The 71,318-nt window shown below is 41.2% G+C and overlaps 5 protein-coding genes across 9 annotated transcripts in view; all 5 read right to left on the bottom strand.

Annotated features, from left to right (window-relative positions):
• Positions 1 to 842: 842 nt before the first annotated feature.
• Positions 843 to 2,249, bottom strand: LOC143524932 (phospholipase A2-like). Its single transcript, XM_077018339.1, has 4 exons — positions 2,063 to 2,249; positions 1,698 to 1,845; positions 1,252 to 1,385; positions 843 to 1,010 (listed from the first exon to the last, which is right to left on the bottom strand). Exons 1-4 carry the CDS (start codon positions 2,109 to 2,111, stop codon positions 892 to 894), a joined length of 450 nt encoding a protein of 149 aa, XP_076874454.1. The 5' UTR covers positions 2,112 to 2,249; the 3' UTR covers positions 843 to 891.
• Positions 2,250 to 3,998: 1,749 nt separating this feature from the next.
• Positions 3,999 to 5,854, bottom strand: LOC143524934 (phospholipase A2-like). Its single transcript, XM_077018340.1, has 4 exons — positions 5,734 to 5,854; positions 4,919 to 5,066; positions 4,424 to 4,542; positions 3,999 to 4,313 (listed from the first exon to the last, which is right to left on the bottom strand). Exons 1-4 carry the CDS (start codon positions 5,780 to 5,782, stop codon positions 4,195 to 4,197), a joined length of 435 nt encoding a protein of 144 aa, XP_076874455.1. The 5' UTR covers positions 5,783 to 5,854; the 3' UTR covers positions 3,999 to 4,194.
• Positions 5,855 to 7,670: 1,816 nt separating this feature from the next.
• prkab1a (protein kinase, AMP-activated, beta 1 non-catalytic subunit, a) lies at positions 7,671 to 13,487 on the bottom strand. Of its 3 annotated transcripts, none has more exons than XM_077020389.1 (8): positions 13,328 to 13,487; positions 12,019 to 12,173; positions 11,709 to 11,875; positions 11,248 to 11,341; positions 10,822 to 10,936; positions 10,442 to 10,575; positions 9,887 to 9,955; positions 7,671 to 8,739 (listed from the first exon to the last, which is right to left on the bottom strand). In XM_077020389.1, exons 2-8 carry the CDS (start codon positions 12,166 to 12,168, stop codon positions 8,662 to 8,664), a joined length of 807 nt encoding a protein of 268 aa, XP_076876504.1. In that variant the 5' UTR covers positions 12,169 to 12,173; positions 13,328 to 13,487; the 3' UTR covers positions 7,671 to 8,661. The 3 variants fall into 3 exon arrangements, with proteins under 3 accessions (XP_076876504.1, XP_076876505.1, XP_076876502.1); XM_077020390.1 differs by having other exon boundaries at positions 13,333 to 13,487; XM_077020387.1 differs by lacking the exon at positions 13,328 to 13,487 and adding an exon at positions 12,813 to 13,280.
• A 5,740-nt stretch (positions 13,488 to 19,227) lies between these two features.
• phf24 (PHD finger protein 24) lies at positions 19,228 to 38,058 on the bottom strand. 3 transcript variants are annotated; one of them, XM_077020384.1, is made up of 10 exons: positions 37,225 to 37,239; positions 37,035 to 37,098; positions 30,577 to 30,974; positions 26,795 to 26,980; positions 23,428 to 23,506; positions 23,109 to 23,311; positions 22,745 to 22,911; positions 21,618 to 21,653; positions 20,131 to 20,223; positions 19,228 to 19,904 (listed from the first exon to the last, which is right to left on the bottom strand). In XM_077020384.1, the coding sequence occupies exons 2-10, from the start codon at positions 37,090 to 37,092 to the stop codon at positions 19,808 to 19,810; spliced, it is 1,317 nt and encodes a 438-aa protein (XP_076876499.1). In that variant the 5' UTR covers positions 37,093 to 37,098; positions 37,225 to 37,239; the 3' UTR covers positions 19,228 to 19,807. The 3 variants fall into 3 exon arrangements, with proteins under 3 accessions (XP_076876499.1, XP_076876501.1, XP_076876500.1); XM_077020386.1 differs by lacking the exons at positions 37,035 to 37,098; positions 37,225 to 37,239 and adding an exon at positions 37,615 to 38,058; XM_077020385.1 differs by lacking the exon at positions 21,618 to 21,653 and having other exon boundaries at positions 37,035 to 37,302.
• Positions 38,059 to 69,956: 31,898 nt separating this feature from the next.
• ccl19b (chemokine (C-C motif) ligand 19b) overlaps positions 69,957 to 71,318 on the bottom strand; it is a 1,876-nt gene continuing 514 nt past the window's right edge. The window contains exons 2-4 of the mRNA XM_077018337.1: positions 70,886 to 71,003; positions 70,496 to 70,602; positions 69,957 to 70,389 (exon numbers count right to left, since the gene is read on the bottom strand). Coding sequence (XP_076874452.1) covers positions 70,370 to 70,389; positions 70,496 to 70,602; positions 70,886 to 71,003 — 245 coding nt within the window. The 3' untranslated portion in view covers positions 69,957 to 70,369. The remainder of the gene's footprint in view (positions 70,390 to 70,495; positions 70,603 to 70,885; positions 71,004 to 71,318) is intronic.

The raw sequence follows: 71,318 nt of genomic DNA, 5'->3' as shown, positions 1-71,318 counted from the left end.
TGTATTCATTTTTACATTGATAAATAATCAGATTACAATTATTCCTATAGCAACCATTGTGTTTACATACTCATAAACAGAAACTGCACGTATTACAAAGATAAAATCTGTGTATGATAAGAGATAAGAGATAACACTTTATTGATTCCAAAGTAAATTATGCATTAAAATTGTTTACTAAGATGTCAACCAAATGTGCATTCCATGCTGAACAATTTATAAAGAATAAATCATTGAATGCAAGCTTCAATATATTTTTTTAATAAATGTAAACTTTATACAGTTTATAATACATAAGAATTTTTTCATAATTCTAGAGAAAGTTTTAAATGTTTCCATAGATATAAGTATTAATGCAATATTTAAATATTGAAGCTGTATTTCATCATTCAAAAATAATAGTAATATAAAAAGTAAAGCAGTGATAGATCTAAATTAATACATGAAATGAAATCAATAAAATACAAGTGATCATCACATGGGGCCAATGGGTTTCAGATAAAGATTCCCCAAAAGTCATTCTGTAAGAGGTGGGGATGCACTTTATGGGTAAAGTGAATTTTTATATTCTATATTTTCAAAAAAAAAAAAAACACTTTGTATATAAATAATTCTTATATACAAGTAACATACAGAAGTAGGACTTAAGAATTTTAAGCACAAAAGCTTCTGTCAACAGTTGCCTTCAAAAATTTATTCATTTAAAAATATATTTCAAAGAAGTGATAAATATATCTGGCATTAAATAAAGAGCAAGTCTGCAATTGAAATCACTTTTGAATTAGCAGGATTTTATCTGACAAAATTAATTGGATTAAAATGTCCATTTATCCAATGGAAATGTGAAGTGTCGGAGTACATTACTGTGGTGTGAAGAGGGTGCACTGGTGATCATTTGCAGCGATCGCTAGGTAGGTGCTTATTCTCATCATTGTACTCAGACACAGCAAAACACTGAGCAGCGTTCCGGTCACATTCACAGATAAACATCTCACATTCATTATTGTTGCCTGAGAGACAAGGAGGGAAAATAAAATAAAATAATTAACAACAGCAATAATGTAGATAAATAGTAAACAGTAAAGATAATAATCATAATCAAAGTAAAATAAATGAATAAATAATAAGTAAAATTTAAATGATGTTACCCACTGAAATTTTTTGCCTTATTGACGGATTTCAAATACTTTTTGGTATGGTTCCAAATCCAAAGGCTGCACATAGAAAATAATTCACATGATCACCACTCACTCTTGCATGTGATCGTCTTGGTGTCCTTGTCACATTGATAGGAGTAGATCTCTGTGTAAGGGTTGTCCAGAATTGGCCAACACGCATCGTGCTGCATTGCATCACTGTAGCACCTGTCATGAACTTCACAGCATCTGTAGGCATTGGAGACATTTCTGGTATTTAGCAACAATATTAGCACAAAATTATACTTAATAATTTAAAAAAAGGAAACTAGAAAAGGCTCCATCGTACGACTTTTAAGAGGATTTATGTCTTTCATATAAAGACCTCATGCAGATTTCATTAAATGTCTAATACTGAATAATTTCACAATTCCATGTTGAAACAATACCTAGTTAAAACTGCTTGTTTGACTATCCTACTATGGAGAAAATAAATTGCACAAACAACCATTCATTTAAGGAGAGCCTGTCAAAACCAGTGTGCACACCATTATCTCCCACCTGTCCAGGTCGTCTACAGGTGTGCCCGAGCCTCCCTTGCCACAGTAGCAGCCATAATCAGCGTAGTCCAGGGCTGGCCAACTGTCAGGCTTTGTACAAATGATCATACCCCTAAACTGCCACAGAGCCCTGTAGTCAAGTGCCTGGGCTACACCACACACACAAACACACAGACAGTTAGCTGTTAAATTACATTAACCTCCTACAAAAATGAATATAATACTGACACAATGCAGGCATTTAAGGCATTCACTTAAACTTAGAAGCCATAGGAAACAAAAATCTGCCTATTCAGTTCACAATATCTCTGATAGGTCATGCATGACATGTAGAAGCACAATGCAAATTTCCAAGAATGTGCTTACCAACACTTAGACCAATGAGGAAGAGGAGCACAAAGTGGAGGTTCTTCATTGTCTCTGGTGGAATGGTCAAATCAGACTCATCTCTCAGCTAGAACTCCTTATGTAGTCATGAAACAACCTTGAACTGTTTAACTTGCATATCGATAATACAACATATGACTGCAATTCACATGTGGATCCATGCTGAAAACTCTCACGCTCACTTATCGCATGACAGTTAATCCTCACAGTGCTGAGAGAACAGTTTTCTGTACAGATGACACCTAAATATAATTTAATCTAATCTAAAACAAAATTAAGACAAAATCATTAAGACTTGTTTTATGGCTTTGTTTAAAAAATACCATTTGACCTCATCTTTTGTTTATTTTAAAAAATTGTTCAAATACAAAAACGTATGTGACATTATATAATTTCATTTTATTCTAAAATATTAATTTTCCTTTATTGGACCTACTCTGTTGTTGAGCTTAAGTTCACAGATAAACATTCTGATGTCCACCTGAGTTTTCTGATATATATTCAAACACTAAATAAATATTAACCAAAAAACAAATTTCACTTATGTATGCAATCAACACTGTTCCAAGGCTGTGTAACCTCAACCTCAACCTACTTTTTTTAGAAGTATATTTTTTTATATAATGACAGCAAATACATACACAACACTTTTAGTCTAAAGAGTGGGTCACATGCCTACACATGCTAGCATTTTCTGTGCTTTAATTCACGAGTCACCTCATAAAGGGGGTCAGTAAGAGGAGTGAAAAAACTACAAGAGATGTACTGTAACAGTGAGGATGGTGAGAACTTCATCCAACTTATGTTAAAACTTCCATGTCCTCCAGCATGCCATGTCCACCGATATTTCAGAATGTAAATAAATATGTGGGCACATAGGAAGTGAGGCAGATAGATTCCACTATCACTATCTTTCCAATGCCGCTATGACCTTTTCCACTTACAAAATCAACAAGTGGTAACAGCATAAAGACACGTAAAACTCTGATGTTTGCCAACAAAGCCAAAAATGGAACTTCTGCTCCTCCCTGTAAGTGCTATTCTGTTGCACACGCTAACATAGACTGGTAATCCATGTACTCGCTTTTTTGTATTTTCATAGTTTGTATTTTTATAGGTAGGATCTAGTTTAATGGTACATTAGACTCCAGTCTAATGTATTAACATAAGGGTTACTTCCATGGTGACAACAAACCGAGAGGCTTACAAGAGGTTTCTCTTACACTCAGGAGTGTAAATTAAACTTCACGTGTAAAATTAATAATATTGCATAAAATATCAGACCTCCAGCCACAACTGAGGACACTGGAAAGGAAATATAGAAAATAAATCAACAAATAAAAGTCTTTGACTTTAATGTGCTTCCAGCCTGAGAAGTTACACGTGCCTTACAATAGCGTACAATTATTTTAGTGATGATTATTATGACATCCCATCATGCAATAGAATTAGTCAAGGTCACATGTACCTAGGACTAGGATGATAATGCATATTTTAGACAGCACACATCAGTTCCATGCAGGTGTGCTGGACATATATTACATAGCACATGTCAGTTCCTGACAGGTGAGCTATTGCATATGTTCGTGTAGGTGTGCTTGTTTTGCTTCTCAGAGACAAGAGTCTGCATAATGTCCTAATCCCTAGGCAGCAGGTTTTGCTGATGGATCTATGCTGGAGTTCATGAAATTTTGATTTCCAAAACTGCTTTTAGAGCTTCATATCAGGCTTGCAGAACAAGCAGTAATGAAACACATGAGGAGTATCACAAGGCGATTTAACTGTGCTTCCCAAATATGTCTACAAGTAATGACTGTTGTCTTATAGACAACAAAAAGTATAACTTGAGCGACTCAAACACAAATCACTTTTTAGAGTTTATTGCTTATTGGATAGAATTTTCATCAAGGACTAAAGTTTTCATAACAGACAGTGACGGTGGATAAATGAGTCAGATATAAAGACCCTTATTGCCACAGAAGTTCAAACACATGATGGAACAGAAGGTGATTTCATAGGCCAAAATAGATAGTTAAAATGTCAGTTGTCACCATTTAGTAGGGACTTAGGCTTGGGATACAGTCTGTGGAATTTACTCTATTTGCAGTGTTTTATTTGCAGTGTTCACTTGGCAGATGATCGAAGTCCTTATTGTACTTATTCACAGCAAAACACTCAGAAACCGTCCTGTCACACTCACAGACGAACATCTCACACCTATTGTTGGTGCCTGACAAAGAAAACACATTTTAAATCAGTTTTAAAGAAAAAAATCAGTTTCAATCATAAAATTTCATTCTCAAATTGGAGACTAAACAAATATTGCCATTTATCACTCACTCTCACAAGTGATTGTCTTGTTGGCCTTGTTACACTTATAGGAGTAGGGCATCATGTAAGGGTTACAGTCCGGAAGCTTCTGGGCTGCGCTGTAGCAATGGTCATGAGTCTGACAGCATCTATATGTATTGCCAACGGCAACACCCATTAACAGCAAGCTAACATTCAGATGCTTTATTACTAGAATAAAATAGTTCATATGAATAAATAAATGGTAAGGGGCAATGAATTAGGTTTTAGCTGTATTTAGGATACTTTATTTTTCCTCATATGAATGACTTGTGCAAAATGTTTAATATATACAATATCTCATCTTAAATATTCTTGGGAAAAATATTTTTTGCTTGCAAGTTTATTACACAGACAAGCATCATTAAGTTAACAAAGGTATTTGTAAAAGTAAAGAATGAGACCCTTTCCTATATTGTCTATGTCTCACCTGTCCTTTGTCTCACTTATCCTGTGTCTTACCTGTCCTACTGCCCTATGCCTCACCTGTCCAGGCCATCTACAGGTGTGCCGGAGCCTCCATAGCCACAGTAGCAGCCGTAGTCAGCGTAGTCCACGAGTGGCCAGGTTTCAGGCTTTGTACAGAGGATCAGTTCCCTGAGGTTCCACAGAGCCCTGTTGTGATGGACCTGAGCTGATTCACACACACAAATACACACACATGTGTATTTGAAGCCCACACACACTTCCATTGCCCTGGTCAGATGTTTGTGTGCCAGATGGATTTTGGACATACCTACACCCTACAAGCCACAACCAGAACGTATAGAAAACTATGATGACATTCTTCTTTTTCATTTACTTATTTCACTAGTTGCTTCTTAAATGTTTACATCGTTCTTGTGCTGTCCATTGCTGACCAGAAGAGGATGGATCCCCCCTTTGAGTCTTGGTTCCTCTCAAGGTTTCTTCCTCATGCTCTAGGGAGTTTTTCCTTGCCACTGTAGTGTTTGTCTTGCTCACTTGGACTCAGGCATACTGTATATAAAGCTGCTTTGTGACAACAGTTGTTGTAAAAAGCGCTATACAGATATATGCTAACACAAACAGGAAGTTGTTGATGAATTAAGAACAACGCTTAACCAATTGCAGTGGGCAGTAGACCAGTGCACAGGGTAAACAGCAGACAGCTAATCAGAATGATGATAATGAATGTATTCCCTTGGTTATAGAAATAGGGGGGGGGGGGGGGGGGGGGAAGCAGTTTAAGATCATTAGCTCCCCAACAATCGCTAAAGTCACTTTTGTGAGCAACAGAAAATAAAACCATATGTGAAAAATAGATCTGTGCAGCCACTTACCAACAGCAAGACCAAAGGCTAGGAGAAGCACAACATGGAGAGATGTCATGGTGTCCAGAGGAATAGTTCAGATGTGATTTAATATTTAATATTATAAGTAACAGTGTGCGCTTGAAAAATCTGCTGAGGCAGTAGAAGTGGTATTCTCATCACTTAGATGGCTCTCTTTATATTAGTCTCAGAACAGCCTTGAAATGTTTAATTTGGATATATATTAAAGAGAACTACAGAGCACACATGGGTTCATGGTTGAAACTCTCAGCCCCACTCCCACCAGGCCTTGCCTTATCTCATGACTGCCCATCCTCCTGGGGGAAAATAAGGCCGTGAACCCTTTGTAAATAGCTACATTTCTGCAGGTGAGCCTGTCTTGCGAAATCGGTCTGCTCATGTCATGTTACATCATTTCAGTGCCCATCTATATGAGGCTTGAGTTTTACTATATGAGAAATTATTGTAGGGATTTCAAGCTTTAAAATTTTGTTCACAATACTCTATTGAGGAAGACTCTGCAAAAAAATGTGCAGAATGGGACATAATGGGACATTCTTTTAGAGAGAAAGGAAAGTGCAGGACACCTTAAAGCTTGGCTTGCAACACAGAAGTTGAAGGGTGCAGTGACTATGCTACGGTCAACGAGCTACAGTCTTTTCTCAAGTCATGTAGTCTCGTATGAGGACATGATGATGCCTGATCTGTACGATCCACCAGAGGGCAGTATGTTTTCTGCATCTTGAAGATTAACCCAGTAAATCTTAGATTTTAACCCAGTGAAGACTGCAGACTTAAAATAATTGTAAACATGAAGACAACACTGTTGTTTGGTGACTTTCCTACTGTAACAAAACATAGAAACCTGGCGAGGCACTGAGTTGCATCAGAGGTCTTTTAAAGCAGAAACGACACAGAAGTGTACTGGACACCAGCCACCCCGGACCGGAGCTCCCCACCACTGTGCTAACGTCTGTCCCCATGTTACACAGAGAGCTATGGCACAAGCCATCACACAAATGCACCAATAACAATCAAGCTCATGCTCATTTTATACTCTTATTTGTAAAGTGTTAGATTATTATAACAAAGTAAATTGGCCAGCCAAGGCAGGTTGCAGGCAGGCTACATTATATTTTTGGTTTCACCAAAAAAATGTATCACACAGAGACATGTACAGTGTTGGCACTTTGCAAAAGACTGCACCAGTAGCACACAATTATGCATCAGTTTGATTTGTTAACAAGTTTGACTTCAGTAAAGAACCCTTATAATGGGTTTTATTTGCCAGGGCATTCTACAGCACCCTCCAGAAGTGAGTAAGTCAAACTCAGAAATAAATTAGTGAAGTTGAAAGTTAACATTATCAACTGTTCAAGCTAAAAATTACAAGAAAGAATATATATGTTGTGACTATTTTAACTTTACCTGAGGAGAAAAGATGCTGTTTATTTATCTGTTTATCATAAAATATTTTAGCCTATAAATTTCAAGTCACAGACAACATTCTCTAGATTCCTGTGGTCTGTATCTCAGCTGTAGCTGCACATTGGTCTTTTTGCCTTCCAGAGCTCTTGCTGGTATGTGAAACTTTTATTCAGGTGACGATTTTTTAAAACATTAATTGAATAGCTACCTGCAAATTCTATTATGAGATTTCACAGAGATTTTTAGCAGGAGAATTCAGTGCTGGAGTCAATGGCGCTACTAAGAAGTGGATAGTTACGATGTCCTCAGAGAGGGAATTCAGATTGTCCTGGTCTACCCTTTCCAAGTCCCCATTTCACCCATGAGGAGTGAAAACAAAAACACAAGATATGTGCCAGCCAACACAAACTAAAATCTGTATGGAAAAATGAGTTAGGCAAAAGCACTTAACTATCACTAGCTTTCCAAGGTCACTCTCACCATCTTAACTCAAAATAAACAAAGAGAACAAATAAAACAAAAATAAATGCATGCTTTATTGACAAGTGGTTTATTTTACATTCAGAAGTCTAGCTTAAACTTCATAAATAAAGTCCTAATACTGCACAAATAATTCTATTAGAAATTCTACCACAGATAATTAATTACAAATTACAAGAATAAAATAATAAAATACAAATAATTTGTGATTTTTTACAGCATTATGTGAAAATCTGGCACCAGATTGAAAAAGTATGCTGGCATGATGTATGTAATGTACAAAATTAAAGTAAAAATTTAATTAAAAGTTTTAAAATTAAAACATTTAGTCCCATATTTATACATTCACCATCCACACAGTGAAATTTAAGTTAACAATTTTCAGTTTACATATTTCATACTTCTAAAGTTGGTCCATTCTACCTAATGGAACAATGCACACTATATTAAGTATTTTTTAAAAACATATGCAGATGACTGTACATAAGATTACAAACAACCTTCACTGAAGCTTGGATTCGACTATCATACAAGTTCAACTGTTCATATATGCTCTCGATATGAAACACCTTTTGAAATATTTGGAACAAATTCTATTTGTATGATTGGGGATTTGGCCTGTTCACAGCTGGTGACACTTAAGTGACTTTAATCTCATTTAAACACCTTGGGTAAGGAAAAGCTATCATAGGGCTGACACAGCTCTCCACCCATTATGTGACTGACCAGTGCTGATGTCTTATGAGCTGATATTGTTCAGAGAATCCAAAGCTGCTTAATAGTGTTTCAACATTCACGTTAGGTTTACAATAACAGACCCTTAGGTTTTGCTATATTACTGTTATACATGTCTCCATTCACTTGGTTACATCCAAGTACTTAGCATTGGGTATCCACTGTGCACACACATGAACTAAAAACAAAAATACAGAAGAAGATACCTACATTAGATACTAGTGTCGAAACTCCACCAGATGGGTGGATTGCAACAGTGCACACTGGAGAGTTTCTGAGCAGAGCTGGTGTCAGTCAGATTGGTTTGTACAGCAGGGTGGTGACGTACTTTTTCTTGTAACGATGCGTGGCACTAAGAACCATCACTCCATCCTGGGAAAATGAAGGAAACCTCACAGTTAGTGAGTGTTATGAGTGAAAGCAAATGGTACTGTGGTGCTGTAAAGATTTCTACGTAGTCTCACAGATGGTGCCTAAAATGCTGATGTAAAAAATACACACCACATGTTTTCAGAAAACTGTCAGAGCTGTCCAAACAAGTTGTAGAGAAAGCAGATCCATACTTTAATGGGAAGACATGCAGACCCAGCTCCTTTAGAGCACTGTATTATTAAGATGAATGAATGAATGAATGTTCAACTTATATAGCGCCTTTCTAGATACCCAAAGTCGCTTTTACAATTTTAACACAGGTACAACTCTTACACTACCAATCACACACCGGCGAGAAGCGGCAGCCAATTGCACACAGCGTACTCTCTACTACAGGGATATTCAACCGGCGGCCCGCGGGCCTGATCCGGCCCTTTAATGAACTTGTACTGGCCCATGGCCCAACAAATAACCCCCCCCCAGCTGTCAACAATTTTTGCTCGCTTCAATTTTACATCCACTATGACAGTATTGGTATAGGTCTGAAAATTGTCTGGCCCACAGGTCAGAGCTCTCTGCCAAATCTGGCCCGCAGAAAAATATAGTTGAATAGCCCTGCTCTACTGGGATCCACAGCCCCCTGGGGGACTGAATGGGGTGCAGGAAGGGGAGAGAGGACAGACCCTAGTGACAGAGCACCATTCACCACTGGGCACACAAGCACATACACATTCATGCACAGACACTGACAACTGCTTTTATTGAACATGAAGACACACAGACATACTCAGGGAGAATTTATCAGGGAATGCCAATTTACCTAACCTCCATGTCTTTGGACTGTGGGAGGAAACCGGAGACCCCGGAGGAAACCCACGCAGACACGGGGAGAACATGGAAACTCCACTCAGATAGGGACTTGAACCCAAGACCCCAGTGCTGAGAGGCAAATGTGCTAACCACCAAGCTACCGTGTTGCCCTTAGCTAACAGAAGCTGCTGATTGAGGTTATACTCATTGTACTGTCTTGTAAAGAACCCCCCCCCCCCCCCCCCCCCCCCAAATAATTACAATAATAAATAATGCTCCTGTTTCATGTCTCTACTGTTACCGGAGTTGCAGTAGTGTTTTGAGTCCTTCCTCTTACCTTGATGGACAAAGCGTAGAGATGATTCAACATGACGTGATTAGGCTCAGGCAGTAAAGCGGGGTCACACTGGCAGAAAAAGAGAGCATTAAACATTTATATTTTTTTAAATATTCACGTTATCTTACATAGAGCAGACTGTTTTTACTATTTAGTTACAACAAAATGTCTGAAGAAGGAAAAATCCTTGTGAGTCAAGGCACATTATTATTATCACCAACATTAGTCTAATTCATTACACAAACATTAGTCAAACATTGGTCTATTTCCATCATTGTTTCAACATTCATCACACAAGTGGCAACAGCTGATATGCTAGAACCAGTGCATGCAGTCTGCACCAAAACCTGCTTCCACCTGGGACAGTAACTCAGTCAGTGCTGTGCTTACATCAGGACATCATGTAGATGCAAACATGCCAATCACAAAACACTGCCAGCGATCACAACACTGATCCCATCATTAATAGACCAATGTTATATTTTGAAACATTAAGAGACAGAGAGCATTATGGGTGAGCACTAGAGGAGATGAGGGTGCGAGGGAGAGTCTTACTGAGATGCCAGTGTCTTTGTTCAGGATGACCTGCAGGAGGTGGGGAGGAAGGATTGGGGGAGACTTGAACTTCTCATCCTGTTTGAGTACATAAGCATCCTGATGGTATGGACCAGGAGGAGAGCTCGAAAGATCTAAAAGGAAACTCTGCATGAATAATAAATACTTATTTTATTTGTATGTTTATCTGCAATCTACACTGCTTGAGTGGACATGTAAATACTGATAAAACAATAATTGCAACAATAAGCCTCCAAGCTTCATGGGACCTGTCTGTCGCACATCAGGGTTCATATGGAGACAACTGGTGCTCTAAAACATATTCATGAATGTGTGAAAGGAAATGGATCAATTTTACATTTAGGAGAATTTGATCACACCTGACATGTCGGAGCATTTCTGAGAGTCCACCATGAGTGCATCAAACACCTCAAAGTCGGTCTTCTTCACCTGGATAATGTTGTTGACTGTGCCCAGCTGACTGGTCACTACAGGCTGAGAGAAAATACAGTCAGCTGTGGCCATCAGCATGTGTGCACGTAAGTGTCATACACGAGTGGCTGTAGCTTCAGTTACAGTTTGGAAAGAAGGAAACATTCATGCTATGTTATGTATTATGCAATACTGTGACTAATATTGTACATCATCAAAAATATAATATTTACATATAGCATTTGTGTTTAAATAAAGAACTCTCTTCCTGCGTGGAGCACTGGATCCTAGTGACTTTCTCTTAGAATAAAAAACCCAACTAAGATCAGTAGTACCAGTGAATGGGGTGACATTGCGGGTTTTGTGTTGGTCACCTCTGATGGGTCATGGGTCCACTGCCCGTCAACATAAAATTTATACTGGTGTTCACCCTCAGGCAATTCCACAATCGCCACAAAGTTGTTTTGACTGGAGAAAGGAGGCAAAGAGAGAGAGCGAGAGTCTAAGGCCTTGAATCAAGTGTCACATGTAGCACGGAAATAGAAGACAAAGAGAGGTTTACTACACAGAGCCAAGCCAGGGGGCGAAGTCCCCCATATGCATTCATTTCACTCACTTTCATTGCTGTAGGATTTAGATCTGACCATACCGTATTCTGTCCACCCTACAAATCAAGCAATCCTTTGTTCTTCTGAGCTTAGCTGTTGGGGGGGTTGGGGGGTGTTGTTATGTGTGTGTGGTGTTACAGTAGTGCTCACTCTGGTCTAAGGACCTGCAACATCCTCTCCATATGCATTATGGATAATGATGTCCTACTGGTCATATAACTGCATACCTCCTTGCCAAAGGAATCTTAGATGTCCAGTTGTTGAAGGATCCAGAGAGGTAGACTTCCTTCCCAGCACCTGTCCAGCGAAACACAGTGGGTTGTGCAAGATGACCCTTCTCGTCGGTCTGCAAGTCATGTCTCCAGGCGAGGAACTCCTCTTTCTCTAATGGAGCCTGAATGTCGAGCAAGAAGGAGCTCAGTCAAACCACACTCAAAAAAGTGGGTTCTGGGGCTTAGGCGCTGGAGTTTCCGTCTGATAATATAAAGGGTTCTGGACTACACTGCACAGCTGGCATACTATGAGCCCCAGCAATACCTTCATGTCCTCCCCGTGGAATATATCAGCATCTTCAGGGCTGTCCATGAGTATCTTGGGACGGTCTCCCTCCTTAAGGCCACGGCTGTCCCTGCGATGGGACTTCTCACCCTGCCCAACACCAGTCCTTTCACTGCTTGTGTTACCCATTGTGCCTTTTAGAAAACAAAACCAGATCAAAGAGGGCACGTGTCGGCAAACATACAAAACACATGTCAAGGTAAACATAGCGCCATCCTGTCACTCACGAGCATATAAACAGACATTACACTCAAACATGTATTCAAACAGTACACACATAAACATGTATTTATTAGAAACACCTCATACGTGTACAGTTGCCATGCAAAATACATCAGCCATTCCCAAGTTAGCCGTCTCTTATTCAAAGCTCAGTGAGTGTAGGTGCAAGGTAGGTGTTTTTCTAATACAGTAACTACTCAGTCGTCATCTTTTTATCTTTGCGAGGAACAGCTTTCATAGAATAACAAATACATGTGTTAATATTTACATTCCAAGCAAGTAGTTATATAACGCAAATCACACCATTGCGTGCCCTTGAGGGATATCCTAAAGCCTGCTGATATGAGCACGGTTTAATGTTTGCTGCAACACCTGGGGGAAACTAAATTCGAGGAAAACTAAACTATGCAGACCCAGTACTGGCAGAGATGAAAACATACATTATTCATTTATACAAACAAAAAAAATTCCACAAACAACAAAAAGATTTTCCGCAAACAAGGCAGGGGCACAATGACAGCGCTTCCCCAGCCCTGCAAGGTCAGACTTACTGAAGCAGTCAGCACGGCTAATCGCGCTAGCCAGCCAATACCGACACATCCAACGGACGAACGACACATATAGATGCCGCAATCTGGTTGACTTTCTGATGACTTGTGCTAGATTTGGCCACCTTGCATGCTAGAAACGTTAACCGGCCCGCACTGTGTGGCCGGGGACGTGTAAACCGTAATGTTGGCTGAACAGCCTCGGAGCTCCGCTTGACATTTTCAGTAGTTTCACAGCTAGCTTAACCAGCTAGCTCCGTTAAATGGTTAGAAAGCACAAGTAAAGTGCGTGTATCTTGAAAAAAAAAACAGGAATTCATAAGAAGAATATCTGGCTACCCTAGTTATTGTGCTTAAACCCAAGGTACTATATCTGTCTAGCAAAATGTGAAAGTGATGCACCTTAAAGCCTTAAAGTGAACAGACGTTTACATCAGAGCTGCCTACATATCTGCAGCTCAGCCCGGTAACGTAAGCACGTAAATGCCATTATATTTGAATACATTATTTTCACTTACCTCACCTTTTTATTTTACAGATAACGTCCAAACCTATTTTATTTACATTTGTTTTGCTGCTCTAGCTGCGTTTGTTATCGCAACCTAAATCATTGGTTACGCCTCCCCAAAGTGGCGGTGCCTTGTTCCGCTAGACCTGCGTGGATGTGTCCAGTATTCACCGCTAGATGGAGACAAACGCTGCTGCTTTGCTCCAAAGTGTCGGGTTTTGACGTTAACGGAAACATTTAACGTTGGGACGTTTTTGTTTGCTATGAAATACGTAATAAACCGAGCTAACTCGATAAATGCGACAGAGAAAACAAATCAAAGTATAGATGGTATTTATTTACTTTAAATATTGTTGTGTAATAAACATTAGTCACAAAATCCTGTCGTAAAAACTTAACAAATGACCAGTGTTTGATTACTTTTTTATTTTGGGTTTGTTCAATGTGACAGATAAACATATAAATAATTTGGATATAACACCTGTGTTAATTTAGTGTCAATGCCGTGTTGGGAAAAGACCATCATTTCAAACTTTCATTATTTATTTTTACTCATAATCAAAAAAACCGAATTGCGCTTTAGTTTGCAACAATTGTGTGAACTGTAAAAAAGTAAGAGGTTTGCGATGAAAGATATATAAAGAAAATATAACGCGTAGTTCTAAGCGAATATGTGTTGTAGGCCTTCTAAGTATAACGCTCCGTGATTAAGACCGCAGTCCCGTCAGCTGCAATGTAAGATTTGCATGATATGTAATTCTTCTTTATTGTACAATGCCCCTGCCCCTAACACACACACACACACACACACACACACACACACACACACACACACACACACACACACGCACACACACTTTCTCTCTCTCTCTCTCTCTCTCTCACTCACTCACTCACTCTCAGTCTCTCTCTCTCTCTCTCTCAGTCTCTCTCTCTCTCTCTCTCTCTCTCTCTTACACACACACACACACACACACACACACACACACACACACACAGAGACACACGTTTGAAGCTGATTCATGCCCCTTTGTTCTGAGGAAAACATCCTCTATTCAATTTTGACAGGTTACATTTCTGCCACAGAATTCTTAGGTTTTTCTGTGTTTAAAATGTCTAAATTGGCTTTGGTTTCTACAGCATGTGCTCCCTTTCTCCCTGACACACATGTAAGTGACCTCTCCAGAAAAAGGGCTCATGGTATCCTTAAATGTAGTCATTCATGTAAAAAGCCAATCAAGGCCAAAGAGAACTGCCTGTGGATGTTAACAGCATCCTGTCTGATATAACCCTGCCTCTGCAAGGACCAGAGGGTGAAAAGGCAACAGTGACCTCTTCAGATTCATGCATTTATTTAGAGATGCAGGCTGATAGTTCAGTCTGAAGAAACATATTTTTCTCTATTATATGCCTCTTACTTATTTATTACATTATTTATGTGCATTGTGAGCAAAATAATAATGTTATATATTTCTAAAAATGTCATCTTGAAAAATATATATACAAGTAAGTATGAATGTTTGAGTTATATAGCGCCTTTGAAGATACCCAAGGTCACTTTACAATTTTGTCATTTAACACAGTCTTACACGACCAATCACACACACACAGGCAAGAAGCAGCAGCCAATTACACACAGCGTACTCTCTTCCAGAAGCCACAGCACCCTGGGGGACTGAATCAGGTGCAGGAAGGGGAGAGAGGACATACCCAGTACTGAACACTGGGCAAACAAGCACACACCCATTCATGTTTTTTCTGTGTATCACATGTACACACACTCAGAGAGAATATTCAGGGAGAAATTTACCCAATTTAACCTCCATGTTTTTGGACTTTGGGAGGAAAGCAGAGACCCCAGAGGAAACCCACACAGACAGAACAAGGAAACTCCACTCAGACAGGGACTTGACCCCAAGACCCCAGTGCTGAGAGGCAAACCACCAAGCCACCATGTTGCCCAAGTAAACAAACTGACTTAATAAATCAGGGAACTATACCAATATTCATTCGATTTTTGGTTTGATTTTCCTTTTCCTCACTTTCAATTTAACATGAGAGACAAGTTAACATGGAAGTGTTACCCAAGAGTATGATTGTGTTTGTGCATGCATATGTGCGTTCTGCACATCTGTGACCCATAAATCACTGAAGGGTATTAACATGGCATTCTTGTTTTTACTTCACTGTCACTAGTGTTCAGTGGTGAGGGGGTTACAGCGTCTGCCCCTCACTCCTCAGAAGACTTTTGGAGCAGCCTGTTCATTTTTTTATGAAATGTGCTTAAAAAAGCATGAGACATACTAAGAAGACAACATGTCCCTCAGGCTATGGCAGAAGACTCAAGCCTGGTTTCTTTTTCGTGTGTATATTTAGGGATGGGTCAGTGTTTATATGAGAAAGGAAGTGCTCATAAGTGTTCACCAACATTTTATTAAACGTATGGGGGTGTTCGTTCGGAGCTGATGCTATCCTTTTTGGTGTGGATGAGACAGTTCCCTCCAACAACCAGTTCTACCTTAGACTCTGTATATCTCTCCCACAGGATAATACCTCCCTTCCTTCCCACACTTCTAAATAATGAAAGATTAAAAGTACTCCCAAAAAAAACTTTTTAAAATAGTTGAACTCATATTTTAAATTAAGAGGTGTGTATTTCAGCCTGTTTTATTGCTAGATTTTAGAGGAGCAGTGACTTTGTATGTAGCATGCTTAGATCCCCAGCTTACCGGCCTGCTCAGACCCCTTACTGCCTAATATCTAGTAAATATCAAGCTATTGAAAATGTTGCCTGCCCCTGTCTAGCCTTTCAGCTCAGTCATGTGCTTTTGTTTTGTGTCCTTGCTCTTCTTTGTCCCCATATATTCGTCCTGCACCTTAGCCATGTGTTTTTGGTTTCTCTACTCCTCTCACTTCATGTTTGTGTATGCAGTGGAGGCAAAATAGGTTACACCTATCATTGGCAATGCAGAGTATAAAGTGGGTACTCTTTCTATATATACCTCCCACACCCATCAAAAAGGTTCAGATTCTAAAAGACACCTTAGCAGCCCTCAAAGTGCAACTGTTGTTGAGAAAAAAGAAGTGGCATTTACACTAGGTGTTAGTTAGGTACACCTCTCATAGTTTGTCATACAGTGTATATACACAGTTGACATATTATTAATAGTGCCGCAGTCCTGTGTTTTGAACACTGAGAAGGGCCAGGCCGCTACAAGCCAGACTGTGTGCCGAAATTCTCCCTAGAGCACAACAATATCTAAATGGGGTGAGTTGTGCCAGTTTTTACTTAAAGTGACTTTAAAGTGAGAATATGACAGTAATGCTTCCAACTAAAATATGTACATATATTTCAGGATGTGGAGCATCCCTGGAATCAGTCACTTTGGATGTGAAATATAGTATTTACGAAATACAGCTTTTTGAAAAAAAGTGGTCTCGTGGCACAACTTGCCCCCAGTGCGGGGTAAGTTGTGCCATTGGAGAGAATACATTGGGGTAAATTGTGCCATTGATTACTGAAGTAAAATATATTTTGATCTCAAGAACTGGAATGCTATATAAAAGCTAGACAAATTCAATACAAAATTACTAATTTAAGGTTTATTTAAAGTTACTTTACAACATTAAAGGCTAATTTTCTACAAGCCTATTGTGCCACATGAGCACACAAAAGATAAATTTTCTTAAACAAGGCCTTACACTTCAGAACAAAGTTCAGTTCAAAATGAAACAAAAACAGTAGCAAATATTACGTTTTTTTAGCATAATTAGCATATATCCTAATTTTTCCCTTATTGATCCATTGCAGTTTACATTTACATTTGCATAAGTTGAAGCTATACGCTTTAAATAAGTCCAGTTCTTTTATATCCTATTTCTTTTCCATCTATCTTTTTCTTCTCCATGACCAATAGACTTCCCTTCTCCACCTCTTCACTACTCTGTCCATGTCCTCTAGAGGAGTGGAAGCCCTGCATGTCTTTCTCTTATAACTCCGTGGCATGATGGTCTATTTCTATTTTGGGTCTAAAATTAAGAATGTCACATAGTTTAAGTTATTAAATATAAGAATACAATGTACAACTACAAAAAAAAACAATATGTTTAAAATATTCATAAGTGGGTGTGAGTTGTGCCACTGGCACAACTTACCCCAGGCCCTATGGCACAAATCACCCCAACCCCACCATTTGGGAAAAAATGCATCATCCAGTAGTTTTGGGCTAACATCATGCTAGCTGCATTGCTAGCTGCATAGACTCATAGTGTAGCTTACCAAAGTACTAACATATGTGTAAAATGTTTTCATACTTCTCTATAACTGTTTGGACACAACAATCAAAAATCCTTGATCATAGGAATTTTACTTTGAAAGGCAAAAAACAGTTTTTTGAACTTAAAAGTGCTTTCCTCTTATGCAATGAGGCTCTCTTCTTTGCAGGATGAGTAAAATGAATGTTTTTTCAAAAATTAATGGTCACATAACCAATTTCTTCTCTGGTTCCCTAGAAACAGGGGGTGGCACAACTTCCCCCCTGGCACAAATCACCCCACTCTCCCTATATAGGTTGATGTTTTTGAAAATGTACTTACCTTTTAATTTGTTATTTTTCCATCCATTTTTTGGTAGTTGTTCTCTGAAGGGTTACAAGGACCTGGTTGTGCACCACTAACACTTGTGTTTTTTGAATGCATGATTATGGCTGCACAGAATGTGTGTACTTAAACCTGCATTATCTAAAATGATCATGGTAGCTATATTATCTGTGAGTCACATCTGAAGGTTATGCCTACATTATCTAAATGCACGTTAATAGGTGTATGATCAGCTGGTTGTTGACAGCCCAGTGTCAGATGGGAAGGAACAGCAAGATAAGGTCGGAGCTGGACAACCTACACCGCACCTATGTTATCTGTATGTATAATTATGGCCATGTTATCTGCATGTATTGTTAAGCGTTTATTATTTGACAATTACACCCGATACCTATATAGAGTTAATGGGTAGCTGATAGCTAACCATATACAGCTGATGGATAGCTGTTTAAAGCTCACAGATAGCTGGAGAGATGATGGATAATTGATAAGATACCTATATAGACTTGATAGATAGCCAATATACACTTATACACAGTTGATGGATAGCTGATGGTTAGCTAACACTTATACACAGTTGACAGATACCTATACAAAGTTGATGGACAGCTGATATACACTTAGGCCTATACACAGTTGATGGCTAGCTGATGGATAGCTGTATAGAGCCAAGGTATAACCGTTATCTTTAGCTGTTATGACCCCCATTATAAAGATGGCACAGACAGCTGGTTTTATTGAGCTAATGCCATGCATTTATTTATTCTCAGTTCCTTGCAGTATTGCACTTCAACCCATATTGCCTTGGTAGACTCAACAATGGACTATCATGGAAGCAAATACATTGCATTGGATCCCCATAAAACAACACTGAATAAGCCACTTAGTACCATTCTAAGAGTTTATAGAGTATGAACAAAAATGTTATTTTTTATTTGTGCATGGTGCTTCTAATAACAATGTAAAATTTCTTTGACATAGTCAAAGTTTTTGTTTTTGATGTCCATGTTTGCTCCATTTGTAAGTTCATCATTTAACTGCAAAAATAATAATTAAAAAACGTTTAAACCTCTGGGATTTTACATAAGGATTAAAGCCAAACATTAGCTAGTTTTTATCACATGCCAGTGTATTAGACTTACATTCTGTGTATTCTGAAAAGTGGATGTCTGCATTGGCTATCAGGTCAACGCTGATTAATTTACCCCCTACAGAAAGTACATTTAAAAAAAAATAACAAATAGCTTACAGTGGATCTAAAGTCTGGAAAAACAGTAAGAGTGGGGAATAATTACACATAATACAAATCAGTTTATATACTGTATATTTGTTTTTTATATATATTATCTTGATACATAATATATGCAAATAGCTTTCCTTCTTTTTAGTACCATCTACACTGACAGTCTACCTATCTTTGTTGTGTTTGCAGTGAGTGTAAAACTGGGACCCAGGGTGGGCGAGACCCTATTCTCACAGTTACACTACATATATTCAAGAGTGACTTCCACTGCCAGTTCTATGGCTGATGTTTTAATACTGTAGTGATACTATTTTAAACACATTAGAAGGCAGTGCTCCTTGCAGTTCACAACAGAAAGACATATAATTTCATCAACTGAACCAGCCTCTTAACTGTAAAGCATTATTACATTTTTTTGCAGGAACAAATATCTAAAACCTCAACATCTCTTTTCTGGTTGCTTGTGTGGTCTGAGAATAGGTGTATTCATTGCTTTTACAGCCTCTGAGTATAGTGTCTTATTTAATTATATTTAATTAGATTCGTTCTTGGTGCTGGGTCTTTATCCCACACCATCTCACTGCTTCGTGTCTGAGACTAGGTGGCGCTGTACCACCCCTTGTAGGCCCCAGGCTGGGTCAGCCGAAACTACAGAGGTAGACGAATGTGCATGGCCGCGCTGTTGGGTCGGGCAGCCAGCAGATAGATGGCGCTCTCACACAGGAATGTGTTCCACGTCACTGGCCTGAAAGTATGCATGAAGAAGAAGTGATACAGGTCAGAGATGCAAAATCAGGAACAAATAGCAGAAAATACTGATTCACAGCATCAGACTCATTATGACTACTGCACATGGTCCTTCATTTCATTGAGTGTAGATTGCTCACTGTATCTTTTACACACACACACACACACACACACACACACACACACACACACACACACACACACACACACACACACACACACACCTGTTGTCATATTTTTCCATGGCTTTGTCCCTGCTCTTTTCACTGCCTGAGCTGGCCGGACTGCTCTCCGATATGGGGCCTACATGGCTGATGCTGCAGGAAAGACAACAGATGAAAACACCATTTATCTACTCAACCTCTCCCCACCACACACACACACACATATACACACACACACACACACACACACACACACACACACACACACACACACACACACACACACACACACACACACATGCGCACACATGCGCACACATACAGGCATTGGCTGAGTCACTGAATACATCCTTGTAGCAAAGGATGGAATTTCACTCTTCTTCCTCCTTTGTTTACCTACAATCTCTCTACATTACTGCATAATGATATGTATATAATCACAATCAATAGCCTGTGAATTTCTGAAGACAAACAAAGTAGGTGAGTGGTAGCAGGTGCCAAATATCCTTACAAAGTTGCATCTGGTTTCATACTGGTCCGTTCTGGTTTCATACTGGTTCATTTTGGTTTCATACTGGTTCATTCTGGTTTCATACTGGTTCAGTTGGGCAGGACTCCAGTAACACAGCATCACAAACATATTAATAATGAACCAGTTTTCTGTAATAATGTGAAATCGAACAATTGCATTGTTCACACATAAAAAACCTACTTTTGTGTTCACAAAAGTAAAAAAGTAAAACAAAAAAAAGTTATATGCACCGAAGTGTGATTTCTCTCAGTTCCCTGGCCTGCTCCTGGGGTAGCCAAGTAGGCACAGGTTGATTTTTTTGCTTCAGACTGACTTGACCTAACAGTCATCAGCTAGAAAAATAAAACCTTCATCACTGTGTTAGAGAATGGAAAGTACTTAATGTGCAGGTTAGATCTGATCCAAGAGCAGCGATGACAGCTTTGATGACAGTGCTCACTTTGATAATCCATCTAAACAGCCTTTCAGAACCCTGTATAATCATGATTATTCCTTAGTTGATTTTAATGAGTACAGATTAGAATGTGGTCTTATGCAGAGGGTACAGACACACACATACACACACACACAGTGCACATTTAAAGTGACAACATATTGTCATAAGGATTTCTCTGAGGAGTACACAAGGCACTTGTTTGATTCTGATAATGGAAAGGCTAAGTCCATTAAGATGTAAGGCTCAACAAAAGACACTCTGACAGACATAAACAGTCCTTAATGATGATGGAGTTAATGACGAGGAAGATGATGATGTTTAGGGCTAGATGATATGCTCCCCTGTTATTTAATCTACATCTTGAGATGAATACATATGCATTGCTAGTAAATGAGGAATAACACTTTGAACATGCTATCAGGCTGAATTTAGTTAACCTGTTTAACTATTTGACATTATTATTAATTTAAAATAATCTAATAATACCACTCTCCCAGGTTTTAAGGTAAATATTACTAAACAAATTCAGGTTTCAACAAGTTGAAAAGGTGGAAAAGGTCCATACTGATTTTAACTTACCCCATATTCATTACAGGGGAGCACAATCTCATAAGTCTGTAGAGGAGCAGATATGGAGTAGCCACAGTGAGGATGGGAAGATTGTGACAGTGGTGAGTGAGCAGAGAGACATGGAGGCTCAATCCTAAACAGCTCCCTATTTGTTAGCAGCATTCCAGGTAGGGTTTATATGTTGTAAGCTCATCGTGTTTCTAGTGTGGTCTATAGGGTCAGTGCAAGAAGCTATTTGAGATACAGCCAAAGCATTACATGCACATTCTTATTCCCCCAAATAACAGATGCACTGAAACATGATTATGACATGCAAGCTTTTAGACAGTGTTTGCTGTGTGATGATGCAATGCAATGCCATTAAAGACAGTAAAATCTCTACATTGGACTGTATTTCCATGTATCATAACACAAAGATCATTGTAAATGGCAAATCCAATATTACACCGAGCAATTCCCCTCCTTCATTTAAGATGATGCTACAATGCTTGTGGGAAACGAAGCCCTGACTTGTTGTATTAACGCTATCATACTCAAGAGTCCTGAGTGTTCACCACATATTACTGATAGATACAGATCAGCTGCAGGGAGGACATGGAAATCAGCCAAACAGTGAAATTATGTCATCGCCGTTACAACCCAACACTTGGCTTTGTGGCTTCCATGTGGCTCTGAGCTAGCTGACAGCGCACTCCCAGTTGACTGACTGCATCTCTGACGGACTGCATGGTTTCTATTTAGCCTCGTTCAATAATGTTCAGTTCAGTAATAGAAATGTTTGAAATCCTCCAGTGCAGCTGTCGTCAATCTGTCTTTTAAAAAAAAAGGCTCTGCAGCAAACCCAGTGCACCCAACCACTAAACTAGCAGCTAATTAATAAACAGGAGAATAGAGATTGTAAGAGTTTCGCTAAGAGCATGAACAGACACAAACTGTTAGGTTTGTGAAGAATGTTGATGCTTCTGCACCTTCACTGGTTCCCAGTAGGGTCGGCCGATGGAGGATGACCCGAAATTGATTTACAGTTAACATCTTAAGCTGATTGTTGGAGTGCTTGTTATCAACAGTAAGTGAAGGAAGAGAACAGCCCGTGTGGCCCGTGACTGCTGTGACTGTAGTGCGGACTGTCGGCCAACCTGACGCTGCAGGACTGTGGTGCTCTGCTGAGCTTGTGGAACCAGGAGGCCTGCGTCTGCTTACTCTCTCCTCCTCTGATGATGCCGTCTTTGTCCTGGTCCAGGCTCTGGAAGACCGCACGCGCCCGGTCACGCTCTTTAGCCGTCAGCAGACGCACCAGCGAGTTCTGGAGGCAAAACCATAACCTGCTCGATGTCTGCCAAGGTTTCATAGAACAGTGCATGTTCTATGGCTGCAAATTGCACTGAGCTACAGATCCTCACAAACATGCAGCTGAAAGAGTCCTCTCTGGTTTATAAATAGATAGCTTGATGATTAATCAACATCATCACAAAAAACTTCCCAAATTCACAGTTCTGTTACCTCTGTGCGAAACTTCTGCAGCACGGAGAGGGTTTCGTGGTACAGGAAGTCCGACCACTCTATCTGGCCTTTCTTGTCGGGGTCGAGGGCCGCGAACTGGGCCAGTACCTCCTCTTCCTCTTCATCGGTTAGATCCCTCTCAAACAGCTGCTTAGACACAAAGTGCCTGTACTGCAGGAGCTGGTCTGAGACCAGACAGGATTCTATGGCAGGACAAAGCACAGGAAGGCATGAGCCTGAGTGAGTGGTATACACCACCATCTGCTATGCATGCCTACGTTTTCAGTATCATTTAGAGTAATTATAACCATGGAGGTACCTGGGATGATCTTGCATTGTTTGAAGGTCTCCATCAGACTGTACATCTCCTCTTCAGTGAGGAGCAGATTCACATTGTCCTGAGACAGTAAATTGATATTATAAATGTATTCAGTAATGCTAATTAAATAAAAGTTTCCTTGTTCATGTGGAGTAATAGAAATTATTTGTTGCTGCATGTGACAGGTTAAGATTATTGTAATTTGCTTCTCTGCACTGTCAGCCATTCGTGTCTGATGATGGTTAAATGTGTCGTGTTAAATGTGTGGGAAGTGAAGTGCAATGGGTAATAGAGGATGTGGGTAAAATGACTGTTTTATTTGGCAAAAGAAATATGCTACTGCATCTTCACCCTCTGATGGTGTAATTTTCCATCTTTTTTCACAGGTTTATTTTATGACCATCGTAAAAATGCTGCAATAGCTGCATAGTTTATCTGACTAACCCATAGCTGTTTGAGGAAGCCCGTTTCCCTGTAGAATAAAGGAAACAGGTCCATTTTGCATCTATACTGTTTTGAAAAACTGCACTAGCAGGCAGGTTAGCTGACTTGCTTGCTATTATTATTTCTTCAGCGTAGCCTTCTTAACCCATTGTTTCATCCTGGAACATGGACCCCTCCTGCCTTCATGCTGGAACACTGCGTGTTTTAATCTTTTCCCAACAACTCTTTTATCTCCTCACATAATAACTAAGCCCAAGAGTTTGAAAAGTACCACATTGCACAGTTCAGGTACTCAAGGGCCTGGATGGGTAAATTCTGTCTAAAACTAATCCAATGTAAGGTAGTATTAAATGATCAGAAAACAGTTTTTTTTACAACGATCATCCACATTCTTTTAAATGTTATAAGCTAATAATTATTATTAAGACATCACTTCTCCTCTCCTCTTTATCCTTCTATCTCATTCTGTTATTCTTTTTTCCCTTCTATCTATTTTTGCTATTCTAATACATTTTGATGAATAGACCAGAATAGGAGTGTTAGTATCACACAGACTAAATGGACTCTTAAAGAAGCCTAATGAGTTTGCGGTGTCTGTAGGAGGAAGCTCTCAAAGATCAAATGCAGGAAGGTCCTTTGAAATCAGAAGCCACTTGTGTACAGCCAGATTAATCATTTCACTTCAAACTAAGGCTTTTAAAACATTTGTGACCAAGGCAATTGAGATGCACATTTTTGTACATTTGGTCATGCTTAGGGGTTTAGGTTGTCCTTGGGCACTGATTTATCTTACACTTAAACACAATCTGCAGCAGCACGGTCTAAAATTTAGTTGCGGCAGTAAATGTTAGCACATGGGGCAATGAAAATAGGAACACAGGTGTTGGCCTGTCGATAATTATGACCCATGGTAAAGCTTGTGTAATGACCTGAAGATCATTTAAGATTTCGAATGTCCACATAAACACAAACACAGACACAAATGCGTGCACGTCTACACATGCTCACACACACACATACACTCTCTCTCTCTCTCTCTCTCTCTCTCTCTCTCTCTCTCTCTCACACACACACACACACACACACACACACACACACACACACACACACACACACACACACACACACAATCACGTGTATCCACAGGGGATTAGGTGGTAGTCAAAAAGCTGTGAAATGAGTCCTTGGAGAAAATGTGAGACGAATGAGCCATAACAATCTCAAACTGTCAGCTTTTAACAGTCCAGTATGTAGAGAGATCTAAACTCAAGATCCAGGCTGCTAGCTCAGGGTTAAGGGTTAGGCTAAACTTAACCCTCTGCTGGGGGTGCAGGACACTGGTGAGATGCTGCCCTAAAAACTCTTTTTGAAGTGAAATGTGTGTGGTTTTGTTGGTGGGTATGTCGGGGTGAGTACACATTTGTGTCAGTGTGTGCATGTGTATCCTATGCATGCAAGTACATGTGTGTTCATACGTGCATTCATTTATTTGCGTGTGCACATACGCGTGTGTGTGTGTGTGTGTGTGTGTGTGCGTGTGTGAGTGTGTGTGTACTATACGTCTGCTTGCATTCATGCATTTGTTTGTGCACAAGTATGGATTCATGTCTATTTACAGTCAGACTGTCACAACAAAACAATGCTTCACACGCTCTAGCAGCGCCCTCCAACAGCTTAAGCCTGCACACTCTGTGAGGGGGAGATAACCAGGGTCCTCCAGTTTGACAGCCCTCTCTGCATATTAGAGTGTTCAAACCATGAGCAGCCACAGGAACCACTCCATCACAGGAATACTAACGTTCCTCCATCACAGGAATACTAACGTTCCTCCATCACAGGAATACTAACGTTACTCCATCACAGGAATACTAACGTTCCTCCATTGCAGGAGTACTAACGTTCCTCCATCACAGGAATACTAACGTTCCTCCATCACAGGAATACTAACGTTCCTCCATCACAGGAATACTAACGTTCCTCCATTGCAGGAGTACTAACGTTCCTCCATCACAGGAATACTAACGTTCCTCCATCACAGGAATACTAACATTCCTCCATCACAGGAATACTAACGTTCCTCCATCACAGGAATACTAACGTTCCTCCATCACAGGAATACTAACGTTCCTCCATCACAGGAATACTAACGTTCCTCCATTGCAGGAGTACTAACGTTCCTCCATCACAGGAATACTAACGTTCCTCCATCACAGGAATACTAACATTCCTCCATCACAGGAATACTAACGTTCCTCCATCACAGGAATACTAACGTTCCTCCATCACAAGAATACTAACGTTCCTCCATCACAGGAGTACTAACTTCCCATTGTGGCGTGATGAACCAGAAACACTTGTTTCTTTTGTGACCCTTCCAAAGCACCACGATGAGGGAAGCAACAGTTCAGACATAAGACATCATAAGTTCAGACATCTAATATCATATATATATTATATACAGTATATATCTCTGTAGTCTGGCCCCTGCAGTCACTAAACCATACTGGCTTCTTGGAGCATTTGCTACAGAAACGTCATGCCAAGGAGTTCCTCAAAAACAATACGTTACCGTTAAAGGAAGATAAATGTAGAATAAAAAAAAAACAAGTCAAGAGCCAGAAAATAGATTGATGTAGATCAACGGTTTGAGTAAAAAAAATGTTTTGATGGGTGAAACCTTGTTTTCGATATATCCACCCATCTCTGTTTATATGTTGAGATGATTAATGAGTAATGTGACTAAGAATGTGGGTGTGAGTGTCAGTGCATTGTGTGTGTGTGTGTGTGTGTGTGTGTGTGTGGGTGTGTGTGCGTGCGTGCGTGAGTGCGTGCGTGTGTGTGTGTGTGTGAGTGTGTGTGTGTGTGTGTGTGTGTGTGTGTGTGTGTGTGTGTGTGTGTGCGTGTGTGTGCTGTCAGGACTCACGCAGTAGTAGCAGCTCCATCCAGTGGTAGTGTGAGCTGTTTCTCTCATTTCTTGCAGTGCATCTGAGCGCAAGTATCCGATCTCTCGCAGACAGCCATCATGGAACACCCTCGTGCACGTCCGACATGGGAATAAGTCATCTGCCGTCCACACCTCACACACCTCACACATCTCGTCATTTACTGGCTGATCATGAAACAGAGAGAAAGCATATCTAACTGTATCCGTGCTTAGAGTAGAGTTTACAGTGGAAGTTACAGTAGTGGTTACAGAATAGATTACAGTGGAGGTTACAGTAAAGGTCACAGCTGAGCATACAGTAGAAATTACAGTGGTGGTTACAGTAGAGATTACAGTGGAGGTTACAGTGAAGGTCATAGTAGAGCTTACAGTAAAAAATTACAGTGGAGGTTACAGTAGTGCTAACAATGGAGGTTACATTAGAAATTACGTTGCATGTAACAATAGAGATTACAGTATAGTTCTGGCTCTCATAAGAGTGAGGAACAGAGAACTTAATTTACATTTACATTTAGGGCGTATAGCAGACGCTCTTATCCAGAGCGACTTGCAAAGTGCTTTGCTATCACAGACTGCATCCTAGATAATACAGTAGGTGAGAATTCAAGATACCCTTGAACCAGAATACTACTAAACTACAGGAATCAATGCCAATACCTAGAAGTGATTTTCTCTCAAGTGCTCATGGTCATTCATATCTAGCTAAAATGATCATTTAAGTTCAAACCAATAGTAGTGCTAAGAGTGCTTGGTTTAAATCCTCAGATGGCCCTAGACTGAGCAGAAGGAGAGCCTGATGCTTCAAAGTCGTGACTCATTGGACAGTGACATATTTGCCTCTGTGGTCCAGCACAATTGATCTGAGCTGAAAGTGTGAATATTAGGCTCAAATACAAGATGTCATTACAGCTGACATCTTGTATTTGATCGTCACAGTCGCGGTACAATGGGACTGAAAATACATGCAGCTAAGCACCAACATTTCCAAGTAATTTCACCAAGCCAAATGTCTATGCACTACTGAAATGGAAGACATCAGTCTAGTTCACAGACGAATGCCTCATATGGTCATACATGTGATCTAAGAAGCATTGGCCACTACTGTAGTAGTCTCAACCATGAGGAACCTAACACTGTCCGGTAAAACACACCAGTCCCCAGAGTGAGGAACACCACCACCCTGACCAAAGCAGACAGAATGTAGTCACTGTAATTAGGTTTTCTGTGCCTATTTTGAGATGTGAGCAAGCTGTGGAGAAATTTCGCTTGGCAACTTCAGCTTCACAATGTGCCGCATTATTTTGTATTTACGTGATTGAACATGATCCACAGGGTTGAAAATAAATGTAAATCTCCTTTGTGTAAGATAAATATACAAATCAAATTTCATAATCTATGATCTATAATGCTCAAGAGAAGCTGAATGAAAACAGCTAAAGCTAGTTTTGCAGCTCGCATTCCACAGTCCTGATCATCTCCATGGTCACATGCAACAAATAATACAGCCTGATCAAAACCCTGGCACCATTCCACATCACTGTGTCCTCAGAGACAGTTTAACTACAGCTGGTTAACATGAATTTAATGCTAATTGTTAACTGACTGACTGCTTGATGGACCACTCATGGATCATGCATCATTTGTGCAGAGCTGGATAACCACCGTTAATATCTGCTGCAACTTTCTTTCAGCATCTAACACAGAATGTCTTCCATAATTCCCATAAGAAACCATGTGAGATAAGGAGGATTCTAGGCCCCATTGGGTTAAAATCCTTCCTCTGTGTATTCATATACAATAACAGCCAAAAAGCTCAACTTATTACACAGCGGTGCATGAAAGGTCAGTGAAAGGTGAAAGGTGTAGAGAGCTCAGCAGTCTCTCTCTCTCTCTCTCTCTCTCTCTCTCTCTCTCTCTCTCTCTCTCTCTCTCTCTCTCACCCTGCCAAGGACAGCATCCAATCAGGATGCCAGCATCTGAGCTGGGGGGGTTTGGGGGTGCGTGGGGGAGGGGTGCAGGAATGGTGGGAAGTTTCTCTTTCTCAGTCGGCAGTCAGAAATGGTCCCAGTCACCTTGTCGTTCTCCTTCATCACAATGAGTCATCATCACCGTGAGAGTCCAATTTCAGGACTTCATTTTCTCCCTAAATGACATCCTACCGTCACTGAGGGTTTTATTCATGGTTTAAAATCCATTGAAAATGTGTGCTATTTTTTGTTTAGATACATTTTCTTTTTGTGTTAGAAGCCAAAGGACAAGACCGATATATGTCATAGGCTTTCATGCTGTTTTTTTTTATGGGTCTGCTATTACAAAGTTTCTGTGCCCGAGTACTGTGATACACTACTGCAGTAAATATGCAGTGATGGTGCTTTTGAAACCTGTTTCATAACTGCTCATTTGCTTTCAGCTCTCCAGCCAAGAGCCCAATGCCTTTTTCCCAGACTTCACAAAACCCTCACAGTAAGCATGCACCCTCATAACAAACAGCAGCAGAGTGAGAGGTGCCCCTCTCTATCTGCTCTCCAGTGACACTTCTCCATGGTAAGAGTGGCTCAGGAAACAAAGGGACACAGTGGAGGGCTGTGCAGGGCTGTCATCCAGCAGGCCAGCGCAACAGGACCAGCAGCTCCACTGATGTCAGCCGCAGTGACCCGAATTAATCAGCCAGGATCTGGATGCTAACGGAGCTCGTCTGCTCCCTTTTTCTGTGACTCTCTCTTTCTCTCTCTTACTCCCTCCCTCCCCCCCTCTCTCTCTCTTTCTCTCTCTCTCTCTCTCTCTCTCTCTTACTCTCCCCCTCACTCTCTCTTTCTTTCTCTCTCTTCCTCCCATATTTTTTCTCTCCCATAAATATGCTTCTTTGTGTGGTTGTAGATTGCAAAATTGTGATAGGTTAATGAAGGTATTTGTACCTCTCTCTCTACCTCTCCCTCTCTCCTGTCTTCCTCTCTTTCTCTCTCTCTCCCTTTCTGTTTCTCCCTCTCTCTCCCCATGACTTCTCTCTTTCTCTCTATGACTCTCCCTCTCCCTGTCCCTCTCTGAAATTCTTTCTCCTTCTCTTTATCTCTGTGACTCCGTCCCTCCCTCCCTTTCACTCCCTCTCTCTCTTCAACTACCTCTCTCTCGCGCTCTCTCTCTCTGTAACTATCTCTTTCCCTCCCCCCTTCCCTTTCTCATTTAGTCTGGGTCTCTTTGCAATGCACAGTCTACTTAGTGCCAACTGCATGAACAGAGTTCCTTAGAGGCCCAAGATTCCACTGTCGGCTGTTCACAGAATTAGCCCTTAAAACAGAGGCCTCGTGTCCACATGACCAATTCCCTGCAAGCCTCAAATACACTGAGAAAACACACTCACTCACACTCACACACACGGGCATATTTTGGGACAGTCAGAAATTGGCCTAATTTCTGAAAAGCACTGTAGTATGAAGATCATCCGAAATGAGAGCATGTTCAGTGTAATGCTCTCTTCACCATTAAAGCATGACTGATTTGCTTTTTTGGAAGATAGCACAGAGCAGAGCTCTCTTGTGTTTGACTATGATATAAATCACCAGCTCTTCTCAGCTTCTGAGACCATGCACAAGACAATATGACTCTAACAGGAGGGCTCAGTGTGTAACAAGGAAGAGCACGTCTATGTTTGTTGCCATGGTACCCCATCCAAGATGATAAGGCTTCTGTTTAGAAAGTGACTTTCTTGGAACCTTTTGCCATCTGCTGGTTATCACTGCTGGTGTTGTTTATTTGATCCTTACCTCTTCTCTCTGGTTCAGCTCAACGTGCAAAGGTTGATCATCGTTCACTTGCCTCTTCGGTCGCACGAACGCTGGAGGCGTGAGTTGATGATCCTTTTTCAACTCCTCAGGCTCCACCCCTTTGCCGTCACGTAGGCGGCCCCATGCCTCCTGGTTGGCTTTGTTCTCCTCCTTGGGTGGAGTGGAAGAAGGCCCTGGTTTTGCATCCATGTCCACTTTGTGTGCGGACTCGTCTTCCCTGGGCGGGTCCTGAGACTCGGCGAGGCCCTCTCCGTTCTCCGCGCTGTCAGGGGGCTGGGCAGCGGACGGCTTCAAGCCATCGCGAAATGCAGAGACCACCGCGCTACACTTCTGCACCTTCTCTACCTGCTGCTTCTTGGACATCAGGACACCCATGGCTATAACAGAGAGGGACAAGAATCAGCAAAAGACCTTTCTCTATATGCTTTAAATATAAGCAGTTGATCATTAATCAAAGATGAAGCGCTCGTCTTTCAGAGTTGAGGACTCAGATAATGTAGAATGTTGAACACAATTTCTAAGAATGGACCAATAGAGGAAGCTTGTCAGGTGGCTCCTATGAACAAACTTAAAATTTAACAGTCCTCTCCAGCTGGCAGGAAGAGGAGGAATAAGAATCAGACTGTCAATCATGTCAGGAAAAGAGTTTGTGGATTTACCCTTCAAGATTTAAAAGAAAAATGTATGTCAGAGCATTAAGTAAGGAGAACATGAACAAAAGACATGTCAGTGATTTCAGTCTTCAGTTGAATTTCCTGTTATCATATTACCACAACTAAACAGGGCTCAGCTTACACTTGACCTTAACAGAATCCAGCAGGAAATAGTTTAGCTCTGCTAGTCATTTATAATGTCACAGTATGTACATTTATAAGGATATACTTTTCTTTTCATTACAGGAACTCTACAAATGGCTAAATATGCTCTCTCCAACAATGACATGTGTGTACACACACACACACACACTCACGCACGCACACACACACGCACGCACACACACACACACATACACACACACACACACACACACACAAACAGGCTTTTCTGAACTGCAGCTGGAGCAATAGGAACTTTTCTGCCATCACAAGAAGCTGTGTACTGAGCAACTGTGCACTGAACAGCTGTGTACTGAACAGCTGTCATCATTGCTTTCTAATCCCCATTAACACCCCACTATGCAAAAAATATAGAGTACATCTTAAGCCAAATGTTCAAACTGCACCACATGAACTTGGTCTGAAACATTCCACCTGGCCAAGTTCATGTGTCAGTACAGTAACAGTGGCGAGGTGAGATCTGAACTACTGTCTCAATCTAAGCCTCATTTTAAAAAAGGTAGAAGTGTGAAACTACATGAACACAATGCAAATGCAGTCATATGAATGAAACAGACAATCTTTCCTGGGCTCATATTTTTCCAGCATGTCAGAACAAGATGGATCATCTGGGATTTGCTCTCATCAGTTAAAAATGCATTCACGGATGTGAACAGTTCAGGTCCAGCAGCCAAGATTCTTTGCCAGGATTATGTCCTGACAGCCAGGATTTGGCAGCAGGTAAAAATAATTTGTGAAGCCAACTGTGCCATATGGAATACAGACAGAACTTGGACCTCCACATCTCTGCATTCATCAGCATGTAAATACATTATCACTGACAACAGATCTTAACCCCAAGTCACTGGGTTAATTTAGCTCATTTTTGTACTGTACTGTGTTTTTCACCATTTTTTTTGTGCAGTACTTCCCTTCCCTCTGACCAATCAAAGCTGTTTTAGTCCTTTTTGCCTACTGATAGTGGGCCAGTCATGCATGTTGGGTGGGTGGGTGTGTGTATGTAAAAGAGAGCTAGCTGCAGTAATTAATCTAGAACATCTAGTGTAGAATCACCAACACAGCGCTTCCCTTCTCTGCAAGACAGAGAGGTGTCTGAGAGGGATGTTCAGTCGGCTGAGAAACACCATCATCTGGAGATCTTGCCTGACAAACTGCCCTGATTTATGAATTAGTGTGATTCATTTAAGCAACGATCAATAAATTGTGAAAACGCTGCAGCTCTGTCCAGTAATGAATCAGAAATAGCACTCATAAAGCATGCTCAGTATACGCACTACTCTAGGTTCCGCCTTACTGTGTGATTTACAGAAAAGGAACAAGAACCGACTCTGCATTCTGCCATGCTTTTGTCTAAATTAACTTAAATTAGCCAACAAGAGACAGCGCCCTCTGCAGGTCAACGTAAGGAGCTGCGAGAGTCCCTGTGTGCCTCTCGTACAAGGTGTGACTTGAGTCCCAGGGCCTGCTCGCTCTGTGATTAGGATAGAAATACCATCTCATCATGTCACAGCAGATTGAGTCTTCCTGTGGAATATTCCCCCACTGTCACTGAATGCTGGGAGATCTACTGGGAAATCGCTGAATATCTCTGACGTAGAGGATATTCTGAGCCATCCCTATGAATTCTAAATGGGTTTAATTAACATTTAGGATTTAATTACTTTCTTCTTTACTGGCAAGGTTGATGCCAGCATATCTGGCAGTGCTTACAATAGTAATCAGTGGAGAGGTAATGCAGAGAACTGAATGACATCTTACTGATTCCTTTGCAAACCTCCAGTCACATATTGAATTGTAAGTGGCTGTCAGATGCATTCTAATAAAATGCACAATTTGCAGACCAATTTTACACTTAAGAATATTTCTATTGTCAATGAGGTCACACGCTGCAGAGATCATGACAAATGTGATCCCGATTTATGAGACCACAGGGACAACCACATACAAATGAAAACATCAACATCTGATGTACTAACATACATTAATTCTCCCGGTTGACATGATTATCCACAACTGTAAACACTGATTAAGTGACTGAGTCAGACAAACAGATAAACATCTTTAAAGGACTGATTAGAGAAGTGAATCGATGAACAGCCTTGTCTTCCACACTTCAACACTTATATTCAAGCAAAACATCTTGTGAATATTTACACTGACGGGATCATGTTTTTCTTGTGGGGTTTGTTAAAAAAAACAAATAAAGATTAGAAATAAAATAAATAAACAAGAACAAGTCTAACTAATTTACTATAGATTTTCTATAGATTAGCTGTAGATTTTCCATCTTTGTACACATTTCATGCTATAAAAAAATTAGGTAAAGGACTCAATTTCCCATAATCCTTTAAAAGACATGGTTGTTGCAGTAGCCAATCCACCCTGAACATTTTAAATCATGGTTTAATAAAGGATTTGTGGAGGAGGGGGAAAAGATAGCAGCCTTGAAGCAAAACCTGGCATTAGAAATTCCTGATCCTTCCTCTGACTGAGAACACTGTGATTCAGCTTTACCTACTCCATACATACCTACTGGACACAGGCCTCACATCAGTTTTCTCAGAATAATAATAACACAAAAATAAAAAGACTGTACATTTATCAATGATGCATGTTTAAATGCTGTTAATTTCTATTACTAAAAACAAACAAAAAAAACATTGCATTGTCTGCTTTATGATGGAAAATTATTTAAATATTTTATATTATTTTGGCATTAGATCATATGGTACTTTAAAGGATCAGTCTTATGAGGTCTTATGAGCCATCAGCAAAACTTGGAACCTTAGATCTAATGTCTCCCTGTAGTCTAAAGCTTATTCTGTACCTCCCACTGGGCTGGACAGAATATCAATCAACACTTAGGGACATGTACTTTGGCCTTCCCATGTGAGTGACCTCAGCCTGTCTGGTCATGTTTAATTACAGTTTCACCATGATAAAATCAGTGAACATAAAATAATGACTGTATAATGTATAAAATAACGACTGACCAAGACTGAGGCTGAAAAGAAAGTGTGTAGGACAGGATAATTTTCCATCATAACATTTTATAAATGTGTATCTCACCTAATACATGTGTGGCTAGTAAATGTGTAGCTCTAGTGGAGCAGGTAGATCTAGTGGAGCAGGTAGATCTAGTGGAGCAGGTAGAGTGATAGCAACACACTGTCATGAGTTTGTTAACCAGGGAGCACATGTACCTGCCATGGTGCTAAATACATACATTGCTTGGGAAAAGCGACACTCAGCACAAATGCTGAACATGTGAACTGACCTTTGGAACTGGACCACGGCAACTGAATGTACGAAATAGATATTGAACATTGAATCTATTAATTTGATCTTTGATTCACTTTGATGCAGTGTATCTAGGAAGTCTAAGATCATTGTTGGTCAGTGTACCTGAGAATTCTTGGGACACCTTGTTCTCCAATCAGTATTCAGCAGGTGACCAGGGATTGCAGTGGAAGGTCAATATAGCTCATTCTATCCTGCCTATTCTATAAAGAATAACTTGCTTTACCTCCTTATAACTCTTATTATATAAGAGGATAACTGCCTGTACCAGTTTGGTGCATGCTGTCCCCAAGCTGTAGCAAATACTGTTTCAGGTCACTAGTTTTTTAAGCAAAAAGGTCCCATGTGTTGTATCAAGTGCTTTGGGACAAGGGAACAGAGAGGACCAAGGAGCTCTTGATTCTGACATCCTGAGTAAATCACGCTGTTACTAAGAAAAAGAAGGAAACAAGCCCTTAGTGGTTATCTGCTTGCTTTTCCGGCAGCACATCTGGAGCGTACGTTGTGGTAAGAGGAGTCCTGCCGTGACAGAAGCTCTGCTATTACACGTAGCCCTCACTGTAATGTAGTTTCACACAGCATCTCACGGGACTGCTTTACATCGCCGCTATACACTGACTGGAATGCCAACCAGGATGGGCCTTTCTTCCGTCCTGTAGGGCTGAGCTCTGTGAATGAGGCTGCACAAAGCTTGCTTTCTGTCCATGGGAATGGCTCCCCATTGCTCCGGGCAAAAGCCCTGGAACTAATCGCTCTAACGAGCTCACCAAGGCCACCTTCTGCCAGTGCGCGAGCACAACCGTGAAAACACTCACCCCACAACAAACCCAGCCAAGCGAAAGCCTGGACATGGTGAGTGTTCACTGAACATGGTCCAATGCTCACCGAACATGGTAGCAAAGTCATAATCGCATAAGCTCACTGCTCTGTGCCATACTGGCTCATATCAAAGAGCATAGGCAAAATATACGAGAGTTGGTTAAACCTGATCCCTCTGCCCCCTACCAACCCCAGATAAATATTAGCCCACTGTGTCTCTGTTTCCGTTGCTGCCATGTATTTGATACACTACAAATAGGACTCACAAGCTGTCCGGAACAGCGGACTTGCATGCTAGCCTAAAGGCTAGGGAGAACGTGGAGGAATTTGAATATAAATGAAGAGTGTGCATGTGTTTGGAAGGCCATAGGGGGTGGGGGGGGGGGTGGCATGCAGGCATTCAGCTTCTGTCAGGCACAGAGCTGCTGCCAGCCAGTAGAGACGGAGCAGCTCACAATAGGCTGCAAAATTACACAGTTCCAGGAGATGAAACAGATCATCTCTCTGCATTCTAGAATCAAGTATTTCTAGAAGAAATACTTCTAGAGACACTAGAGAAACAGAGCGTCTCTCTGCATTCTAGAATCAAGTATTTGTAGAAGAAATACTTCTAGAGACACCACAGAAACAGAGCGTCTCTCTGCATTCTAGAATCAAGTATTTCTAGAAGAAATACTTCTAGAGACACTACAGGACAGGCAGGCAGAGATCTGAGAGATTATCAGAGCGCAGAGATGGAGGACCTGGGAGTCTGCAGACGAACAAGTCAAGGCCAGCACCAACACTCCCAGCAGAATGAAGCCCAGGGACTGTAAGGAAGGAGACGCTTCTTCCCAGAAAGGTCATTTCCTCTTCAAACAGAACTGTTTAGTGTGGGAGAAGACAAGTGAACTGGCAGAAGAACACAGGCAGCATTTATGATGACAGCTGGAAGAATGCAGAATAGCACATCCAAGGATGGCAATTTCCCATTCAAAAAAAACTTGCACATGAGATTTGAGAGGGTTGGTGTTTTGGTAGAAAAGAAAGACAAGAAACATGCAGTTGCTTGATCTGCTTCAAACTGAAGATGATAAGTCTAATACAGAAGGAAAGAATCAGCACTTCTCAAAGCAGACACATACTATTTACGTACTGATACATAAACTTTAAAGAACAATTATATTTTGCATTTTTGTTGTAAAACGACTATCTATAATTCCTCGTTTACTTATACAAAAAACCAAGTTTATATTCAGTGTAAAGATAGCATATTGCAAACATGCTGAGATATCAAACAGTGTACAAATCTGCACAAAATTTCTTCGCTCGCCATATAGTCAGCACTAGTACCGCATCACTGACCGCATCACTGTCCACGATTGTCCCGAGTGTTTGCCTGCGCCCAATATAAAATACTTAGTAGCCGAACCACCATCTGACGACGTCAGCGCGGATGCACGATTATTTTATTAAGATTAATATTTGATATGATACACTTACCTAGTCGCGGTGAAATCCCAGGACATATATTTAGGATTTGATTACGCACATATGACATAGGAGGCTACGTGCAAGAATATCCCAAACATAACAGAGTTTAAGCGGGATGGTCATATACATATATATACATCAAAACCAAACAATACGACACAAAGGTGAAAGTTGTTGTTAGTCTTCAAATAACTCTCACACTATAAAGTCAGATCTTATTTGAGAGAAGGTGATGCACGAACTCATTTGATAACACGCGAAGCTCATCCACACCCTTCTGTGCGCGCTGACCTAAATCTCGCGAGTGGGATACACACTCTATTTTTCAGTAGAGAAAATGAGTAATTACACCCTCGCTCGAGCTAAAACGACCGCGTGACTTATTGAGCTCCTAGTATTAATACACGCGCACAGTGAATGGCACGTATTGGGACGATAACGCAATTAAACGCTTGTCAAAACTGTGCAAGAGAAGACCTGCACGGTCATTGCGGATGCACAATTTTCCCGAAATGTCTTTGCAGTTTTTGTCGCCAAACGTGAAAATGTTCATGCTGATTTGCGTCACAATTTTACAGTTTAAACATACCTGGAACGAGGCACGTCTACACTCCCGGACTTGAGTCTCGCTTTCTCTTTGTCTCTTACACACTGCAACTCGGCATGTCAAAGCTCCGCTCCCAGTAGGAAGGGTTTGTGTGTCTGGTCGTGACAGTATATACCACACACTAGTGTGTCTTTGGTGTAGCCCAGTGTTGCCGATGGACCGCACAGAAAAAAAAATACAGCAAGACCCTTTTAAAGTTGACCGTCCGGCATCAAGGTCGGTACGACTGGACAGCTCCAGTGCTGAATTCTTGAGCGTCTCGGAGCAAGTCAAATCTTCGTTGGTCGGAGAATATGCTTGGATGATGCCAGTAAACAGGAAACAGTAAAGTTGTATAGAGGGTGCAGCGTCTGCTGTCTAATTGTTGCACAGAGTACTAAAGCTCTTCGAGTTGCTTCTGGGGAACTTGTGATCAGCCTGGCAAAGCAAAGCTCTTAATTGGTGGGGTTGACGCTTTCAAAAAATGACGTTTGCAGTGAGAGACGTAGCTAATGAACCAATAACAGCACAGTGAAGCAGCAAGGGACACGTAATATTCAATATAGCTTTCGAGGCTTGGAGAGCTAAAATAACGTCGTCCCTGCTTGTAAACACTATCATAATCAAAACAAACTGACACTAATCGAACGCCTTAATAAGCAACATTATCTGCAATATTATCTTCAACCACGTTTCACATGAGAAATGCTCAAATACAATTTTTCCCCAAGGATTGATGTTACAATTTTATACACTAAAAAGGGAACAATGCATACTGTATATACGAGGCCAGATCACGTGTTCAGTTTGATAAATAAATGTTTGAACTTGAGCTGCTGAAACAACACAAAGCAAATGTACTTGAAAACAAGGTCCACAGTCAATTGAGTAAATCCAGCTGATTTGGTTGCTGTGAATATTGCCTGTTAGCAGTCAGAAAAAAATAATAATAACAGTAATATCTTGATTGTTTACATTTTATTGTTTTTGTAATTAATTAATTAAACTTGTAAATGCGTTTCAAATGAAGCACTTACCTTCAACAATTCCCAGCATGTGACCCTGTGTCTGCTAGGTTAAATGGCGTAGGCATTACTTATGGGGAACTAAACGTACATCCAACCATTGGGCCTCTAGAGACTCTCCAAATGGAGAGAGAAAAAAAAGAGAGAGTGAGAAACTCATACAAAGAAAAAGAACAAACAAAACAAATGTACAAAAATATATGTACTAGCAAAATGGCCTATTAGAACAGAAGGATGTATTACATGAAAACAAAAACCATGCCATTCTTCCAAATGCTGTACATAAAAACAAAGTGACATGATTGAAACTTAAAAAAAGCTAACTACATCCTTTCTTTTCCTGGAGCCACTCCTCCTGAGCATTTTCATTTATATTCTTAACCACTGACACAGGAAAAAAGCTTCTTCTGATGTGTCAGTGGTTGAGGGCTCATATAATTTTACAGGCCATGTCATGTGATATCATTATGAATCGTTTGAGGTTGAATAGTGCTATAATGTTATCAAGCAAAAGGATTTCAGGAGGTCAGAACTGAGAAATGTATCAGAGATACAGTGCAGTGTTTTGTTTAAGGCAGATGCTATTTGCACCCGGGTATATGCAGCAGTATGTGTTATTTGCACCCGAGTATATGCAGCAGTGTGTGCTATTTGCACCCGGGTGTACATAGCAGTGTGTGCTATTTGCACCCGGGTATATGCAGCAGTGTGTGCTATTTGCACCCGGGTGTACATAGCAGTGTGTGCTATTTGCACCCGGGTATATGCAGCAGTGTGTGCTATTTGCACCCGGCTATACGTAGCAGTGTGTACTATTTGCACCCAACATTTTGATTTATCAAAGATTAGTACTATTCTTTTGTGTTCCATTTTACTTACAAATTATTTTACAAGAAGTGAAGATACTTTTATTTGGGGTTTTGGGGTAGACCTGTTTGAATTTTGTTTTTCACTTGTGAGTCTTTTTCTTTACCATGCTTAGAATTTAAATAGCAATTTAATTATCCTAAGTCGCTTACCGCTAATGGCAGTAATCACATGGTAAATACTACATGTAATATACACTGCCAGTGATAAATAATGTTAAAACAAAATGTAACACAAGTTAATATCTGTCTGTAGCACCCTGATATGTACACCACATTGTATGTGTCACGTTATGGTCCCCGACCCCTCCCTTTGGGCGTGTTTACGTCGTCTGCGTCAGTGGATCTCCGTGGGTGTGGTTGCGTCCTGTGATAATTCGTTTTACCTGTGGCTCGTCTCGTCATCACGTGGGGTTTATGTAGTTTGTCTATTTAATGTGCGTTCGCGCAGTGTCTTGTGTTCGTCGTTTGAGTCCACGTGTCTCTATATGAGTGTTAAACGTGCACTGTCTGCGCTATATGTGTAAAGACAAATAAAGTAACGTCTGTAGCGAACAGGATTCTGTGTCTCGTCCTTCACCCAGTCGCCAGCGTTACAGTATGATGTATACAAATATTCTTCCTGCCAGTACATTATCAGCCTCTTTAATTTTATTTAATTTCACAGAATGCAGAAGACAGATTTGACTTTTTAATTCATTTTTTCTGGATGGTTTGTACATTTTTTAAAGAAATAAATTGGGGTTTTTATTATTTACATCATGTTTAAATAAATTTTAATTTTGTGCATTGGATGGTAGCCCTCTTCACTCCATAATCTCAGTGCTCTCTGGAATTCCTCACAACTGTCGAAGGAGTATCCTTCACAAATGTTCTTTAGCTTTTCTTCATTCTTGGGAGAAAACACAAATATTAGCTTATATAAAATAGTCATTACATTATAAGTCTGGCATATTGACTCTGTCATGCAAAAACCTTAATTCAAAAGGACTGTACATCTTTTGTTATACACATTCATGTCCTTTGTGTGTACTGAAACAACACAAAAATAGAGAACAAAAAGACAAAATTATATAATTTTACACAAAACTATATAATAAAAAAAAAACTCAAAAAATAGACTGGACAAAATTGTTTTTCTAAGATAGCAATGCGACTGTCACGTAGGGCTACGCCCCCCTCTCTGTCACTTCGGGTTCCTGTCCTCGTGTCTGTGTTGTTCCCTGCGTGTCTGTCTCCATGGTTTCCCCTCGTCTGACACGCCCGTGTCATCAGTGTCTTCACCTGTGTGTCCAGTTTAGTTCTGTGTGTGTCTAGGTTAGTTCTGTGTATTTATAGTCCCAGTGTTTCACTTATCGGTTATTGGTTGTTTTGTTCTATTTGGTTAGTTTGTGCTCTTGTTATTCATGCTCTTTGGTCGTGTTGTGCTCTTGTTATTCATGCTCTTTGTTCAGTGTTCTACGCTTCCTGGTCTCTGAGTTCTACTCATTTCGTTGCTCAGTCGTCTGTGTTTTCTGTAGCCTGATTTTCTAGTTTGTATGCGTTTACCCCGTGTTTGGTTTAAAGTGTTCGTTCGGTGTCTTAGTTTAATTCTTAGTATCGTCATGCCTGTTTATTTGTCAAACCTGGATGGCTCGCTCGTTATGACCCCTGCCTGTTTGAATAGGGTGACCAAACGTCCGTATTTCCCGGGACATGTCCGTATTTCACGTCCTGTCCCGGGATATTTTTTAAAACAGTGGAAATGTCCTGGCTTTTAAATTACGTTAATCGGGCCATTAATTATACAGGCACTAGGACCCTGAGCACGGCGCAGTATGACACGGAATCCCCCCCCCCCCCCCCCCCCCCCCGACAAATTACGTTCGCCACCCCACCCCGCTCGACAAATTACGTTCGCCACCCCCCCCCCGTGTCCTGGTTTTCCCAAACAAAAATATGGTCACCCTATGTTTGAACGACTTTGATCATGATCATTCCTCTTAATAAATCTCGCTCTCCTCAGCGTTTGTGTCCGCCTCCAAGCTCTGTAGCGCCAGTTAGTGTTGCCACCTGTCCCGGTTTTCACGTCGCTGTCCCGGTTTTCCTTCTTTTTAATATTCGGTCCCGGCAAAAAATAAAAATCATTTAATGTCCCGGTTTTCACTAGGTTAGTTCAAACGACCATTTAGACTGTTTCTGCACACTTGAAATCTGTCTTTTTTTTCTCACTGTGTCCATTTTACACCCCCCACCCGGTAACACTTTACGTTCGCCACTATTATGCTCCTATTAGCTCAAAAATATATCAGTGTTCGTTGGATAATAATTCTCACACTATTTCTTAAATATATATCTTAAAATGTAAAGTTAAATTGAGTGATGGACCTTTATACATAACTATTAACCAAATTCTGCTTACCATTTCCTACTGTCTCCGTTTCGGTTCCTTTGAATTTGCGCCTTTTCGCTCCCGCGCATTCATTGGTAGACATGCGCAGATGGGTTCGCTTTCTTTTTTTTAAATTAAGGGGTGAAAATAGCCTCGCTGTGTGGCAAATGCTACTTGTACCCGGGTGCAAATAGACACTCCGTTTGTTTAATTTGTTCCATTATTCCTCAAGAGAAGATGCTTACAATAAATCATAAGAGTCACTGAGTAATGTAGATCCATTAGTAACATAGCGCATGGGGAACTTATTGTTTCTATTCCTGCTTGTCCTTGAGTCTAAAAGTTAGATTCAGTTAACCTCTGTTAACCTCAGATAACCTTAGGTTGCCTCAAGTAACCTCTGATAACCTCAATCAACACCTGGTAACCTCTATTAACCACTTTTTAATCTCTGGTCACTGAGACAGGACTCATAACAAATGGAGTCCTCTGCTCTGTATGGAGCAGATCCTGGTGCTTTCTCACAAATCTGTGGAAAGAGGCGTAGTCACACCACCTCCATCACCATTAGACGACCATCAGCAGAGCTTATCCCTCCACCATTAGCGTTCATTTGGTCATCCCAGGGGAGGAGGCACGCTTATCAGCCTCTCTGCCCAGAGTGGCGAAGAAAAGGCAAGCCTCAGTGGCAGACCCAGAGCACTCTAATCAGACAAGACATCCCCCTCAGCGCTTCAGTACCAGGGCTTTTACGAGGCCCCGAGAGAAGGCTGAACTTCATGCTCCAATATGAACATTCATAGGTGTTGATTTCGATTTTCATACGAGGGGAAAAGTCATCTCACCCTTCTGCAATCTCTGCATTTTAAAATTTGGAACACATAAGAATGAGTGACATCCTTTTGGCTGTGTGTCTGCTCTGTTTGAAGATGCTGTCTTATTGTTTGTTTCCATTTGCTTGGATGCAGCTTTCAGTGAACAACTGAGGCAGAGAGGGCAGCACAGTGCTTTTAGAGGTCATGCTCTCTCCTGCATAGCTGTTCACCGGCTCATCAAAACATTTCATTCTATTCTGTGAAAAGATGTTGGAGCATCCCTACATACATTAATTTAAGTTCTTTTTTAATCTTATTCTAATATATTGTATGATGTTAGCCACAAGTGTAATTCAGCCTCTTGAGATCCTCATGATTAAGTTTCCTGAGATGGTGGAAAGATCTTCCACTAGCTGCTCAGACCACAGTGTCTCTTGCCATCATCAAACGTAGATGGAAAACTCACCTGTTTGTTAAGTACTTAAATTAGCACTAATTTTCCCCATTTCAGTTGAAAAGAGTCTTCATTCTGTGATTTCTCATGCACACGAGTTTTCTTTTCCAGTACAGGTGGAGCTGCATTAAAAACATAATCTATGCTTAAATGCTCTCAACAGACAAAACAAACTTTACAGCACTTTCATCTCAAAGACAGCCAGCCAGCCAGCCAGCCAGCCAGACACACACACACGCACGCACACACACACACACACACACACACACACACACACACACACACACACACACACACACACACACAGATCTTTCTAGGGATTTGGGTATAAAGTATCATCCTTCTATAACAGCAACATCAGCACATGGCCTCAACAGTGATATTCTTTAGAGATCCTTTCGTCTTTTTCCAGCCTTCTATCCAAACATGTCATGTCACCACACGCGCATTATCTGATGCATGAGTCACCTCCCTCTGCCTATGGGTCTTACCTTCCACATATACATCCACGATTCTCCTGCTCACTACAGTAAGCTACCTTGATGCAGCCCATCCTCAGACAGGATCTTCCCCAGACTGCAGAGTGGTTTTAGGCATCTTTCTTTTCCAAGGCCACCATGATGCATTAATAAAGCAAAAATCTCAGGCAGCTAAAGTAAAGGCAAGTGTAAAGAATGTCAACACCAGGCAAGGTTGTTTATAGTTTAGTGGCAATGAGAATATATAGGTCTAAAATGGCTCTGAATTTAGTGTTTGCTTTTTTTTTACCAGAAAACTGGAAAATCACTGACAACACTTGGATATCTTGTATAGGTCTAGTGTCTGGAACCATTACTAAGTCAGGAAAACCCCTCTATTCACTGCTTAAAAGACCTGGCACTCCGGTGTGAGCAGTTAAGAACTACATGCTAAGACGTCATGTATTGCTTCTCTTGCTGGCTTTACCATAATGAGAGAGAAAGGAAAAAGAATAAATAGAATCTCCTACTGAGGAGAAGAAGAGAAATCTCACAACTCTGATGCCAAAAGTGTTGCCTAGCAACCTTCAATGTGTGATTTTAGCTCTGCCCTATTTGCAAAGGAGTGTGCAAGTGATACAAAGTTCCAGCACCTGGAACATTTAAAACCATGTCACATGTAAACAGAAAACAAACATGTAACTCTCATAGCTTTCACACTGCACAGTTTAGATAACTGATATTAATAAAGGTGTTCATATACCTGTTCTGGTTCATCAGGGGCTTGCTAGCAATGTGGTGAGCTGAATCAAGTGTGATGACGCACAGGAAGACAATAAGCCTTCAATGAATGTGAAACTGACCAGCGGTAAAATCACTAGTGCTGGTCATCGGCATAAGGGACACAGACAGCTGCTCAGGGCGGCATCAAGAGCTTTAAATCGATGTGTGATGAACAGGAGCTGACCTCAGCGTGCAGTCTGTACCAACTTAGTGCATGCATGCAGACATTCATGACTGCCACAGAATGGAGCACTGATTGAATGATACACTGATTCCCTAATTTGCTGATTCACAGGTGCACAGATTGACAGAATTTCTGATTCACATATGCAATAAATCACTCATTCACTGATTTTATTTATTTTATTTTTTGCATTTGTGGCATTTAGCTGATGCTATTATCCTAAGAAACATAGAACTATGGCTTAATGGCAAGCAACTGAGGATTAGGAGCCTTGCTCAGGTGCTCAACAGAGGCAAATTGGCAGTAATGGGGCTTGAACTAGTGACCTTCTGGTTAATAGTTGAATCCTTTAATGATCCACTAACCACAAAAGCATTGATACACAAGTTTGGGTTTCAGAAGTATTTGATGTAGACATTCAAATAGATGAGCTGGTTTACAAAGTTGAACTTCTACTAGTCTGGTGGCATCAGGTAAACATGGACATAAACCCAGGAGATGGTTATACATCCACCCCCTCATCCTTCAACCGATTAAATTACTCCGTAGTCCAGCTGAGTCATTTAAGTTCATCTGCTTAGGCCGAGGGCAAATGTCAGTGCTTCTGTCTGTCCTTCAGTTGCACTCTGAAACAACCTCAGATTTATTGTTCTTTCATGCACAGGTTGTGTTGTGGGCTAGAGAACATGCAATGTAATATATTAATATTTCTTTAAATAGCAGTCATGGTCCTGTGGTAGGGAATTGGTCTTGTGACCAGAGCGTCATGGGTTTGATTCCCAGACCTGAGGCCATGACTGAGGTGCCCTTGAGCAAGACACCTAATCCCAACTGCTCCCTGGGCATTGGGCTAGGGCTGCCCACCACTCTGGGCATGTGTGCACCACAGTCCCCTAGTAATCACAAGTGTGTGTGTTCTAACTTCACAGATGGGTAAACGCGGAGGACAAATTTTGATTGCGGTGAAAAATCACAACTGACAAATATGGCACATTTCATTTTTCAAATAAAATGTTGCACTTGTGGCATCTCACATCAGATTGAAATTGATATAAATACTTCAATAAGTAGGATATGGTGATTCGTTATGACACTCTTGCCTGTGACAGTACTATACTGTATCGCTGTTAAAGTGATGTTTGACTCCCCATATCCAAAATCAAAACACATTGTCAGAAACAAACACATAGCACACATACAAACGCTCATGCTGCTTTATACTGTGGCGACACTGTCCTGACAGTGAAGAAGATGAAGAATTTACTCTCCAGATACAGCATTTGTGCTGGATGAACAGTTTCAGCAAAGCATGTTGATCGGTGTTCACCGTTTCCCATTTCCGCACAGGCAGGATGTGAAAAGAACATGTTTCTCAGCCCAGTGTAATACAATGGATCTCTAATCATGTTAAGGCCAGTAATGCTGAAATCTGATAGAGACCACTATAATCAGTTCTCATTTTTATCAGAATCTCTGCTGGAGTACTCCAGTTAGGCACCTTCAGAACAGCACCATCATCTTCTGGAAAGATGTTTGGTTTCAAAGGCTTTTAGTAAAACATTTTTAAAGAATGAACAAACATTACTTCAGTAATGAGGCATTGCCATCAATACGCCTTTGATGTGTCATAGTTTTTTTATTATTGAACAAGCAAAGGCTCTATAATGCAGTCGCAGTCCTAGTCACAGAATAGACCTTCCCTGCTAACACAAATCCTTTTTTAGTCCTTGCTATTGCCTACAGTCTATATCTATTACCACATTTTTTCTTCTGCACACTACTTTTCTTTAATAGTTAATTCAGAAAACATCTTGGGGTTAAACTCTGAACGTACTGTGAGGGCATCTCACGCTAACTCATGTCCCAGATTACAGATGTCCAAGTTTTGTACTTCCTCCTTGAAAAAGAAAGTGAAGGCGAACAAGGTTCTTCTTGGTCTGACAAGGAAAACTTTGCAGTGTAGCCCATACTCCCCTCCCCTCACCCCCATTTAAATCCTGTTATGGGCAGCTTGTAGAAACTGGCACAGTGAACTATACACTGATAAATGAAACACCACCTGCCATTTTTATAACAATGTGTCTCTCCTGTGTGTGAAGTTTGAATGAGTGATACATCTGTTAAAAAAGGCAAATTTCATCATGAACTTAAGCACCACGGTGATGTATTAAAAATACAGTGACCACCGTGGAGCTTCGGAAGCCACGCTGAGCAGTCGGCCCTGTCTGCAATATCTGTTACATCATCTTCACCCTGTTCACTTGCCTCCTGCTTTAATCTGTCAAGGTGTTTCATTTACGCCTGTGGTGGAGGGCTGTTTTCAGAGCCTGCACTGGGTTCCCCACACCATCCATCTGCTGCTCTTTCACTACCTCCAAACCCAATATATCTGCAGGAAGAAAACAGAAGTGAAATTAACCGGAGGCAGAGGAGGCCTCCGGCATTCGCGGGATTGATTAAGAGTTCACTTATCGTAGATAAGATACACTAACACATAATTCTGGCAGGGCGGACCGCAGACATCCATTAAGAGTGTTAACATGGGAGTCAGCCCTTCTCTCCAGCATGGTTAGCTCTTTTAATTAAACGTGCAGGATGTTCGAGGCCTATTTATTGCAGTCACTGCATCGAGGTGCAGTGGGCTGTCATTGCATGTTTACTTACAAACATTTACTTTTGCCAGTCTTTGCATCTCATTAAATTACATAACCAAAAGAAGTTTCTGAAAATAAATTCACAATAATCACAAATTTTTGAGACTTCCTTGGCCCGACTGCTTTAAGAGGCAGAAACTGCATAAAAACGTATGTAAAAATATGTATATATTTTTGTAAAATGTAAAAAAATGTAAAAATATGTATATATTTTTGTGTCACCAGTTCAGTGGGTGGTCAGAATCAAGCCTTCTAACAGAGGTCTGGGAGATTGAGGATATGCAGTGTTTTTGATGCTCCTGGGACTGCACTCCAAACTAACACCGATGTCATGCCTCCATCTTTTAGGACTCACTCACAAAACCCTTCCAGATAATCTCCATTTCCTCATAATTAATTATGCTCATGATTTTCTGCTAAACTGCTCAAGCCTGCAAGAATAGAGTGGCAGCAGACAGCTAGTTTGAGGTGCTGCAACAGATGTTCAACAGGGTTAAGATTATGACTCTTAGTAGGCCATGCAGGGACAAGTTTTCTTCATTTTAAGCCATCCCAAAATCGCTTTAACAGTGAGCTTTGGGTCACTGAAATGTGAACTTCCTTTCTGGAAAAAATATGCCTTTTTCCGGATTATTTGTGTATTGCATAACATTCATTTCTGCCATTCATCCCCATAACACGATCCTACTACCAACACATTTTACACTGAGTATGGTGTTGCCTTGCTGATATGAAGTGTCAGAATTACACCACACACACTGCTTAGTATTCAAGACAGACAAGTTCTATTTGTCAGGGTTTCCCAGTCTGTCTTTCCCCTCCATGATGTCTACACTGTCTTTGTAGCAATGTTCCTCTTTCATGAACTTTCATCAGAAAAGTTGACATTATAATGCTTTTGACTTAATACCTCTGCTGTGGACAATTGATAACAGGTGAAACAATTATCCACAGCAAAGGTATTAAGTTATTAAGTCAAAAGTATTATAATGTCAACTTATTTGATGAAGGATTTTGTGCTTTGCTTTGACATGATATTGTAAAAAACGTTTGTATGATATGGGTGATAAAAATCTTTGAGCCTTTAAAACACACACACACACACACACACACACACACACTGCTTAAGAATTAATGTCCTCTTCTGGAAAACTGGGGGATGGTCAGAGGTGTCAATTCCAAGTTCAGAAATTAAAAGTCCTCACCAGGATATTGCACAAGCTTGCTAGATTTTCTAATTAGTGCAATCCAGGTAAAATGAGTGTAATCAACACAATCCAGGAAGCCTGAGCAAAATCCTGGTGAGGACTTTTACTTTCTGAACCTGGAATTGACACCTCTGGGGATGGTTAACCAGACACACACATCCAAAGAAAATTCTTAAATATAAAAAGCACAAATTTCAATATTTCTGTACATGCATTATTAACATACCATAGCAACATATCAATATTTAATTTTTAAATATAATGTTTTTTGCCAGTATACACAGATAATTTTTTTTAATTTATTATCAAGGGAAACAAGCACAACAAAATAATGTTACCAAGCCTGAGGAAGAATCCAAGATCCACAGAGAAAAAACTGTCCAAAAATCTATAAAAACAAAGACAAAACAATATGACAAACAAACAAAAGGCAAGAATTCAAAAGCCCACGAGGGTCAAAACTCAACACAGGCAAAGAGCAAAAATCACTACACACTTTGAAAAACAGCTGCAATATTTCACATGGCAGGCAGATATATAGCCACAGATAACAGGAAACAGGTGGAATCATTAATCTGGTGAAGACGAGCAAGTAAATAAGTAAATAATCTGTGAATGGTGTACTGTGCAATGAATTCTGGGAAGCAGAGTGACGTTGGTAGAAGTCAACAATGGTTCAACAAAGTCAACCAAGTTGGTAGTGTGACACACACATAGAATGGACCTTCAACTGGAGCTTTCATGTATGGAAATCAGCAGATAAATATATTTACATATATCTCTGTCTTAGATTTGGTTGGACCTTCTATTAGTTTTAGGGTGCTTTGGAATATTTTTTTGCTCTTCCTGACTGAGATTGACATGTCGTGGTAGGAACTTGTTAAAGCTGTTCCTCTAGCTGCACCAAGAATTCCTGTCACCGCAAGATAACCTTGGTGTTAACCTGTTTCATCTTTTAGTCCCTGAAATATGTCTTCAACTTCTCATATTTCTTCCTCAGGATCTGTCTATCACTTGGGATTGCCACATCTATGACCTTTGCTGAATTCCTCATTTTATCTAGAATCACTATGTCAGGGTGGTTCACTGTTACTTGCTTGCAGGCTTGCAGGAAGATGTTTTAAGCAAGCTGGCTGCCAACATGAGGTGCAGACTTTTCAGTATAGCGGTACAAAGCGAAAAGGCCTAGGTACAAGCTACAAAAATTACATGAAGCCTAAATCTTAATTCAACTTTTAAATCTAAACAAATCTAAACAGCAATCAGTATAGCCATTTCTTTCATTTTCTTTTATGCTTGGTTTTGGAGATCAATTATTTATCCATTATGGGTAAAACTCATACAAGACAATATAAATGTTTCACTCAGACTCAGAGTAATTAACTATCACCACCTAGCTTTGTTGGTCATGTGGCTGCACTTTGCCAGACCAATCATACCATTTTGTTTTCGCAAATAATTTACATATTATCATATCTGTCACATCTGAAATTATTATTTTTTATTTCAATGTATAATTGAATATTGTTTTCTTTGCAAAACAGAAAATTGTCAGTACATTATAGTTAACAGTACTGAAAAAAACAGGTCAAGGAGGAGAACATTTTGGTGTCCAGCATTAACAGAGTAAAAGGTCATTTACAGCTCTCAGGAGAGCAGTTTCAGTACTCAGTAGAGTGCAAAATCCAGACTGAAAAGGCTGATAGAGTCTATTTCCAGTTAGGAAATGTCCGAGTTGGATGGCCAGCACTTTTTCCATAAAATTACCTATGAAAGTGAGTTTGGATATAGGTCAATAGCTACTAAGATAAGTGGGGTCAGGGATGGGTTACTTCAAAATAAGTTGAATGAACAAAACCAGAAGACAGATTTACGTTCATGAAGTTAGCAAATGGATTGGAGATGGCATGCACACAGGCCATGAGAAGACAGGTACGGGGCAGGGGTTAGCTGACATGATGAAAAAATAGATTTGGTCAAAGATTTGGTTCAGAGACGTAAAAAAGTCGTGAACCTTTTGTGAAGGATAACAAGAAATGTTTCAGAAAAGAAGAAATGGTTGAGGAGCAGAGCTAAAATGTCAGTAGATCTTACAGACTTTATCACTGAAGAATTGTAACAAAGCTTAACATTGCTCAGTAACACTAGTCATGTGTAGCAAAGGGGGTTTGAGGAGTTTGTTGCAATTTTGTTGCCTAAATAAATGCAGGCTTGAGGATTATATTATTCTAAGCTCAGAGTGTGCAATGGGGAAGGGTGCCTTGCTGAAACTACTCTAGTTTTTACAGGCACATAATTATTAAAGATATTAGAAACAGCATGATTATATTGTGAGGTCATGGCATCAGAAGGAGATAGAAAAGACGGACAGAAAGAGGTGAAGCTTAAAGAGCAATAGAGGATGAGGATGAATAGTCATAATATCAGTGACAGTCTTTTTCCTTAAAGAATTAGCCATGGAAACACTAAGACTACATTCAGTTTAATAACAGGAAATAAATCCAGTGTATGATTATGTTGTTCCCAGATGGTGTCAGCAGGATAGATAAATAGTCCACTGGCTGGTGCCAGGATCCACTCCGCAAAAACAAATACATGTTTTTTTCTGAATAATAAGGTCATTGATTAATGTAGCTTTCTTGGCTGTGAAATGAGTTTAAGACCATTTGCTATATTTGATGCATAACAGATGATTGTCCATAAGAATCTGACTTTCATAAATAATGGCAGACTACAAGTCCCTATGTGAATCACCTGGTCTAAGTATCAGGATCATATCAGTTATATGACCCTACAATCAGGAGCCCAGATGTTTACAGAATAGTAGGTTGAGGATAATTTGTGAAAATGGCCACCAGTGCAGTGGCCAAATCTTGACAAATCTAGAATAGCACTGAAATTGTGTCTAGAAGTAACATGATGCATCTCTGGTTATGTACAAAATGCCAAGCTTGAGTTTATTTTGGATCTTGATTATATTCCTTAACCGACTTATGTTCTTAACTAACCGACCCTGGATTATGGATTCGCCCTTAATAAATCTCGCTCTTCCGCTTCCTGATTGCTCCACACTACACACTGTTTTCTTGTCTGTCCAGACTCTGAGGTCCCTGTGACGTTGAGTGAGTGGGAGGAGGACGCATTCACTGCATAAAGCGAGTTTTATTTGGGGTCAATTCAGAATCAGTGTGACTAGAAGAGTCAGATTATGATAAACTCAACTAACCACTACAAGAGAAAGATAAAACAAGATGACCTACAAACACAATCTGGGGATGCAGGTAAGAAACCGAGGCTTGAAAATACAGCTAGGCTTTAAACACACAAGGGTACTTATAAACAAGCTACATAAACACAACACAGGTGGGATGATCACAGAGCAGATAAACAAAACATACATAAATATAGAAATAAGAACAATAACCTGAAATTTAGAGCTCGGAAAAGTAGCAGAGATTGGCAAAAGAAACCACACTAACGTGAACCTTGACCCCAAACATGAACTAAACACAAGAAGTTTATACACACATGCTAATGAGACAGAATAAACAGGAAACACCTGAGATCAATAATCAGGTGTGGAGATATAAACAAAAGGGCATGGAGACAGACAGCACAAAAACATGACTGACTATCTCTAATCCTAAACCAGCCCAATCCCTAAACCAGGCGTGACAGTCCACAAGATGTAAGCTTTAATGCTTCCCACTACGCTCTGTAGTTTCTCCCAATTGAACAGTGGTGTTCTTGTTCCCTGCATAATGTCTTTGTATTTGATTCCTGCCACTTGCTTATATCTCTTAGTGTATGCTGTCCCCACTAGAATCTTATACTGAAAGTAGTGAACATAGAATATGTATTAGAGTCAGGGATAAAACAGACATTTTGGCATCTAGGTCTTCATCAATGTGCTTGTGACACTCCAGCCATACAAATATCTCAATGTGGTTTTTGTAACAGTAGAATTTGAGTAACAGCAATTCTACCTATGTGTCTATGTAATTTTCAAAAGTTTTTTTACATTAATTGTCACGTTGAGGACCCCGGCCCCTCCCTTTTGGGCTTGTGTAAACGTTGTCCACGTGCTTTGTCTGCGTCTGCGGAACTCTGTGGTGAAGGCTATGTTGTGTGAATAATGTGTCTCACCTGTGAATCGTCTCGTAATCACATGGGGCTAATGTGGTCTGTCTATTTAATGTGCGCTTGCGCAGTGTCCTGTGCTCGTCGTTGTCTAGAGCTTACACGTTGTGTTTGTGTGAGTGTTCTCTGTTGCGCAAATAAGCGCAATATTCGTAAATAAACTCAAAAGTGACGTCAGTCAAGAAGGATTCTGTGTCTCGTCTTTCGCCGACCCACAAACGTCACAGAACGACGAGCCCTTTTCGAGACACCAAGAACGATGCCAGGCTACACAACCCGGCCAAAGAAGAGCCAGCGCCCCAGCAAGCGGCATCACCACGCTCCCTCCTCGCCACCGCGCTGTGAAGCCACGCCAACCTTGGAACAGTTGGAACAGGACCCGGTCTGCGCGTTCCAGCTGGCTTCAGCACGGGCAACGACCGATCCCGAGATAGCGGAGATGATCCGCGAGGGGGCGGTACAGACTTGGCGAGAGCGACAGAGAAAACCTCCTCCATCCCGCGCTCTCTCTCCTCTGCGGGTAGGATCCTACGTGTTCTGCGCCACAGACACTACCCCAGAGAGCGAGTTTGGGGAGGAGGACTCTGAGGAGGAGGGTGATGCGGAGGAGGAAGAGGGCTACCCTCCGTCTCTAGGCGAAGCCTCCATCGTCGACTACGGTGGGGAGGGGGAGGAAGCCTACCCTCCGTCGCTAGACTATGTCTCCACCGTCGACTACGGTGAAGAGGAGGAGGAGGAGTCAGAGGAAGAGGACTACCTCCCTCCGCCCGTAGTTCCCTCTCCCCCCCGTCGAGGAGGGCGAGGAGCAAGAGTGTGACGAGGAGGAGTACCCCTCCCCGTCGGAGTGCTCCGCATGCCCCGAGGAAGACGGTGGGGAGGAGGAGGAGAATGGGGATTACCCTCCGTCCGAGGGCTCCTACACGGAGGAGGAGAGCCCTTCCCCCTCGGAACTGTCCGCCGGGACGGTGAAGAGGAGGAGGAGTCCAGAGGCGGGTTCGTCCCCCGAGCTCTCCCCAGCCAGCGACATGGACTGTTCCCGGGGTGGCAGCTCGGGACAGCCCATGAGCTGGAGCCGTGGCAGTGACGAGGAGATGGAAGCGGAGGAAGCCACTCCCACTGCCAGGTCCGGAGGGAGATCCACGGGCGAGGAGGGTTTCCCGTACAGCCCACCGAGGGTTGGGACCAACCGCGCTGCACCTGGCGCGTCGGCCAACCGTGCTGCACCAGGCGCGTCCGCCAGCCGCGCTGCGCCCGGTAGAGGGTTTGCAGCAAGGGCAGGAGGAGCACCGCCCACCGCAGCACCTACAGCACCAGTGGCTCCCGATCTCACTCCCCTCATCGCTCTCCTTCTGGCGCGCAGCCTGGCGCCTGTTTCATGTGTGTGTGTGCCTGTGTTCGTAAGTCTACCCGTATCTGTACCTAACCCCCTCTTCCCGTTTGTGTCTATGTGTGTAAGCGTGCCTGTTTGTGTTTTTGTGACCGTGCCGTTGTCTAACGTCTTTTCCCCTGTGTTCCCAGGGAGGGTGTTCTAGGCGGTCCGTGGCGGACGCTTCCCCGAGGGCGGTCACCTCCCAGACGCAGGACTGAGCGCGTCGGATCCGCCCATCGTCGTGGGTTCGGGGCACTCGGTCCTGTTGGCACCCCGGGACGGGTAGTGCCCTTGGAGGGGGCGTCTGTCACGTTGAGGACCCCGGCCCCTCCCTTTTGGGCGTGTGTAAACGTTGTCCACGTGCTTTGTCGCAGACGCAGGACTGAGCGCGTCGGATCCGCCCATCGTCGTGGGTTCGGGGCACTCGGTCCTGTTGGCACCCCGGGACGGGTAGTGCCCTTGGAGGGGGCGTCTGTCACGTTGAGGACCCCGGCCCCTCCCTTTTGGGCGTGTGTAAACGTTGTCCACGTGCTTTGTCTGCGTCTGCGGAACTCTGTGGTGAAGGCTATGTTGTGTGAACAATGTGTCTCACCTGTGAATCGTCTCGTAATCACATGGGGCTAATGTGGTCTGTCTATTTAATGTGCGCTCGCGCAGTGTCCTGTGCTCGTTGTTGTCTAGAGTTTACACGTTGTGTTTGTGTGAGTGTTCTCCGTTGCGCAAATAAGCGCAATATTCGTAAATAAACTCAAAAGTGACGTCAGTCAAGAAGGATTCTGTGTCTCGTCTTTCGCCGACCCACAAACGTCACATTAATACTATTTTGTATATTGTAACAAAGGAGACACTGACCATATGAAGGGCAGACTACCGAATTCTGGAATAAAGGGTCAGAGAATAAATAACAGTAATCAGAAACAGGCAAGGGTCAATATCCAAAAACACAATAGACAGATGTACTGAGAATAGAGATTAATAAAAAAAACCAGAGAGAACCACCAGAAGATCATACACAGGGAGAGAGCAACAGACATGAAGTGGTTGGTACGCAGATTGGAGATAGACTGGCAATACTTACAAGTGACTGGGTGTTTATTGAAGCCTTTTACTGCATGCTAAATAATTAGTGAGAACAGATACGAATTATTAGAGAGCACCTCTGGTGGCCGATGATGGGATTTCCATGGACACTCCATGACAGTATCCACCTCCTCTCAAATTTCATGATAATTCCTCACAGGTTTAAGTAAAGAGACATGGTCCAGTATATGGGGTATATGAGATGGGTGGAATGTAGCTGTAATTTGTAAGAAACAGGGCTGACTTGCCTGATTTTTTTCAAAAAACCTACATAGCGAGGGATGAGCTTTTCGTGCAGCAGCTTGAGATGCAGATCCCATGTAGAGAGCCATGTATCTAGTCCTGGCTGTTAAGCAGGGGTCTCTGACATCGGTCCACCTGTAATTTCTGGCTTGTGACAGTCTCACATGCTGATTCCCAAATATGTGCACCACAATGCATCCATTTGTCTACTGAGGGTACACCTGATTGCTTACCTGACCATGGGAAAAGGAGGAGGCTGAAAACACTGAAAATTAATTAATCCTGTACATGCATTAATCAGGGAACTCTGAGAATATTTGGCCCATGATAGAAATTAGCTCCACTGGTCTTGCACTATGCTGCAGTTGGACTATAAAACCCTGTTGATTTTTTGTAAAAAGATCTCTTGATCTTACTTCGAGTACGTACCTGACATGTCTCCACAAAGGCTTTAGCATCCCTTTGTATTGTAGGCCACCTGAACTTATTCTGCAAGACAGCATAAGTGTGACTTATACCAGGGTGTCCAGAACAGTGAGAAATATGAACCCACTTCATTACATTGTAATTTTTCTCACCAGGAGTGAGTTTAGCTGGGTTGTACTGATCTTGAGGTAGCATAGTTCCTATTCCTGTTTTGGAGGAGTCTACCTAAACCACAATGTGGAGATTGGGATTAGGATGGGATGGAACGAGAGCCAAAATGAAGCATGCCTTAAGTCAGTTGAATGCTCCAGAAGCCTCCAGTGTCCAGCTAAGTGACATAGATTTATTCTAGAGGAAATTTGTTAAAGGTGCACATAGAGAACTGAAAACAACAATTTTTAAAAATCTAAGAAATTCAGGAATTTTTGGAGCTCCATAATCGAATGGATTGTGGCCATTATGTTACTGTCTGTTATTTTGTGTTTATTCATACATATTCCTGTTTTGCATATAGAGTAAAATCATAAATCAATTTATGTGAAACAAGCACATTTCTAGTTACAGACGAATAAATGGTATTGCCTTAGGACAGAAGCGCTTGACGGACATGTTAAATGTGGTCACTACGGTTTTCAGAATAGATGAGAATGTCATCTATATAAACAATTACCCCTCGATTGAGCATATCTCTGGAAACATCACCTATTAATTATTGAAACACAGACATGTGTTAACTAATCCATAAGGCATGACCAGGTACACATAACGTCCAGTGTTGGTGATGAAAGCAGCCTTCTACTTATCACCTTTACAAATGCCAGGCCCAAAGGAGGTGGATAGTGTTTTTTGACAGTGGTAAAGTTCAAGCCTTGGAAATCAATGCATGCACAGAGACACCCATATTTATTTTCCACGAAGAAGAACCCAGCTGTTGCTGGTGAAGTGGACAATCTTGTATATCCTGACCACAGGACCTCCTGTAAGTACTCTTCTATGAGTATCAGGATAGAAAATGTATAAATACAGATCTAGGATATACCCTAGTCTTATGAGGAGTAGTACCTGGTATGTATGTCTGTTAGATCAGAGTATTCCTTAGGTAAGATTACATTACATTGCCTGAGCTCTCAACTGTAGCAGCAAACAGAGAGGTGGCACTTTAAGAAACATCCACTCGACTAAATTAGCTCAATAGTAGGCCATGAAATCAGGGGATTATGCTGTACTATAAGGAAATCCTGAGGATGCTTACGAAGTTAATAACAAGCAATGAGATTGCAAAGAAATGAGATTCTATCTGCATGTGAGAATGTGAGAAGAGCTCAATGGCTGGTCATCTACCCCCTTTGTCTGCGACAGAGGGTTTGTGGTCGATGAGTGGAATTTGTACTTCCTTGGATAGTGTATGATCACTAAACTTTCCAGCAGACCCTGAGTCTATCAGGCCTGGAATGGAAAGATAAATTTTGTAACAGGAACTGCTAGATGGTCAGCTGTAATGACGATGGAATTAGGCGATGTTGCCACGATCTGACGAGATTATACAGGCAAAAGCAAAGTTAAATGAGATCTGACAATGAGGACTGCAGATCCCTACACACATGTTCAGACTTCAATACCTCAATACCTCAATTCAAGCGCTGATCATTTTCAAAGCGTTTGTCATTCACTCCTCTTTATGGGGCAAATGTTTTAAAAGCTAGTAGCATATTCAGCAGTGGTGCTTCTGCTTTGTCATAGCTGCAATAGTTGCTCCCCTTGGTCTTTTCCATCTTGAGGGTAATCAAAGATTTCTCGAAATAAATTTCTCAAAGTAAGCATAGGTTTGTGTGTCTGATGTTTGAGTTTCCCAGATTATCATAGCTCAATCCAGTGCTCTTTCAGTCAGAAGAGAAATAATGAACATACTTTTTTTAAATGTCCTTGGGAATGGTTTTGGGACATCTGCTAAAATACAAAGAACACTGCAGTGGAAGTTATCTGCACTTATCGGGTGAGCTGTCAAACCTTTCAGGGAGAGCCATTTTGGGAGGCGAGTGAACTGGGACAGGTGTGGGGTAGGGTGGTGGGGGTGGGGGGGGCGTGGGTAGCAGAGTTTAAAGCAGCTTGAACATTAAGAGTTCTAGTGACTGGGTGTTCACAGAAACCTTTTTATAGCACACTAAAAAATTAGTGAGAACATGTGCAAATTCTCAGAAACAATTCAGAAGTCAGGAGAAGAGAACCTCTTGTGGACTAGGGTGGGATGTCACCTTGATGATGTCACCAAGGGGGTGGAATAAACTTTTAATCACAGTACATAAGTGGGTTGGTGGTCAGAATTCTCCAAGCATGCTGGTGAGGACCTAGGTGGGACAAATGTTCATGTTTGTGAGTTTAATAATATTATACAAGTGCTGTCTGACTACTCTCACTATACATCACAAGTATTCTTTAGGAGTGTAAGCTGTTTGCTGTTCTGTTCTTCCCTCCAGAAGTTTGCAACCTGTTACTATGGACTGGGTTAGAACCATTGCTTGGATCTACTGTAGTTCTGGATGCTTTATTTCTCATCCTGGACAGTGGATTATTCACTTCCGTTCTGCAACATTTTGGTTGGAGTGCAACCTTAGATAGTGTGTTCCATATACTGTGATGAGGTTTCTGGTCTTGATATGGGTAGTTTCCTGTTTGTCTCTTTGCTAGCTTATTGTGTCTTCTGTGTACCTGATAATTGGCCATGCATACAAGTTTATGGCTTTGATCTTATTAGTCCTGCTCAGTTGCCTCTCAAGTGTCTGTCTCATCCTGCAGATGTTGCTATCCTGTTTTCTGTCTCACGGTTTCTATGCGACTGGAGAATAATCTGATATTTCTTACTCAACTGTCCCCAAGGTCTGTCATAGTTGGGTGTGGTGGTCTTCCTTCTGTCATGGTCACTTTTCCTCTTTTTACTTTCAGTTGACCACACTCCACACTTCTGGAATCTGAATATCAAAGCTGAACCTCCCAACGAAGAACCCCAGGACATATAATCTCAGTGCTGTATGCCACACTTTACAGTCAAATTGGCATGAAGAAACCATGGTAAAACATGTGCATACTAAATAATAATAAGCACCTAAAACAGAACATTGCGGGACACATTCTGAGACTGGTGTAATGGGGTATCTGTGGCATCAGTGGAACATGCAATTCTCCCTGTGTGTAAGGCATAATATAAACCACTGGAGTGACACAGGTGCTTGTGTGAAACTAGAGATGGGACAGCTGAATATTATGATTCACTGTGTCAAAGTCCTCAGGTCCAGAAAAGGTTTAATAATAATGAGGCTAGCATCTGAAGATGCTACAGTTTCTGTACAATAATGAGAGGAAAGGCCTGGCTGAAAAGACTAAAAACATATTATTAGTGGAAAAGTTTGTAATTGGGCTACTAACTTTTCTAGATGGATTTAGATAATGATGAAAAGAAATATGAATCTGTAGTTCAGAGGTTGGTTGAGTCAGGATTGCATGACAGACAGAGGTAACATCTGCAGTTTTCAGAAGAAGAGGAACATGATCAGAAGCATGTGAAGAAGTTTGTTATGTGGGAGATAGTAACTGCAAGGACCGGTAAGGTTTTTTTAAGAAGTGATGTATGTGCTAGTGAAAGTTTATATGTTGAGTTCATATACTTGTGCAAGGTCAGCGGGAGCAAAAGTGTAAAAGGGAACATCACGAGTGGAGCAAAGGCAGGTGAACGCAGAGTCAGAGTGGGAAGTGCTCACACAGATGAGTGCATCTTATTTATAGAAAACTGTATAAAGTCTTCAAACAAGGTGTTGAACCAGAAAGTGTGAAAGATAGAACCTGGAGAAGCCTGCTTGAAATATTGGTTTTATTTTTACCTTTGCGTATGATGTTAGAGAGGGGGACTGACCTGGTATCTATTTTTTTTTTACTTTCTGAAAATGTTTTCAATGTAAAATAAATCAAGGTTATGCATGTGGTATACATTTACATTTACATTTACATTTATGGCATTTAGCAGACGCTCTTATCCAGAGCGACTTACAAAAGTGCTATGTAGTTGCTTGGAATCTCCAAGGTAGAATAGATAGTCCTGAACACAAGGTACTCTAAGCTGGAAAAACCACTAGACGAAAGTCAAATGATACCTAACAATTATACCTGAATATACACATCCCCTGAGGAAAAAGACAGTAAACAATTCCTATAACCCAATTATGCACAATACCTGAGGAAAGAGACGATAAAGTACAATAGACAAAGCATAATTATGCAAAGTGCACTTGAAAGAGGTGGGTCTTCAGTCGGCGTCTGAAGACAGCAAGTGACTCCGATGTTCGGACACACAAGGGAAGTTCATTCCACCACCTTGGAGCCAGGACAGAGAAAAGTCTGGATGCTTGTCTCCCATGTGTCGTGGATGATGGAGGGTCAAGACGAGACATACTTGAGGCGCGGAGGGCTCTAGGTATGCATCTGGGTTTTACCATGGCCATCAAGTAAGGAGGAGCTGGACCATCCTTTGCTTTGTAGGCCAGCACCAGGGTTTTATATTTGATGCGGGCAGCTACCGGAAGCCAGTGGAGGGAGGACAGCAAGGGAGTGACATGGCTGAACTTGGGAAGGTTGAAGACCAACCGAGCTGCAGCGTTCTGGATCAGTTGCAGGGGTTTGATGGCATGCATAGGAAGACCAGCCAGTAGGGAGTTGCAGTAGTCCAGTCTTGAGATAACAAGGGACTGGACAAGGACCTGAGTGGCCTCCCTAGAGAGAAATGGCCGAATCCTCCGAATGTTGTGAAGGGCGAATCTGCATGATCGTGTTGTGTTAGCAACGTGGGCCGTGAAGGAGAGCTGATTGTCGACAACTACACCAAGGCTACGCGCTTCCATGGATGGAGTGATCACGGTGTTCTCGAATGAGATAGAAAGATCACGATGAGGACTGGCTCTTGCAGGGATGTACAGCATCTCCGTCTTGCTTGGGTTAAGCTTTAGGTGGTGAGCTGCCATCCAAGAGGCAATGTCTTTCAGACATGCAGAGATTCGAGCTGAAACCTGTGTGTCAGAGGGTGGGAAGGAAAAGAAGAGCTGGGTGTCATCCGCATAACAGTGATAAGAGAAGCCATGTGCAGATATTGACTCACCCAGAGAGCGGGTGAATTAAAAATGGCATAGTTTTTAATACAGTTTTTTATACAGATGCAGAAAGTGTGCCTGCTGGTAATGTCAAGGTAGTGGAGGTTGATTTTCAAAGGCTGTTCTGATTTGGTCCAAACGGGTCTCCAAAGACCTGCTTGAGTCAATGATTCCACTAACAGGGGTTGAGGTACACCTCCTTTAAAATATGTGTGGACTTATTGCAGTTAAATAGATTTTAGGCAACTGAAAGTGGACAAACTGCAAAATCCAAGACCAAGTTGGCTGAATGCATGTATTTTGCTCTACCTGAACTTGGTTCTGGAAAGAAATTAAAAACTATGCCATTTTTAATTCATCACGACACCACTTCATCAGGATCAGAATATTTTAAAGTGGTGCTCTTAAGAGTTTGAACGCATAATAAATTGAAAACGCATCGAGGAAGACTCTGAGTGGTGGAGGGAGTGATAAAAGGGAGAACCAGATGCTGAAAAAGCTTCCATCTTACATGAATACCACTTAGTGCCAAAGTTAATAGTGTTTACGGTAAGAGGCAGGAGTCTGGATCACTTAGGTAGGCCTTCCCCACAGTGAAGGCCTTGAGCAATGCACCTCCGTCTTCCTCTCTGGAAAAACAAGAAGCAAGAAGTCTTCCTCTCCGGAAAAACAAGAAGCAAGAAAGGAAGACAAATTAGGAAAACATAAGATGTAAGTATATTGGGTAAAGTATTACAGCAGTTATCCCACTTCCATCACTGGAATAAATGTTCTAGTCATAACTGTTAAGAGAATCATAAATCATAAGTTCAGTGTCTAAAATCCAGTTGTATTGCATTAAAATACACCTACATTGCCTTTATAAGATACAAGACAGTGATGAATAAACAGCTATTGTCTTTATGTTTCATATGAACACATAAACAGTATATGCATTTATTCAATGTATGTGTGTGTGTGTGTGTGTGTGTGTGTGTGTGTGTGTGTGTGCGTGTGTGTGTGTGCTGTGCTAATGGATAATTAGTATTTAGATGAGTATCTACATTATCAGTCATGGGTGATCTTCATTTGACGTTTATTCATGTGTTAAAAATATTAGGGTGAATTTTCTACAGTTTTTGGAGAGCTACTATAATACATAGTTATAGTGGAACAAGTCTTCAGAAATAAAATCGAGGGATCACAGAAGTACAAATGTCATGTTGCGAGGAAGACGGGCTGCAGAGACGAGTATGCGTGAACACGCAGGGTATTTATGACAAATAAAGCTAGCTGCGCTTAGCAGCGGGGCAGCAGCACATGAAACATGGATGAGCCTCACAAAGACAAGCACACACACACGAACACACACAATACATACACACAACACAAAGTAACAAGCACCGCGTGCAGCACGTTAGACGAGTGAACACGCACACAAACAACCACACCCATGGAAGTACATATACAGACACGGGTTCTGTTCGAAATAGCCTACTACATACTGCTGTGGTGTATGTGGTGTACTGCATTCCATCATGCAACGCTACGTTCACGTGACCACGTAGCATGCTTTGCTTTTGTCGCATACTGGAAACTGTACTTCATGTCACTACGAGGACCAGTATGCAGTATCCAGTATATACTGAGTCCAGTATGCAGTATCCAGTATGTAGTAGGCTATTTCGAACAGAGCCACGGACTATGTTAACACACACCCGAAGGGAGGGGTCCGGGACTATATCGTGACAACAAACAATTTATCTTGAGTACGAAATTGTGTGCAAGGCCTCCATCCAACAAACAGCGTAAAATCATCATTGCATTCACTTCCAGTGCATAATGTATATGTGTCTGCACACCTGCACCTGCTGTACAGGAAGGAGAATGGTGAAATACAGTGCTGCACATACAAAGTTTGGCTGTGGAAAGCGAGGAAAGCCGATGTGAGCAGGAGGCTTCACTTAGTGCACCATGCCAATAAACTTGAGTTCTCTCTGCTGGATCCAATAAGCGGAAAATTGTCAATTAGCCTGATATGATTACCCACCCCTGCACATCCTTAACAATTACCGCACGCCTGTCTTCATGAATGACTTGCCATGTTCATAATGACGCATCCCCTTGCTCAAGCCAGTCACCACTATTCATATGTGAGTGGGGAAGTCTAGGTGGGGTTGGAAGATTATATTACAAAAACATGACTTTAATATGAATTAATATTACTTTAATATTAAGAAACATTACTTATCTGAGCGTATTACTAGTGATCACCTGGGAACATGTTTTCCCTTCGCTAACACATAGCCTATGTTTAGCTAGTACAGTAAAAGGCTTGATAATTAGCTAATGAGCTGGACTGGGTAGGTTAGAGCAGGGAAAGTCTAACCTGTGCAAGGCAGGTAGGTTTGCAGCTAGGACTAAGACTCCAGTTGCTTCAATCTCCTCTCTCTGCTTATATTTACGAAGAGCTGATGCACTGTGCATTACTGTAGCATCATTGAGTTGCTCCTGTGACCAAACTGTGGTTGGGACCTGAGAGATCAAACCTAAAGGCTTTTTGCATTTCTCTGTAAAAGGAGGAACATCAGGAGAATTCAGCCTTGTCTTGTTGACTACTACCTGATTTGGGTCTCACGTGAAAATAAATAACAGTTAAAGTGTCACCCTAGGATTTAACAATCAGAACATTTATATGGTGATAAGCCTCCACTACCAAAGTCACAATAGCTTTAAAGCTATAATCTTATTTGGTTCTTTATCCATTGGTTTAAAACAGATCATACTGTTGATGTTTCATTATTATTGTAGTTGTGGTTGTTATCTGCTGTTTCTTTTGATGTTAGTAAACATGTAACAATTATTATTATTATTTCTACAATTTAAATGACTTTATTAAGGACTTTGATAATTATCTGATGTATTGAATGAGGTATCTTAGAGTACCATGTGGCACAGAATGCAGATTGTACAAGTACTATACTAGTATTGTACTAGTACTGCACTGAGAAGAACAAAGATCTGTTGTGAACCACTGATACATAATTTCCCACAACAAACAAAAGTGAAACCAGAGCACTATACCCGCTAAAATCACAGAGTGGGATGTATTGAACCTCTGTAGTAATTAGCAAGCTACGCTACACTTCTGTTGTTAATTGTCAAGATGCGTTGCAACTTTCAGTAATTAGAGATGCACTACACGTCTGTAGTAATTATTGAGATGTGCTGCACTTCTGTAGTAAACATTTGAGATTTGTTGCACCTCCTTAGTCATTTGAGATAAGCTACACCACTGTAGTAATAAGCAAGACATGCGGCACCTCTGCAGTAATTAGCAAAATGTGCTACACCGCTGTGCAACAGATAATGAATCATTAATGGTTATATTATCAATAATGACTCATTAATCATTCTTATACACCTTGCTTGAGGTCAGAGCGTTACCATGGTTCTTCTGTCTGCTTCTGTGGGTGACCAGATAGCTTATAATCATGTCAATAAGCCATGGTTTGTGATTTATATTCACATCTCCTGTGCTCAAAGTGGCCCATCTGTGCAGTCACACAATTAGCAGCTTGGTGAGCTGTCATTAAATGTTTACTTGTGCATGTTACATTGATTTGCTATTTTCATTCCACATTCTGTGCATAAGGACTAACTCAACAGAGTTCCAATGCACCAGTCTGAGGAACAATTTCAATACAGACCATTGAGCTGTACTCACGATGGATGGTACAAAACTCACCACAGCATGGTTCACTGTAAACGGAATGATTTAACCCTCAGTTTTAGCATCTCTTTACTTTCCTCTTTTCTCGTCTCTCACTCCCGACACAGCCATAAATTCCTCATCAGTATTGATCTGTTGTCTTTTTTCCTAAGTGTACGTGTATGTGGGAGGAGAAGTTTCCGTTTGGTTCTTCGACCCTGATCATCCATTTGGTGGATGGCCTCTTCTCCTCCTCCATGTTATCTTGGCAGTCATCTGAGGAGAAGTTCCTGAATGAAGCCACTCTCAAGAGTTCCTTCAACTCTTGATCAGGCTTCAATTAGGCTGGCCTACACAGACCTGATAACCATTCCAGCACAAGGAATGGTCTTGGGGCTGATGTCCAGGTCTGTGTCTCTTGACCGGTGAGGTGCATCAGTGGGCACTTAAGGGAATTACAGGAGAAGCAGAGTCAATCAGGGCATCCGTTCGTTTAGCACAGGAAAGCACTGCTCATGTCATTAAAAGCATCTCAATTAAATGAGCACTTTAACAGCCCACTGAGCCACAGCAGGCAGCACTCAGAGACTAACTGTGCATGGGTTGATAATCCTGGTATTTCGTAGCAAGCTTCACTAGTTCCTTTTGCTCATTTTAAATATGAAATCAGCTCCTCAGATAAGGGATCATTCACATAAAAGAGGTGCAAAATGTACTTTCTCCATTGCTCAGTGCATTAGGCTATACCCGCAAGGTTCAAAGTGGGTTGTCAGCTCCATTTGATATAGCTGTGTGGACTAGCTCTCCCAGCCTGCTCTGAATCATTGGCATGGCTGTGTGTATGTTCAAAAGCTGTGGAGAGAGCTTAATTGGCTTGTGTATAGATTTTCCTCATTACAGAACGCAGCGGGGGAAACCTCTGCTTATGGCCTCTTCTTGATACATCAATCTACCTGATTAACAGAGCTAATAAGAGTTTGCCATGGTTAAGTCTGTCATCTGGGGCATCCCTCATTTACAATAGACTGCAGGGGGATACTGAAGCTCTAAATTATCAAAGAGAAAAATCACCTCACATATTAAGCCCAAGACCAGAGCTAATGGGCATTGTCCGATGTTACAAACATGTTTACGTTTGCAGATAGCTGTCAAACATGGGGAGGAAAAGGTGAAGTGGTGAAGATGAAGTGGTGAAAGACTTTTATGAAAGTCACATACAGGTAGGGCATAAACTAAAGGGCATGACATAAATGCCATTAATTCTTCCTCTTCATCTCCTGTTTTGAAGCATGTCTACAATCTGTAAGAAAAGGCACACATTGCAGCAGTATCCTCTACATTTATCTTCTACATTTACTTAGGGTGACCATATTTATATTTGGGAAAACCAGGACACTTTGTGTGTAAGTTGGGGGGGGGGGGGGGGGGGGGGGGTGGGATTGGGGGAGGGGGTGGTGAACGTAAGTTGTTGAGCGGGGTGGGGTGGCAGGGTGGCGAATGGCGAACGTAAGTTGTTGAGCGGGGGGGGGCGTAACACTCCGCTTTAAAATTAATTCTCCCCTCTCTCCCGGATCCGGACCGCGGAGTTGAGTACGATGAGGCTCAACTGAAGAGGCTCAGGGTTGCCTGTAGAATTAATGGCCCGATGAAGGTAATTAAAAAACCAGGACATTTCCTCATTAAAAAAAACCCGGGACGCCGGACGTTTGGTCACCCTAATTTACTGTTATTTTGCTTTTAACTTGGGAATGACTGCATGACAACAAATCGCCTTGAAAACTTTGAAAAGGGAAGCAGCCATGTCTGCCGGTCTGGGAGCTCGAGCCTTAGTGGAGATACTGTAAAGACAGGCTGTAGGAGGCATTTCAAACCACTCAGAATCAATGGAACATGAAAGGCCTATCAGGGCACTCTCCAGCTCTGTGGCCCATCAACTGATATATCAATAAAACTCCTGATTTTTCTCCCACACCTCTCATTTTGGGGTGCTGTACCTGCAGGACTGGATCCCTCTGTACTCTGTACTGTAATTGTAAATACGCTTCTCTTTACTATGAACTGCAGCCCTGATTCACAAATGCCCATAGATGCTTTATGCTGGTACTGAGTGCGTATTTAATTGTAAATACGCTTACTCTTTACTATGAGTGGGAGCCCTGCTGTGTGCCAGTTTCATCTTTTTTTTACCTTTTCGTAGGAGTTATTCCAGTAATCAGAAACAAACATCGGACAGATGTTATTTTCTTGTCAAAACCCCACATGCAATCCTGGAATGACGAAAGAGAATGCCGCTATCTGTCCGTGGGTCATATTCAAGCTGCATTAGCTCTTGCAGTGTACAAACCAAGTTCAGAACTGAGTTTTAAAAGGTAACAGATAACTCTTCTTTACATCATATTCCTTTCTTTGCACATGCCAAATTTCTTGACCCCTCTCATCTTTCCCATTGCAACATAAGAACAACCTTTGCTCAGAGGTACAGGCCGGGCTCAATCAGCAGCTCTTTCGCTGAGTTACTAATGCATTGGTTGGCAGTGTTGGGGGGGGGGGTGAGATGCAGTCATGTGGAGCTGATGTAGTTCTGTCCTGTGCGTGTAGCAAATGGTGCAGGAACTGCACCACCCAAACCCCACAGGCTACGTCCATTAGCAGTAATGTACTAATGTACTCCAGTGGTCTGCTGGTCTGGCCAGAGTGCTGCCCCCCCACCCCAATCCCCAACCCGTTGCCCTTCCTCCACACACTGACTTACTGGGCCTCCTTCCTCTTTCCATCACACTTACAAAGGAAAAGATGAAGAGCACAGATGATCTTATTCCCTGTGCTGAAAGAGCCTGCATGGAGACTGGGGGCTACAGACAGAGAAGGGGGGATGGGGGTAGGGTGGGATGACAGTTTCAGTTTTAAGCCATCATTTATTCAAACAATCAATTTTATATTTTAAGAATTTTATAAAGAAAAATAATAAAATGAATCTGTCCAAATTACAGAAGTCTTTGCTTTGTATTTGTTTTAAATTGCTCCAATTCTTCTTCATAGAAGATACCAGTTTAGGATGGTTTGAGCTTTGTGACATGGCATGATATCCTCCTAGACATAGCCATCAGAAGATGGGGACACTGGAGTCATAAAGGGATGAACATGATTAGAAAACAATACTGAGGCTGCAGCATTAAAAAAATTATCAATTGGTATTAAGAGAATTGGGATTGGTATATTGGTATTAAAGAAACAATACCCATCACCACCTCCACCAGCCTGAAACAGTGATACAAGTCAGGATGTATCCATGTTTTTATGTTGTTTCTGCCAAATTCTGACACGACCATCTCAATGTCATAACAGAAATAGAGACTCATCAGACCGGGCAGTGTTTTTTTCCCGCAATCTGTATTCACTGTACCCACTGTAATCTTCTGCAGTCCAGCTGCTTCAAGGTTCAATGTGCTGTACTTTCCAAGATGCTCTTTTGCATACCTTGGTTGTAATGAGTGGTTATTTCAGTTACTGTTGTAATGAAAGGGTATTTCAGTTACTGTTGCCTTTTATCAGTATGAGCCAGTCAGGCCATTCTCCTCTGCTGCCAAAAAACATTTTTGCCCAGAGCACTGCATCTGACTGGATATTTTCTCTTTTTTTTTTAACTATCTGTATGGTTTAACTATCCGTAAACTGACATTAAGACATTTTTAACACATTTATCTAATAGTCAAACATTTGATAAATGATCTTGAGCAAATACACGTATAACTAGCTTGCTAGCTGTCTTTCTCCATCTTCTCCTCTCTCTTTCTCCCTCTTTCCTATTTCACTTCCCGTGGCTGACACGGAATGTGCGGACACAGGATTGGCTACTCATTCGTGACCAAATAGATTGTTGTACTTAACAATGCCACACAATAGGTAAAACTGTTTTTAGTTTAATACCATAGGATCATCTCTGTTTTGTCTTTTTCTTGTGTTTTTCTGAATGGACTGATTACGTGCCCACTCAGAACCTACTAAAGTCATTGTCTGTTTAACACTCCAAAGCATCTGTGCAGCAACCCTGATGGACTTCATACAGAGTCTGTGCGTCAATGCCGTGTCCAGAGCCACTCCAGCTGTCTCTACCAGGTGAGCATGACAAGTCACAATTAGTCCCAATTCTCAAGTAATCCCATCTGACAGGCTTGGTGTCCTGCCCACTGTAAATGACAGCTGAGCCCAATAAACCACAGAGTCATTAGAGAACTGTTTTACAACCAGCATGCCTTAAAACACATATTAATGAGTTTAAATTTAGAATATGTTTTCATTGTGTTTGAGAAACTTGGCACAAGCCACTTTTTCCTGCAGCCAAAGAAAGGTGACCTCACTGGAAGGTTAAGATCTGGAGGCTTTTTGGCTGCTGTATGTTGATCATGAAGTCCATGGCATATCTATTTTTGATCATGTTTCCCTTGTCAGAGGTATTTTAGAGTAGTGTGGATAAGAAAACATTCTCATCTGGTTTCACTTTTGAGGTCTTTGGTTTCTCCTCTAATATTGTTTCATCAGTTAATATGCTCTACAGTGCACTGGTGGTTTGTGTGGCCTCTTTACAGTGAGAAGAAGTATTAGGTAGAGTTGTTCATTGGTTCAGTCATGGTTAAAACAATCACAACCGTCGATCTTGAATTTTAGTACCAATGTGCAGTAATCAAAATTGCTAGCTAACATCCTGCTTCAGCATTAATACATAAAGGAGACAATATGTTGTAGTAGGGGAGATTTATAGCCTATGGTGATTTTCTCAATGGCTGAAACAATTTGCCCATACTGAGAGAGCATAGTAGTGTGTATCCTTCAACACAGTGGCCATCCTAACCAGCAAATGTACTTTTTTGGTATCTTCCAAAAACGAACCAATCCTACTGGGTATCCTAGACTCAGACGTGATGCCCCACCTCCACTCCTACCTCAGAACCACACTCCTCCACCCAGCTGTCCACGCCAACAGGTACCATGACATCTTGCTGGCAGGTGAGCTGCTTGCCAGATTAATGGCGACAGCTATGGGTTGAAACTGGGGGTCATGTGGGGTGAGCTGTCTGTTTATTTGTGATCATATCATGCTACAATTATAGTGCAACATATCTTCCGAAATGTACTAGTACTGAAAACAGTTATAGCTTCTGTACAGTGTATATTGTAAGTGTTGAGGTTAAAAGTAATCCCACGTTATTCTATGCATTAACCAGCAAGAGGTGCACTTTCACATCAAATTGATACCTTGTGGTCAAGTTTAACACAGAACAGAGCCATTGGAGAAACAGCCGTAGGTGTTGGGTGAGAGGGTGTTATATGGGTGTGACACCTTATTTTCAGTCAACAATTTAAGAAGTTCTCTCTGACAAATATAGTACACATTGACATTAAGGTTGTTCTCATAGGAGATTTACACACACAACACAGACACCTCAAATATATTTATACAAAATTTTGACAAACTTTATTCATATTAATGATCCAGATAAATGGCATATAACTTAAAAATCAACTGATTCAACATATACCAGAGAATATGCCTAATACAGTGGTTATAAACAATATGACAAAACATACCCCCACTCATGTGTATATGATATGACATTCCTCGTGTGTTGAGGTAAAATTCACATTTAAACAATCAGTATTAGTAGTTCTACAGTAATATACTATGTATTTCTACATATATGTACACTATGTTGTATAGTATAATTACCAGTAGTACATAACAGCTTATTTATTCGGCAGTGGTTTCAGCTTTGGTCCAAAACTAGGGATTCCAATGATCAAGGATTCTGACCAACTCAGAGTCACACCGATTGCAGTTTGAGAAGTGCTATGACGGAAGTGCTATCGCGCTGCTTTTTTCCCTGGGGAATTAGAGATGGAAGAGGTTGTCAGTGCAGACGCATTGGGAAAACATTTCTGTTAGACTCTGTAATCTCATGTGGTCTAGAAGATATATAAAGAACTTACCTTTGGATTTTTGTTTAGGTTTTCCTTCTAGTTTATTAATTAGTTTTCTAACCCACTTCTTTGAGGGAGGTGGTGCACACAGTTTTCTGCCCTTTTTAGTGACAAACCTGTAGAAAATGACAGGTAAGAGAAACAAAAGTCACCTCGCCAGCTTGCATGTTGTCTGCTTCATATTTCGTATGCGCTGCCTCTGCTCGCCTGCCGCCCTCCACCCCACACAGTTCCGTCTCCACCCACATCAAACACACCTGATGTAGCTCATGCTGCTAATTTCAGCTACGTGAGTTTACGGCTGGAATGACACTTCGTAGAAAGGGAGAGCTCATTACAGTATGTATTGCCTGAGGATGAGGTCTCATGGTGGCTGTGATTGTGGTTGTATGTACTTACACTGTGGCATGCTGCCTACAGCCCATCTGTTCTGTCTGGATGTAGTAGGACTTGACGAGGCCACGTGGAATGTTGTTGTTCTTGGTGGACAAACAGCAGTCAGCTGCTGCATCGGTGGCTATGAAAGTCAGTGGAATTGTAATTAACATTGCAATTAACACCGTGACTAACATCGTAATTTACGCTATAATTCACACCGTAATTCACACTGTAATGAAGCAAGCAGAATAGAACCGCTAACCGCCCATGTCACATCAAATGTATGTGCAAATGTTTAGCATCAGTCTTAAAATGAGTGCACTGGATTCAAAAAGAAACTTACTATGAAGTTAAAATATTGATAAAATAAATGTTAAAAACAATGTCAGATTGAACTATAACATTCACTCAGTATCTATACTGAGTGAACCATACTGCCGCATTCGTGTGTTGA

This window comes from Brachyhypopomus gauderio, chromosome 10 (genome assembly GCF_052324685.1).
Source record: "Brachyhypopomus gauderio isolate BG-103 chromosome 10, BGAUD_0.2, whole genome shotgun sequence".
NCBI classification, from domain to species: Eukaryota; Metazoa; Chordata; class Actinopteri; order Gymnotiformes; family Hypopomidae; genus Brachyhypopomus; species Brachyhypopomus gauderio.
This window is presented reverse-complemented; position numbering and strand designations above follow the sequence as displayed.

What these genes read in the sequence shown, in the direction of transcription:
- LOC143524932 (XM_077018339.1), bottom strand. Translation starts at nt 2,111, where the DNA reads ATGAAGAACCTCCACTTTGTGCTCCTCTTCCTCATTGGTCTAAGTGTT. An exon ending in CCTCATTGGTCTAAGTGTTG is followed by an intron (nt 1,846 to 2,062) that starts GTAAGCACATTC and finishes TGTGTGGTGTAG; the next exon opens with CCCAGGCACTTGACTACAGG. An exon ending in CCTGTAGACGACCTGGACAG is followed by an intron (nt 1,386 to 1,697) that starts GTGGGAGATAAT and finishes CAATGCCTACAG; the next exon opens with ATGCTGTGAAGTTCATGACA.
- LOC143524934 (XM_077018340.1), bottom strand. Translation starts at nt 5,782, where the DNA reads ATGACATCTCTCCATGTTGTGCTTCTCCTAGCCTTTGGTCTTGCTGTT. An exon ending in AGCCTTTGGTCTTGCTGTTG is followed by an intron (nt 5,067 to 5,733) that starts GTAAGTGGCTGC and finishes TGTGTGAATCAG; the next exon opens with CTCAGGTCCATCACAACAGG. An exon ending in CCTGTAGATGGCCTGGACAG is followed by an intron (nt 4,543 to 4,918) that starts GTGAGGCATAGG and finishes CAATACATATAG; the next exon opens with ATGCTGTCAGACTCATGACC.
- prkab1a (XM_077020387.1), bottom strand. Translation starts at nt 12,861, where the DNA reads ATGTGTCGGTATTGGCTGGCTAGCGCGATTAGCCGTGCTGACTGCTTC. An exon ending in TAGCCGTGCTGACTGCTTCA is followed by an intron (nt 12,174 to 12,812) that starts GTAAGTCTGACC and finishes GTTTTCTAAAAG; the next exon opens with GCACAATGGGTAACACAAGC. An exon ending in TCCACGGGGAGGACATGAAG is followed by an intron (nt 11,876 to 12,018) that starts GTATTGCTGGGG and finishes CTCGACATTCAG; the next exon opens with GCTCCATTAGAGAAAGAGGA.
- phf24 (XM_077020384.1), bottom strand. Translation starts at nt 37,092, where the DNA reads ATGTCATATGTGCGTAATCAAATCCTAAATATATGTCCTGGGATTTCA. An exon ending in AGCTGAACCAGAGAGAAGAG is followed by an intron (nt 26,981 to 30,576) that starts GTAAGGATCAAA and finishes TTTCATGATCAG; the next exon opens with CCAGTAAATGACGAGATGTG. An exon ending in GATGGAGCTGCTACTACTGC is followed by an intron (nt 23,507 to 26,794) that starts GTGAGTCCTGAC and finishes TTACTGTCTCAG; the next exon opens with GACAATGTGAATCTGCTCCT.